This window comes from Heterodontus francisci, unplaced genomic scaffold, assembly GCF_036365525.1.
Source record: "Heterodontus francisci isolate sHetFra1 unplaced genomic scaffold, sHetFra1.hap1 HAP1_SCAFFOLD_570, whole genome shotgun sequence".
Taxonomy (NCBI): domain Eukaryota; kingdom Metazoa; phylum Chordata; class Chondrichthyes; order Heterodontiformes; family Heterodontidae; genus Heterodontus; species Heterodontus francisci.
In genome coordinates, this window is record NW_027141150.1 from 159,845 (window position 1) to 231,567 (window position 71,723).

At 52.5% G+C, this 71,723-nt stretch overlaps 2 pseudogenes; one reads left to right on the forward strand and one right to left on the reverse strand.

Moving 5' to 3' along the window:
- Positions 1-9,586: 9,586 nt before the first annotated feature.
- On the forward strand, positions 9,587-12,282 carry LOC137362309 (perforin-1 pseudogene; annotated as a pseudogene).
- An 8,746-nt stretch (positions 12,283-21,028) lies between these two features.
- On the reverse strand, positions 21,029-39,215 carry LOC137362299 (perforin-1 pseudogene; annotated as a pseudogene).
- Positions 39,216-71,723: the final 32,508 nt, after the last annotated feature.

Consider the following 71,723-nt stretch of genomic DNA (forward strand, 5'->3'; position numbering starts at 1 on the left):
TGACTGGTGTCTCTCAGTCCCTCTCTCTCAGGGGGATACCTGTACACTGACTGGTGTCTCTCAGTCCCTCTCTCTCAGGGTGATATCTGTACACTGAGTGGTGTCTCTAAGTCCCTCTCTCTCAGGGTGATACCTGTACACTGACTGGTGTCTCTCAGTCCCCCCTCTCTCAGGGTGATATCTGTACACTGAGTCGTGTCTCTAAGTCCCTCTCTCTCAGGGTGATACCTGTACACTGACTGGTGTCTCTCAGTCCGTCTGTCTCAGGGTGATATCTGTACACTGACTGGTGTCTCTCAGTCCCTGTCTCTCAGGGTGATATCTGTCCCCTGACTCGTGTCTCCCTCTCCCTTTCTCTCAGGGTAAAATCTGTACATGGACTAGAGTCTGTCAGTCCCCTCTCTCTCAGGGTGATATCTGTACACTGACTGGTGTCTCTCAGTCCCTCTCTCTCAGGGAGATATCTGTACACTGACTGGTGTCTCTCAGTCCCTCTCTCTCAGGGTGATATCTGTATACTGACTGGTGTCTCTCAGTCCCCTCTCTCTCAGGGTGATATCTGTACACTGACTGGTGTCTCTCAGTTCCTCTCTCTCAGGGTGATATCTGTACACTGACTGGTGTCTCTCAGTCCCTCACTCTCAGGGTGATATCTGTACAGTGACTGGTGTCTCTCAGTCCCTCTCTCTCAGGGTGATATCTGTACACTGACTGGAGTCTCTCAGTCCTCTCTCTCTCAGGGAGATATCTGTACACTGACGGGTGTCTCTCAGTCTCTCTCTCTCAGGGAGATATCTCTACACAGACTGGTGTCTCACAGTCTCTCTCTCTCAGGGAGTTATCTGTACACTGACTGGTGTCTCTCAGTCCCTCTCTCTCAGGGTGATATCTGTACACTGACTGGTGTCTCTCAGTCCCTATCTCTCTCAGTGAGATATCTGTACACTGACAGGTGTCTCTCAGTCCCTCTCTTTCAAGGTGATATCTGTACAAAGACTGGGATCTCTCTGTCCTTCTCTGTCAGGGAGATATCTATACCCTGACTCGTGTCTCCCTCTCACTTTCTCTCAGGGTGAAATCTGTAAACTAACTGGTGTCTCTCAGTCCCCTCTCTCTCTGGGAGATATCACGACACTGACTGGAGTCTCTCAGTCCCTCTCTCTCAGGTTGATATCTGTACACTGACTCGTGTCTGTCAGTCCCGCTCTTTCTCAGGGTGAAATCTGTACACTAACTGGTGTCTCTCAGTCCCCTCTCTCTCAGGGTATTATCTGTACACTGACTGGTGTCTCTCAGTCCCTCTCTCTCAGCGTGATATCTGTACACTAACTGGTGTCTCTCATTCCCTCTCTCTCAGGGAGATATCTGTACACTGACTGATGTCTCTCAGTCCCTCTCTCTCAAGGTGATATCTGTACACTGACTGATGTCTCTCAGTCCCTCTCTCTCAGGGAGATATCTGTACACTGTCTGGTGTCTCTCACTTCCTCTTTCTCAGGGTGATATCTGTACACTAACTGGTGTCTCTCAGTCCCTCTCTCTCAGGTTGATATCTGTACACTGACTCGTGTCTGTCAGTCCCGCTCTTTCTCAGGGTGAAATCTGTACACTAACTGGTGTCTCTCAGTCCCCTCTCTCTCAGGGTATTATCTGTACACTGACTGGTGTCTCTCAGTCCCTCTCTCTCAGCGTGATATCTGTACACTGACTGGTGTCTCTCATTCCCTCTCTCTCAGGGAGATATCTGTACACTGACTGATGTCTCTCAGTCCCTCTCTCTCAAGGTGATATCTGTACACTGTCTGGTGTCTCTCACTTCCTCTTTCTCAGGGTGATATCTGTACACTAACTGGTGTCTCTCAGTCCCTCTCTCTCAAGTTGATATCTGTAAACTGTCTGGTGTCTCTCAGCCCCTCTCTATCACGGAGATATCTGTACACTAACTGGTGTCTCTCAGTCCCTCTCTCTCAGGGAGATATCTGTACACTGACTGGAGTCTCTCAGTCCCTCTCTCTCAGGGAGATATCTGTACACTGACTGGTGTCTCTCAGTCCCTCTCTCACAGGGAGATATGTGGACACTGACTGGTGTCTCTCAGTCCCGCTCTTTCTCAGGGTGAAATCAGTACACTGACTGCTGTTTCTCAGTCCCTCTCTCTCAGGGTGATATCTGTACACAGACTGGTGTCTGTCAGTCCCTCTCTCTCAGGGAGATATCTGTACATTGACTGGTGTCTCTCAGTCCCTCTCTCACAGGGTGATATCTGTACACTGTCTGGTGTCTCTCAGTCCCTCTTTCTGAGGGTGAAATCTGTACACTGTCTGGTGTCTCTCAGTCCCTCTCTCTCAAGGTGATATCTGTACACTGACTGGTGTCTCTCAGTCCCTCTCTCTCAGGGGGATACCTGTACACTGACTGGTGTCTCTCAGTCCCTCTCTCTCAGGGTGATATCTGTACAGAGAGTGGTGTCTCTAAGTCCCTCTCTCTCAGGGTGATACCTGTACACTGACTGGTGTCTCTCAGTCCCTCTCTCTCAGGGTGATATCTGTACAGAGAGTGGTGTCTCTAAGTCCCTCTCTCTCAGGGTGATACCTGTACACTGACTGGTGTCTCTCAGTCCCCTCTCTCTCAAGGTGATATCTGTACACTGACTGGTGTCTCTCAGTCCCTCTCTCTCAGGGGGATACCTGTACACTGACTGGTGTATCTCAGTCCCTCTCTCTCAGGGTGATACCTGTACACTGACTGGTGTCTCTCAGTCCGTCTGTCTCAGGGTGATATCTGTCCACTGACTGGTGTCTCTCTGTCCCTCACACTCAGGGAGATATCTGTCCCCTGACTCGTGTCTCCCTCTCCCTTTCTCTCAGGGTAAAATCTGTACATGGACTAGAGTCTGTCAGTCCCTCTCTCTCTCAGGGAGAAATGTGTACACTGACAGGTATCTGTCAGTCCCTCTCTCTCAGGGAGATATCTGTACACTGACTGGTGTCTCTCAGTCCTCTCTCTCAGGGTGATATCTGTACACTGACTGGTGTCTCTCTGTCCCTCACACTCAGGGAGATATCTGTCCCCTGACTCGTGTCTCCCTCTCCCTTTCTCTCAGGGTAAAATCTGTACACTGACTGGTTTCTCTCATTCCCTCTCTCCCTCGGGGAGATATCTGTACACTGACTGCTGTCTCTCAGTCCCCTCTCTCTCAGGGTGATATCTGTACACTGACTGCTGTCTCTCAGTCCCTCTCTCTCAGGGTGATATCAGTACACTGACTGGTGTCTCTTAGTCCCTCTCTCTCAGGGTGATATCTGTACACTGACTGGTGTCTCTCAGTCCCTCTCTCTCAGGGAGATATCAGTTCACTGACTGGTGTCTCTCAGTCCTCTCTCTCTCAGGGTGATATCTGTACACTGACTGGTGTCTCTCAGTCCCTCTCTGTCAGGGAGATATCTGTACACTGACTGCTGTCTCTCAGTCCCTCTCTCTCAGGGTGATATCTGTACACCGACTTGTGTCTCTCTGTCCCTCTCTCTCAGGGAGATATCTGTTCAATGACTGGTGTCTCTCAGTCCTCTCTCTCTCAGGGTGATATCTGTACACTGACTGGTGTCTCTCACTCCCTCTCTCTCAGGGAGATATCTGTACACTGACTGCTGTCTCTCAGTCCCTCTCTCTCAGGGAGATATCTGTACACTGACTGCTGTCGCTCAGTCCTCTCTCTCTCAGGGTGATATCTTTACACTGACTGGTGTCTCTCTGTCCTTGGAACTCAGGGAGATATCTTTCCCCATTCTCGTGTCTCCCTCTCCCTTTCTCTCAGGGTAAAATCTGTGCACGGACTAGAGTCTGTCAGTCCCTCTCTCTCAGGGAGATATCTGTACACTGACTGGTGTCTCTCAGTCCCTCTCTCTCAGGGTGATATCTGTACACTGACTGGTGTCTCTCAGTCCCCTCTCTCTCACGGTGATATCTGTACAATGACTGGTGTCTCTCAGTCCCCTCTCTCTCAGGGTGATATCTGTACACTGACTGGTGTCTCTCAGTCCCCTCTCTCTCAGGGTGATATCTGTACACTGACTGGTGTCTCTCAGTCCCCTCTCTCTCAGGGTGATATCTGTACACTGACTGGTGTCTCTCAGTCCCTCTCTCTCTCAGGGTGATATCAGCACACTGACTGGTGTCTCTCAGTCCCCTCTCTCTCAGGGTGATATCTGTACACTGACTGGTGTCTCTCAATCCCTCTCTCTCAGGGAGATATCTGTACACTGACTGCTGTCTCTCAGTCCCTCCCTCTCAGGGTGATATCTGTACACTGACTGCTGTCTCTCAGTCACCTCCCTCAGGGATATATCTGTCCCCTGACTCGTGTCTCTCTCTCCCTTTCTCTCAGGGTAAAATCTGTGCACGTACTAGAGTCTGTCAGTCCCTCTCTCTCAGGGAGATATCTGTACACTGACGGGTGTCTCTCAGTCCCTCTCTCTCACTGAGATATCTGTACACTGACTGTTGTCTCTCAGTCCATGTCTCTCAGGGGTATATCTGTGCACTGACAGGTGTCTCTCAGTCCCTCTCTCTCAGGGAGATGTCTGTACACTGACTGCTGTCTCTCAGTCCCTCTCTCTCACGGAGATATCTGTGCACTGACTGGTGTCTCTCAGTCCCTCTCTCTCACGGAGATATCTGTACACTGACTGCTGTCTCTCAGTCCCTCTCTCTCACGGAGATATCTGTACACCGACAGGTGTCTCTCAGTCCCTCTCTCTCACGGAGATATCTGTGCACTGACTGGTGTCTCTCAGTCCCTCTCTCTCACGGAGATATCTGAGCACTGACAGGTGTCTCTCAGTCCCTCTCTCTCAGGGAGATGTCGGTACAATGACTGGTGTGTCTGAGTCCCTCTCTCTCTGAGTGATATCTGTACACTGTCTGGTGTCTCTCAGTCCCTCTCTCTCAGAGTGATATCTCTACACTGACTGGTGTCTCTCAGTCCCTCTCTCTCTGAGTGATATCTGTCCATTGGCTGGTGTCTCTCAGTCCCTCTCTCTCAGGGTGATATCTGTACACTGACTGGTGTCTCTCAGTCCCTCTCTCTCACGGAGATATCTGAGCACTGACAGGTGTCTCTCAGTCCCTCTCTCTCAGGGAGATGTCGGTACAATGACTGGTGTCTCTGAGTCCCTCTCTCTCTGAGTGATATCTGTACACTGACTGGTGTCTCTCAGTCCCTCTCTCTCTGAGTGATATCTGTCCACTGACTGGTGTCTCTCAGTCCCTCTCTCTCAGGGAGATATCTGTCCACTGACTGGTGTCTCTCAGTCCCTCTCTCTCTGAGTGATATCTCTACACTGACTGGTGTCTCTCAGTCCCTCTCTCTCAGGGAGATATCTGTACACTGACTGGTGTCTCTCAGTCCCTCTCTCTCTGAGTGATATCTGTACACTGACTGGTGTCACTCAGTCCCTCTCTCTCTCAGGGACAAATGTGTACACTGACTGGTGTCTCTCAGTCCCTCTCTCAGGGTGATATCTGTACACTGACTGCTGCTTCTCAGTCCCTCTCTCTCACGGAGATATCTGTACACTGACAGGTGTCTCTCAGTCCCTCTCTCTCACGGAGATATCTGTGCACTGACTGGTGTCTCTCAGTACCTCTCTTTCAGGAGATATCTGTACACTGACTGATGTCTCTCAGTCCCCTCTCTCTCAGGGTGATATCTGTACACTGACTGGTGTCTCTCAGTCCCTCTCTCTCTCAGGGTGATATCAGCACACTGACTGGTGTCTCTCAGTCCCCTCTCTCTCAGGGTGATATCTGTACACTGACTGGTGTCTCTCAATCCCTCTCTCTCAGGGAGATATCTGTACACTGACTGCTGTCTCTCAGTCCCTCCCTCTCAGGGTGATATCTGTACACTGACTGCTGTCTCTCAGTCACCTCCCTCAGGGATATATCTGTCCCCTGACTCGTGTCTCTCTCTCCCTTTCTCTCAGGGTAAAATCTGTGCACGTACTAGAGTCTGTCAGTCCCTCTCTCTCAGGGAGATATCTGTACACTGACGGGTGTCTCTCAGTCCCTCTCTCTCACTGAGATATCTGTACACTGACTGTTGTCTCTCAGTCCATGTCTCTCAGGGGTATATCTGTGCACTGACAGGTGTCTCTCAGTCCCTCTCTCTCAGGGAGATGTCTGTACACTGACTGCTGTCTCTCAGTCCCTCTCTCTCACGGAGATATATGTGCACTGACTGGTGTCTCTCAGTCCCTCTCTCTCACGGAGATATCTGTACACTGACTGCTGTCTCTCAGTCCCTCTCTCTCACGGAGATATCTGTACACCGACAGGTGTCTCTCAGTCCCTCTCTCTCACGGAGATATCTGTGCACTGACTGGTGTCTCTCAGTCCCTCTCTCTCACGGAGATATCTGAGCACTGACAGGTGTCTCTCAGTCCCTCTCTCTCAGGGAGATGTCGGTACAATGACTGGTGTGTCTGAGTCCCTCTCTCTCTGAGTGATATCTGTACACTGTCTGGTGTCTCTCAGTCCCTCTCTCTCAGAGTGATATCTCTACACTGACTGGTGTCTCTCAGTCCCTCTCTCTCTGAGTGATATCTGTCCATTGGCTGGTGTCTCTCAGTCCCTCTCTCTCAGGGTGATATCTGTACACTGACTGGTGTCTCTCAGTCCCTCTCTCTCACGGAGATATCTGAGCACTGACAGGTGTCTCTCAGTCCCTCTCTCTCAGGGAGATGTCGGTACAATGACTGGTGTCTCTGAGTCCCTCTCTCTCTGAGTGATATCTGTACACTGACTGGTGTCTCTCAGTCCCTCTCTCTCTGAGTGATATCTGTCCACTGACTGGTGTCTCTCAGTCCCTCTCTCTCAGGGAGATATCTGTCCACTGACTGGTGTCTCTCAGTCCCTCTCTCTCTGAGTGATATCTCTACACTGACTGGTGTCTCTCAGTCCCTCTCTCTCAGGGAGATATCTGTACACTGACTGGTGTCTCTCAGTCCCTCTCTCTCTGAGTGATATCTGTACACTGACTGGTGTCACTCAGTCCCTCTCTCTCTCAGGGACAAATGTGTACACTGACTGGTGTCTCTCAGTCCCTCTCTCAGGGTGATATCTGTACACTGACAGCTGCTTCTCAGTCCCACTCTCTCACGGAGATATCTGTACACTGACAGGTGTCTCTCAGTCCCTCTCTCTCACGGAGATATCTGTGCACTGACTGGTGTCTCTCAGTCCCTCTCTTTCAGGAGATATCTGTACACTGACTGATGTCTCTCAGTCCCCTCTCTCTCACGGAGATATCTGTGCACTGACAGGTGTCTCTCAGTCCTTCTCTCTCTGAGTGATATCTGTACACTGACTGGTGTCTCTCAGTCCCTCTCTCTCAGGGTGATATCTGTACACTGACTGCTGTCTCTCAGTCACCTCCCTCAGGGAGATATCTGTCCCCTGACTCATGTCTCTCTCTCCCTTTCTCTCAGGGTAAAATCTGTGCACGGACTAGAGTCTGTCAGTCCCTCTCTCTCAGGGAGATATCTGTACACTGACTGGTGTCTCTCAGTCCCTGTCTCTCAGGGAGATGTCTGTACACTGACTGCTGTCTCTCAGTCCCTCTCTCTGACGGAGATATCTGTACACTGACGGGTGTCTCTCAGTCCCTCTCTCTCACGGAGATATCTGTACACTGACTGTTGTCTCTCAGTCCATGTCTCTCAGGGTTATATCTGTGCACTGACAGGTGTCTCTCAGTCCCTCTCTCTCAGGGAGATGTCTGTACACTGACTGGTGTCTCTCAGTCCCTCTCTCTCAATGAGATTTCTGTACACCGACAGGTGTCTCTCAGTCCCTCTCTCTCAGGGAGATATCTGTGCACTGACTGGTGTCTCTCAGTCCCTCTCTCTCACGGAGATATCTGTACACTGACTGGTGTCTTTCAGTCCCCTCTCTCTCACGGAGAATTCTGTGCACTGACAGGTGTCTCTCAGTCCCTCTCTCTCAGGAGATATCTGTACAATGTCTGGTGTCTCTCAGTCCCTCTCTCTCTGAGTGATATCTGTACACTGTCTGGTGTCTCTCACTCCCCTCTCTCTCACGGAGATATCTGTGCACTGACAGGTGTCTCTCAATCCCTCTCTCTCTGAGTGATATCTGTACACTGACTGGTGTCTCTCAGTCCCCTCTCTCTCAGGGTGATATCTGTACACTGACTGGTGTCTTTCACTCCCCTCTCTCTCACGGAGATATCTGTGCACTGACAGGTGTCTCTCAGTCCCTCTCTCTCTGAGTGATATCTGTACACTGTCTGGTGTCTCTCAGTCCCTCTCTCTCAGGGTGATATCTGTACACTGACTGGTGTCTCTCAGTCCCCTCTCTCTCAGGGTGATATCTGTAAACTGACTGGTGTCTCTCAGTCCCTCTCTCTCAGGGTGATATCTGTACACTGACTGGTGTCTCTCAGTCCCTCTCTCTCAGGGTGATATCTGTACACTGACTGGTGTCACTCAGTCCCTCTCTCTCAGGGTGATATCTCTACACTGACTGGTGTCTCTCAGTCCCTCTCTCTCTGAGTGATATCTGTACACTGACTGGTGTCTCTCAGTCCCTCTCTCTCAGGGAGATATCTGTACACTGACTGGTGTCTCTCAGTCCCTCTCTCTCAGGGTGATATCTGTACACTGACTGGTGTCTCTCAGTCCCTCTCTCTCTGAGTGATATCTATACACTGACTGGTGTCTCTCAGTCCCCTCTCTCTCAGGGTGATATCTGTAAACTGACTGGTGTCTCTCAGTCCCCTCTCTCTCAGGGTGATATCTGTACACTGACTGGTGTCTCTCATTCCCTCTCTCTCTGAGTGATATCTGTACACTGACTGGTGTCACTCAGTCCCTCTCTCTCAGGGAGATATCTGTACTTTGACTGGTGTCTCTCAGTCCCTCTCTCTCTCAGGGTGATATCTGTACACTGACTGGTGTCTCTAAGTCCTCTCTCTCTCAGGGTGATATCTGTACACTGACTGGTGTCTCTCAGTCCTCTCTCTCTCAGGGTGATATCTGTACACTGACTGGTGTCTCTCAGTCCCTCTCTCAGGGAGATATCTGCAAACTGACTGGTGTCTCTCAGTCCCTCTCTCTCAGGGTGATATCTGTGCACTGACTGCTGTCTCTCAGTCCCTCTCTCTCACGGAGATATCTGTACACTGACAGGTGTCTCTCAGTCCCTCTCTCTCACGGAGATATCTGTACATTGACTGGTGTCCCTCAGTCCCATCTCTCAGGGAGATATCTGATTATAAATCCTATCTCTTATAACCTTTTCCAACATTTTACCCACAACCGAAGTAAGGCTCACAGGTCTATAATTACCAGGGCTGTCTCTACTCCCCTTCTTGAACAAGGGGACAACATTTGCTATCCTCCAGTCTTCCGGCACTATTCCTGTCGACAATGACAGATGCTGAGGGTTTCCAGCACTTCCTGTTTTTTCTTTGTCTCAGATTTTCGGCGCCTGCAGGATTTTGCTCTTTCAAAGTTGCCCCTGAGTTTGAGGCGATCTCACATTCTACTCCTCCTCTTCCAGGTTTTCCACACTCTATCGCCGGGAGCTGCCTTTGTTGCCATGATGCCGAAAGGAAAGCCACGACTTGCCCGCCTCCTGTTCTTCTTCCTCTTCCTCGCCGGCGCCCGCTGTGCCTGTAACACTGGCAGCGCCAGCGAGTGTGCGGCGGCCGGTTCCGTGCCCGGCGCCAGCCTGGCAGGAGAGGGCTACGACGTGGTGACCCTGCGGCCCAAGGGGGCCTTCGTGATCGACACCGACGCCTGGAGCAGGCAGGACGGCTCCTGCACCCTCTGCAGCAACTGTCTGCTGTCCGACGTCCGCCAGCGCCTGCCCCTCTCGCTGGTGGACTGGCGGGTGCGGCAGGTCTGCAAGCGCTCCCTGTCGAGCCAGCTCTTCCGCTCGGCCACCGAGCTGGGCCAGTCCGCCACGTCGGTGATCTCCAACGACTGGCGGGCGGGCCTGGTGGTGCTGCCGAAGCCCCCCATTGTCGGGAACCTCATTCTGGCCGGCTCCAAGTCCAAGCTGGTGGATTTTGGCACCAAGAGATCCAAGTCGGACCAGTACAGCTACACCAGCCACGAGTTTCACTGCCGTTACTACCAGTATCGAGTGAAGGACAAGCCCCTCCTGGCTGCCCAGTTCGCCCACACCCTGGCCTCGCTGCCCAACGTCTCCAACGGGACCAACAAGTACCACTACCAGAAGCTGGTGAGCACCTACGGCACTCATTTCATCAAGGCGGTGGATCTCGGAGGGCGGCTGAAAGACGTGACGGCCATCCGGTCGTGCCAGGCCGCCATCGAGGGCTACACGGTCGAGCAGGTCAAGGACTGCCTGGAGGTGGAGGCCAGCGTCCGGGTGGGTCCGCCAGTCAATGTCTCGGCAAAGTATAGGAGATGCAAGCAGCTTACCAAGTCGATGAAGCACAAGGACAGCTTCCACCAGGCGTTCAACGACCGGGAGACTGACGTGACGGGCGGCAAGGTCAAACTCGGGGTGGACCTCCTCTTCGCGGCTGACTCCTCGGCCTTCACCCGCTGGGCGGACAGCCTGCCCGCAAACCCAGGCATGGTGAGCTACGCACTGGAGCCCCTCCACCACCTGCTGCCCAGGGACGACCCGCGATACGCCAACCTCCAGCGCTACATCAGCGACTACATCGGGGCCAACGCGCTCTCCCAGGACTGCAGCCGCAACGCGTGCCCGTCCGGCTCGCACCGAGGCCGGCAGGACCCCTGCTCCTGCCTCTGCCAGGAGGATAGCCGAGTGGACCGGCTCTGCTGCTCCAAGGTGAAGGGCCTGGGCCGGCTGACGGTGACGGTCAAGCAGGGTCACGACCTCTGGGGCGACTACACCTCGGCCACCGACGGCTACGTCATCGTCAAATATGGCCCGAAGATGGGCAAGACCCCCGTGAGGTCCAACAACAACAACCCCACGTGGAACGCCCGGCTGGACCTGGGTGAGGTCAAGGCCGATTCCGGCCACCAGCTGACCATTGAGGTCTGGGATCGGAACACTGTCACCAGGGACCGCCGCCTGGGAACCTGTGAGCGACCCCTGACCTCCGGCCCCCACCGCGACATCTGCTACCTCAAGTACGGGAGCGTGACCTTTGACTACTCCTTTACCTGTGGCCTCCATCTGGGGGGGCCCACCTGCCAGGATTACGTGCCCCGCCCCGAAGGCCCCGCCTTCACCGCAAACCAGTGGGGTGCCCCTCCCACCCGTGCTCCCGTCTCCCCCGTGCCCTCCCCCTCTGAAGGACCTCTCCCCTCAGTCGTATTCCCCTGACCTTTCCCCTTTCACCCCCAGCCTGCCCTCTGCGCCCTCCCCCACCCCCCCCCCCCATTCTCTCCCTCCCTACCCAACCCCCCACCACACCCCACCCCCAGCCACAGATCCATTCCCCTGCCCTTCCCCGATTCCAGCTGTCATCCCATCAGCCTTTGGGAGAATCCCGCGGGTGATAGGACTTCCCGGTCGCAACGGGCGTGAGCGTTTTGGCCGCCAAACCTGGCCAGCTTAACTGCGTCAAGCTTTATTTGATTGGGCGAGCTGCCGACCGAGCTGACGGCCGTTTAGTTTTGCTTTGCAGAATTCTGCACCTTCCTGTTCATCGGCTCGCTTTTAGGGATGAAACAGGGATCGGCAAAGCGTCAATTTAAAATGTGCTTTCCGTCATTCTAGCTTAGGGTGGGCAACTAGAGGCAGAGACCCTCCCACTTTGAGATCCCCACTCTCACCGCCTCTGCAACCTAGTAAGCAATTCCCTTCCCTCTGGTAACTAACTGTGTCAGAGCGAAGGTACAACCATCAGCCTGGGGCTGCAGGAGAATTAAGTCCGAGTTAGTCATTTGTGATGATAGCCATTTGTGAATTAATTTCATCTCGAGTCTATGATTGGAGGAGGTGACTCAAAGCGGGGCGCAGTTACAACTCGTTGCAACAGATATATCCAACAGATTGGAGACACTCAGTCAGGACACCCACATCCTACGACTTGCGATTCGATGGTGGCACCATATCGCAGGAGCACCATACACCTCTTTCAGTACGTGAAGCTTTGAGCCATGAGAGATGCATTAGGAACTTTTATCATGAAGCCAGGAATGCAGCACACCGAGTGGTGCAGCGTAATCTATAAAAAATCCTGCTGATTTGCACTTGCCTCTGTGTAATCTTACCTTTTTTCCAATAAATGCGATTGAGTGGCATTTAGCCTGTGTCGTGTGATCAGTCCATATGGTGTGCTCGCTGATAGATTGTTACATACCTCGGGAAGGGGCTGGGGGTGGGGACAAGTACAAGGGTTGGTTTCTCATCTCGGGAAGAAGCTGCATCCAAAGGAAAAGACGGAGCACTAACCAGTGGGAACGTGAAGCTCAATACCATCTTATATGCAACCTTGCAGCAAAGAGCCAGATGGCTGTGTTGCCTGCCCGGTGCCAGGGTTCGGGACATCTGCTCAGGGCTGGACAGTGGGAGGGGTTGGATCCAGTTGTTGCGGTCCATGTAGGTACCAACAGCGTAGACAGGAGAAGGAAAGAGGTTCTGCATCGTCAGTATGAGGAACTAGGCGCCAAATTAAGAAGCCGAACCTCAAAGGTAATAATCTCCGGGTTCCGGTTCGTGGGGCACTGGCATCAGTACTGGGGAAAGGGGTGGCTGTACCGTTGGGGCAGTCTACACTGGAACCACATAACTAAGGAAGTAGAGAGGGTTTTAAACTGAATCTTGGGGGCACAGGATCAAATTTGGGAAGGAGACAATTTCTGTTACGACCAGGTGAGAAAGATGTCTAAGGGTCTTTTACTGTCTTCACCTGGTCTTATTGTAACAGTGTTTGATTTTTAAACATTGTGGATTAAATTGGAGCAGGGAGTAGCTCCTATGTCCTTTGAAGTACAGTCTGTTGATAGGCTAATGTCTCTGTCCAGCCAAAGTCTCCAGTTGTTTTTTAAAGCAATATCTTTCTGCACCCACAACAACAGTCCAAAATTTTTGTTCATGTGGCGAAATTAATTGTCCTCATTCTTGGCTGGTGGGGCGGGGCTTGGCTAACGCCTTCACACCCTGGGGAATGAAATGCAATTTGAAAAAATAAAACGGGGCATTTCATTGCAGGGTTTGAGAGAAATGCAAGATACAGGAAGGAAAAAAAACCACGCACTCCTCTCATTCATTTCCATTCATTCACCAATCTTAAAGCTTACTAAAAATGGTCCTTTCGGGGTGCCAGGGCTGCTTTGATTTCCCTTTTTTTTTGACTCAGGAGAGTTAGTCGTGGGCGGGTCTATCCTGAACTCTCTGAGTCATGCAAAGACCTTTGACATCAGGGGATGGGTTGTTCCTTTTTCCTCTGACTGTGGGGCAGGGGTCTCTGTTACTCTCCCCGTTGTTCTCTGGGACACTTCTACCTGCAGGTATGTGTGCAGACTTTCCTGCACTCTCCTGTGGCACTTCGACTACGTGAGGCATCATCCTCGTGGTTTTGTCGCCCCTCCAGAGGTCCCTCTTTGTCTCTGCAGGTTCCTGTAAATTCTGTTAGCAACTCTGGTGGGGTGCTTCTAGTGTCTGCATTTACATAGGAGGATGTGGGGGGGTCTAACTTTTCACATTTTTCAGTGTTGGCTAACCCGACAGTAAGGGTTTTCATCCGGGACTCCTTTAACCTGCCCTCTTGGTCACTTTTTCCCCTTCTCTTTCTAAACATTTGCTAGCCGTGTGTCTGCCTGTCTCCTTTTGTACTTGGTCGGGGTCCCTTACAGTTCACCAGCCCTCTGCTGGAGGGTCCACTGAACACCGGTACAGGATTTAGGTGTGTAAGTCCCCAGTAAAAGGGATCTGGTGGCCCCTGTGTCCCTGAGAATTACTATGGGCTTGCTTGCCCCACTTGAGGGATATGGGGTTACTTTCGCTTTGAATACAAAACCCTGATATCCTTCAGGAATCCTATTAGCTTTTCCTGCACTGACCATAGTAAGCTTCCTGGGTCTCAGTTAAAGCCGGAGCTAGTTCTGTGTTTTCCATCAGGCTCCCATCATCACTGAGTGGGAGTACCCTGGTTAACCCTACCAGTTTCCCCTTTAGTTTCCAGCAGTCAGCTTTTAAATGCCCTGCCTTATTACAATGGAAGCACACAGGTCTCCGGGTCTCACTCTTGTCCACAGCACCTTCCTTTTTGGCTGGAGGAGGGCCCCCTGTGTCTCCTGCTTTCCTTTCTCTCCCGGGAGTGCCTGGGCGGAGATCACCTTCCGGCCCTTTCTCCTTTTCGGATATGTGGGGGTGACCAGGCAAGGTATTCACCGGGAAACCGACTTATCAATGAAAGCAAACTCATCGGCCAGAACGGCCGCTTGCCAGGCTCCCTGAAACCGCTGCTCCTCCACATGGGTCTTTATGGAGAGTGGGAGAGAGTGTTCAAATTCCTCCAACAGAATTACTTCCCTGAGATTCTCATAGCTGAGCTGTATTTTAAGAGCCCGCAGCCACTGGTCAAAAGCCAGCTGCTTACTCCTTTCAAGCTCCCGATAAGTTTGATCGGCTTGCTTCTTGAGTGTTCTAAACTTTTGGCGATAGTCTTCGGGTACTAATTCACATGCTCCGAGGTTAGCATTTTTGGTCAGTTCATAATTTGATGAACTCTCATCTGGCAACAGGGAATAAACCTCATGGGCTTTTCTGGTTAGTTTGCCTTGCAATAAGAGTGACCAGGTCTCAGCTGGCCATTTTAACTGCCTTGCCAGTTTCTCAAAAGACACAAAAAATGCTTCCACATCTTCCTCATTGAATTTTGGAATTAATTGAGCGATTTTTAGCAATCTTGCACCCAGCCCTGAATTACGCTCCTCCACCTTGGCCATGCTTTCACTGCGTTACTTTATCGCCCCCTAGTTAACTCAAGCCTCCTCAGCTCTGTTTCTTTGGATACTTTCTGGAATATTCTTTCTCTCCTTCCTTCTCCTGTCTTTCTTTCGCTTCATGTTCCTTCTGTAAGGCTCTCTCTTTACCCCTCTCCTGCCTCTCGCTCTCTTTTTCCTGTCTCTCCCTTCCTCTTTCTCTTTCCCTGTCTTCTAATTCAAGTTTCCTCGGTTCCAATTGTACCTTTGCTAGCAATACCCTGTCTGGGTCTACTTCTAACACTGACTCTGCTTCTTCAGATTCAAGGGGAAAATGGTTGGCCACGAGCCTTAGGAGATTAGACTTCCTAGCCTTGCCACGTCCAGTGATCCCACAATGCTCAGCCATTTTTCTCAACTCCTCCACTGACAGTGCTTTAAACTTATCCCGAGTTGCTTCACCCTGACTTGGAGAGCCACTAGCTTCAGTTGCAGACATGTTAGTATTCAATCACGCACAACCACAAGAAAACCTCTATTCAATTGTTCTCATTGATTGGGAACAATTTGGCTTCCCACTTCCAATTTCACTCATTTGTCTGTGGGTAACATCCCGGACGAGCCCCCAAATTTCTGTTCCGACCAGGTGAGAAAGGCATCTGGGGAGGGGGGTGGGTGGGTATTTTACTGTCTTCACGTGGTCTTATTGTGTGTTTTATGCTCCCCGCCATTATCTTTCCAATTATCTGGCAAAGACATGAGCACACCAGCTTTTCTGAGGTTTAAAGAGGAAAAGTGAAATTTATTAAAACTTAAGCTTAAACTCTAATTCGGTTAACGCATACAGATGCATGTCACACCCCACACTAGCATGTATACCCGACATGCACATGCGAATAGAGACCGAAAAGTGAAGAAAAACAAAATGGAGAGGTTTGAGGCAATCTTTGAAGATGGTTGTTTTACTGGGCTTCGAGCTGGCTGTAGGGTCCTTGTTTGCAGGTCGATCATGCTTTTCATTGGGGCCTAGTATTCTTCTTAAACCATGTTCACTATGGGAGACTTTTCCTTCTTGGGGTTCACGTGTCTTCAATGGTTTGCGAAGCAGGTGAGAGCGAGGTGCGAGCAGACAGGAGAGAGGTGTTCTCAGTCCAGGAACTAGCAACCTTTTGCGTTTTAACCCTGTGGCTCGTTCAAATTCAAAAAAACTCCAATAGTCAGCCAGTCATGTGACTAAACCAGTCCGACCACGTCTGCTTGTGCATTCGGCCATCATAGCAGTTAACCTGCAATGCTAGCCTTTCCACCTTCAACGTCTGGTAATCAAAAGTCCATTGTGGATTAAATTGGAGCAGGGAGTGGCTCCTTTGCCCTTTTGAAGCCGTTGTCCATTGAAATGCTAATGTCTCTCTCCAGCCAAATGCTCCAATTGTTTTTTTTAAAAAGCAAGTTCTTTCTTCACAAACAACTGTTTAAAATCAATGTTCATGCGGTGAAATTAATATTCCTCATTCTTGGTCGGGGGTAGGTGGCGGGACTGAAAGGGTTAAGCAGAATTAAGCAATGTGGTTTAGAAAGGCAGCCAGCGGAATAAGTCAGGATGGGAGAAAGACAGGCAAGCTGCTACAGGATTAAGGAGTAAAGGCTGATAGGCGGGATCTGTAGAGACTTTACAATAAAGCAAATTAAACTATGCAATGTTTGGACTAATGAAACAATGAATAACAGACCCAGGCGACAGGCATCTGGAGTGGGTGCTGAAGAAAAAAATAATAACAGTGTATTCATAAGTAGAAAAAAGCTGAGAATTAGAAAGATGTCTCAGCTAAATTTAATGATCAGGTTTAGAATAGAATAGAACAAACAAACTGCTAGGGCGAAGGTGAGGATAAGGGAGCTGGGAGCCTTGAGGCCCTGTAATCAGCCATACCTGTGGAATGTTGGTATAAGGGGGAAACACAGAGGTAAAAGGCAAACAGTGGATAACAGTTTGGGACCATCTGGTATGTGTATTGATAAAGCTGAGGAAGTGTGCTCATTGGAATGTGTAATCAATCACCATCGTTTTAATTAAAGTTTATGATCAATCCTCCCTGGTTGAACACACTGTATGATAAGAACTGTATATATGTCTGTGCTCCTGAGTGTAAAGTTAGAGTATTACCTCGGCATGCCCGAGGTGGTGTCTCACCAAGCGTACGTTTGAGTAAATCGATTCAAATTGTACCTGAGTCTCCTCGTGTGGTGGTTGTCTCGCAACAGTTTGGCGTAGTGGGCCGGATGCTCGCACCGGACCTTCGGAAGTGGCACTGCAAACGGGTGAGTGTATTTATTTAGCACCCACAGTTCGGGCAGTAAGCTCGCCCGAGTGAATATCTGGCCGATTTCCCAGAGAGCCTAAAGGCCGACAGTAAGCCCGACGCCGCGCAGAGATCAGAACCACTTACCGTGCGGCAAAGAGGGTGCAAAGCCGCGCTCGTCGGGAGAGACGAAGGGGATAGGAGACCGTGCTGGGCGGGTCAGGAGGCTAGCCGAGTATCGGAGAAGTTGGGTAGCGAAATGCATTTCGACTTGGGGCCCAGAGGCTAAAAAGACGATGTTTGTAGTGAAATTTCGAGTGAGTGAAAACAAGGTACGATGAACTTTGATCCGAATGGGTGCACGTTGGGCGCCTCCACCAATCAAATGAATGTCCCTGGGATGTGCGGCTAGTCTTCTGCAGAACCGACCGCCGTTAACTGTTTGTTGCCTGGCTTTAATGTCGATAGCAGGAGTCGGTGACTCGTTCGATTTTTACACGTGTGCATTTTACGGGAGCCTTGCGCCTTGTTTCGGTTGGGGACTAGTTGAACCTGCGGCGTGTGTTCCTTGGGCTCGAGACAGGGAATTTAACACCGATATCTGGTACTTTGAAATCAATTTTTCGAAGTTGTTTGCGAATGAATGAATGGGGAGGTGATTGTCGAGCGTGTCCATTTCACTTTGAGATTGTACACCAAGGAATGGGACATAAGCAAGCGAATTATATTTGAAATTCAAGTTTTTATTTTTGTTTGAAAGGTTGGTTTTGCAACTGTGAGAGTAAAAATGTACACTGTGAGCTGCTACCTGTTGTCACAGACGTTTCTGACATTAAATTGCCCCTATGGTGCCCAGTGGGAGTCCCGAGCACCCTAGACTCAAGGCGTGGGGCACTGGTAAGACAAGTAGTGACACAGGCATCTTGTTTCAGTGCTGGGGCAGCGGACCGAGGGCTGGACCCCCGGTTCTGGCGTAGTACCGGCAAAAACGTAGCCTGGTGATGAAGCAGCCACGGTGTTCAACACTGGCAGTTTCATGGTAAATTCAACTGATCTAGCCGCAGTGGACCAAAAGGTTCGGGCATTAAGCGAGGGTGACGTGCCACCTCGGATATCAAACGCACACTTGTCTAAGTCGTCCTGACATCAGATGCAGCACTTGGACGGTTGCCAGCTTCGAGGTTTAGCATGGGTGCATAAAACTGATGAGAAATGTATTGTCGATAATAGCCCATTGATAGGTGTGGTCTTGGCAATCCCGGCTATACCAGAATTAACACGGAGAAATGTTATTCGAATTGGAAAATAGTGGGGTCATTGGGTGAGATTGCGACACAAACTATCATGGTATAGCACCACATGCTGTAGGCTAGGAATCCTGCGGCGTGTAACTCACCTCCCGACTCCCCAAAGCCTGTCCACCATCTACAAGGCACAAGTCAGGAGTGTGATGGAATACTCTCCACTTACCGGGATGGGTGCAGCTCCAACAACACTCAAGAAGCTCGACACCATCCAGGACAAAGCAGCCCGCTTGATTGGCACCCCATCTACAAACATTCACTCCCCCCACCACCGACGCACAGTGGCAGCAGTGTGTACCATCTACAAGATGCACTGCAGCAACTCACCAAGGCTCCTTAGACAGCGCCGCCCAAACCTGCGACCTTCACCACCTCGAAGGACAAGAGCAGCAGATGCATGGGAACACCACCGCCAAGCCGCACACCATCCTGACTTGGAACTATATCGGCCGTTCCTTCACTGTCGCTGGGTCAAAATCCTGGAACTCCCTCCCTAACAGCACCGTGGGTGCACCTACCCCAAATGGACTGCAGCTGTTCAAGAAGGCAGCTCACCACCACCTTCTCAAGGGCAATGAGGGCGTGGGGGCTAGACAGTTGTTTTGTGAGTCCTGGCTGCAGGGCCGACCCAGACAGACGCTGTAGTCAACTGCCTTGGCAATCCTAAACATGACAACCTGGCCAGTATCAATGAGTGGCAGAGGTCACTGAGAGTTGAGCAGGTCGCTGTTCAGGTCTGTCGGCCATCTTGGGCTCGGCCAAGGGCCAAAGGTCGGGGGGGGGGGGGAGGTGGGGGGACTGAAATGGTTAAGCAGAATTAAGCAACATATGCAAAACTAAAATGTGAATTAGAAAGGCAGCCCAGTAAGATAAGACAGAATGGGAAAAAGACAGACAAGCTGCTATGGCAAAGACTAAAATTTGATTGCTGGGATCTGTACAGACTTCACAATAAACAAACTAGCCTGTGGAATGCTTTGACGAATGTGAAGCAAAGGACAACAGACCCAGGCTAGAGACATCTGGAGTGGGCACTGATAAAGAGTAATAACGGTGTGTTCATTAAAGTTTATGATCAATCCTCCATTGATTGACCATATTGCATGAGAAAACGGCCTATATGTTGTGTGTAGCTTCAGAGCACTATCTCGGGGCTGCCCAAGGTAGACTCTCCTCGCCTATGCTCGAATAAGTGATCATTTACCTGTACCTGAGTCTCCACATGTGGTGATTGAGTTGTCCCACAACAGACAGCCACCCCCTGTAGCCGTGTCCAGTCCACCCACCATCTCAATGTCAGACGATGAAGTAAAGCCGGAAGCAGAAAATGAAGGTAATGGTGCGTCTGCACAATTTATGCTGGTGACAGGGCGATATTTAGGCCTGTGATGAATGCCTTCGTTGCAGACTCGTTCAACTGTGCTGCGCCAGGTAGTGCTTGCACTTCGACTGTATGTGGAACAGTTTGGTTAAATGTTGTCTAGATTCACTCAGCAGTGAGGATCAAGACAAGGTTAAGGAGCATAAAAACACTACTTGCTTTCAGTTTGGTGATGACAATTGCGGTCACTGTAGAGAGTTGTAATTCCATCTAACATATCTGGAGTAAATCACTTTATCAGTACTGATATCGCCTAATGGGAGATACCTTTACTATTGGATAAACCTCATACCAAAATGGCACCAATGAAAGTTGACATGGGGTATCATAAGGCAATTACTTTTGGAAAGTCAGTGGATCTGTAGTTTAACACAGCTGAAAGTCCTTTGTGTAATGGACTTTGTGAAAGGAGTCACATGGTCAGCGATGAACTGCAACATCAAATTTTAGCTGATCATTCAAATTGCAAGCTGACAACCCCCCCTGGCGTGGGCAGTTCATGCACAGAACTCACTCCAGGTGCATGGAGAGTCTAGCCCCTAGTCAACCAGTCCACTGGAGAAATCCTAAACAGCCTTCTGTTCTGTGTGATAGCCCTCCTGCTCTGGAAGGCACGACATTTAGTTCCGTTTTTGTTCCTGCACATTTGAATGCTTTACGTGCAGGGAGATGGGCTTTCATTGGGTCTCGGAGAAATTTCAGAGAGCTCTGAGTTATCGCATGAGGCCGTCTGAGGCAGAATTTAAGTCAGGAGATTTGGTGTATCGCAATGGAGAGGGTAGGTTGCGGATGGAAAGGCCTGGTAGAGTCACAGATCGTGATAGTAAGACAATACATATCGAACGTAGCAATCAAACTGTTTATGTTCACTCCTCACGCGTTTCGAAAGGGTGATACTTTTCAGAGAGGCTTGTGTCTGAAAACACCCAAAGAGGCAGCAGACACAGAACTGAGCTTCACATTCCCATTGTGAGAGCTCTGTCGCACTCGATCTCTTCCTTCAGACGTAGCTTCTGCCGGAGGCAAGCCCTTGTGGACACCCCACCCTCAAACTCCCTCCTGAGGTACACAACCACCCTCTGCACCTCCCCACAAATTACCAGCTGGGCACAACATGCGGAATAATCACACCGACACAGGTTAAATGCCACTCAATCAGATTTATCGAAAAAAGTAAGATTATACAAATGCAAGTGCAAATCAGCAACATTTTTATCGATTTACTCGGTACTGCTCGGCGTGCCCCATTCTTTGCTTTACCATAAAAGTTCCAAAGGTCATATGGCACAAAGCATCACGCGTGGATTGAGGCCGACGGTGCTCCGATGATTTGGTACCACCATTAAATCGCAAGTTGTAGGTCGTGGGGTACAGTCCGTTGAACAGATCCATTGCATTTAGTCGTAACTGTGCCCCACTTTGAGTCGCCTCCTCCAGTCATAGACTCGAGACAAATTGAATTCACAAATGACTAACTTGAACCTAGTTCTCCTAAAGCCCCAGGCTGATGGTTGTACCTTCTCTCTGGTTCAGTTAGTTACCAGAGGGAAAGTAATTGCTTACTGGGTTGCAGAAGCAGTGGGCGCAGGGGATCTGAAAGTGGGGGGGGGGGGGGGTCCCTTTTCCCACCCTATGATAGCGTGAGGACAAACACATTTTAAATTGACGCATTGCCGATCCCAGCTTCATCCCTAAAAGCAAGCAAATGGACAGGAAAGTGCAGAATTCTATGGCAAACTCGTCAAAGCGAATCTAGGCACAGTCAAGCCGGCCGGGTTTGGCGGCCAAGGCAATCACGCCCGTTGCGACTGGGAAGTCCTATCACCCGCGGGACTCTCCCAGAGGCTGACGGATCAGGAACTGGAATGGGGGAAGGGCAGGCGGGAATGGCTCTCGGGGAGAGGGAGAGAATCGAGGGGCGCGCAGGGGAGGAAAGGGGTGAAGGGTCAGGGGAATACAACTGAAGGAAGAGATTCTTCAGTGGGGGAGGGCACAGGGGAGACCGGACCAAGGGTGGAACGGGTAACCCCCAGGTATGTGGTGAAGCCGGGGCCATCGGGGCGGGGGACATAATGCTGGCAGGTGGGCCCCCCCAGATAGGGGCCACAGGTGAAGGAGTAGTCAAAGGTCACACTCCCATACTGCAGGTAGCAGATCTCGTTGTGGGGGCCAGAGGTCAGACGACGCTTGCAGGTTCCCAGGCGGTCATCCCTGCTGAGATAGTCCCGATCCCAGACCTCGATAACTAGCTTGTGGCCGGACTCGGCCTTGACCTCACCCAGGTCCAGCCGGGTGTTCCATGTGGGGTTGTTGTTGTTGGACCTCACGGGGGTCCTGGCCGTGTTCTGGCCATATCGGACGATGACGTAGCCATCGGTGGCTGTGATATAGTCGCCCCAGAGGTCGTGACCCTGCTTGACCGTCACCGTCAGCCGGCCCAGGCCCTTCTCCTTGGAGCAGCAGAGCCGGTCCACTCGGCTGTCCTCGTGGCAGAAGCAGGAGCAGGGGTCCCGGCGGCCTGGGTGCGAGCCGGACGGGCAGACGGTGCGGCTGCAGTCCTGGGAGAGCGCGTTGGCCATGATGTAGTCGCTGATGTAGCGCTGGAGGTTCCCGTGACGCGGGTCGTCCCTGGGCAGCAGGTGGTGGAGGGGAACCAGTGCATAGCTCACCATGCCTGGGTTTGCGGGCAGGCTGTCCGCCCAGCGGGTGAAGGCCGAGGAGTCGTCCGAGAAAAGGAGGTCCACCCCGAGGTTGACCTTGCCGCCCGTCACCTCAGTCTCCCGGTCATTGAACTCCTGGTGGAAGCTGTCCTTGTGCTTCATTGACTTGATAAGCTCCTTGCACTTCTTATACCTTGTTGAGCCCTTTACTTTAATCCCCACCTGGCCACTGGCCTCCATCTTCAGGCAGTCCTTGACCTCCTCGACCGTGTAGCCCTCGCTGGCGGCCTGGCACGACCGGATGGCCGTCACGTCTTTCAGCCGCCCTCCGAGATCCACCGCCTTGATGAAATGAGTGCCGTAGGTGCTCACCAGCTTCTGGTAGTAGTACTTGGTGCCCGCGTGGGAGATGTTGGGCAGCGAGGCCAGGGTGTGGGCGAACTGGGCAGCCAGGAGGGGCTTGTCCTTCACCCGATACTGGTAGTAACGGCAGCGGAACTCGTGGCTGGTGAAGCTGTACTTGTCCGACTTGGATCTCTTGGTGCCAAAATCCACCAACTTGGACTTGGAGCCGGCCAGCATGAAGGTACCGACAATGTTTGGTTTTGGGCGCACCTCAAGGTCTGCCCGCCAGTCGTTGGAGATCACCGACTTGGCGGACTCGCCCAGCTCGGCGGCCGAGCGGTAGAGCCGGCTCGACAGGGAGCGCTTGCAGACCTGCCGCACCCGCCAGTCCACCAGCGAGAGGGGCAGGCGCTGACGGACGTTGGACAGCAGACGGTTGCTGCAGAGGGTGCAGGTGCCGTCCGGCGTGCGCCAGGTGTTGACGTCGATCACAAAGGCCCCCTTGGGCTGCAGAGTCACCAGGTCATAGCCTGCCCCTGCCACGCTGGCGCCGGGCACAAAACTGGCCGCCTCGCACTCCTTGGCGCTGCCCGTGTTACAGGCACTGCGGGCGCCGGCGACGGAGAGGAAGAGGAACAGGAGGCGGGCGAGTCGTGGCTTTCCTCTTGGCATCGTGGCAACAAAGGCAGCTCCCGGCAACAGAGTGTGGAAAACCTGGAAGAGAAAGAATGGAATATGAGCGAGTCTCACCCTCGGGTAAATATTAAAGAGGGAGTCAGGACTTGCATTGCGGGGAAAACAGGCAAGAAAACCCAAGGAGTGTCCAGAATTCCGCACTGTAAATTCCTCATGAATACATGAGTACAGTGTAATGGGGCTGATTGATATTGGCAAAGATCGAATGCTGCTGACCCATATACAATATTTAGATCATACAGTGTAATGGATAGCTTTACTAAACCCTAACCTTCGATGAAATGTCTATGATTTCTTAACAAAATTCATGCTGCATTTGTAGCTTTAAAAACTATTGGGAAAGCCATAGTAAAAATTTATTATTTTTCAATGACCATGTTAGAAATAGTGATTAACTGATTTTGTTTTTTGATGCAGATTGGATTTACAAGTATGTCAAAGATTAGCTCCTGCATTGTGCATCATTTACTATCCAGTTTGAGGACAGATAACTAAACTAGCCAATGTCATATGAAAGTTGTCTGTATGATATTACATGAAGAGTGCACCTTTGCGTACAGGTAAGAGAATTGGCTTGGACATATCTTGGTTCAACTGGAGTACAATCTCAAAGATAGTGACTCAACATTTTGTAACTGAACTGTATCTCTAAATAAAAATAAAATAAAAAATAATACATGCAGTAACAACCGCTCAACGCTTTGTAGAAAAGCTTTTAGTTAGTAATTATCTTGTCAGAGCTGAATCTGAATCGACAGTGATAGACAGTTGGCTCTATTCTGTCAACAAAAGTAATTTGCATTGGCATTCCTGCTTGCTAGCTAGCTAATACAGTAGTGCTGCTCCCCACTGATGTTTGTATGATTAGCTACTTTGTTTAGAGGACAGAATGTTTTAAATTGGACTGTGTTTTGATGGCATTAGGTAGGCGATACACTTTATACACAGATTTAATACCCTCATGTCCGTGGCTGTGACAATACTTGTGTCAAATGTCCGTGCCGCAACATGTCGGTCCCCATTCCTCTGTGAGAGCGGGAGCGGGTGTAGGTCAGCGAGCACAGGTGGTGATGGGTGAACGGGACTTGGTGCGAGTTAGGACACGGAGGCAGTGGGAATGTGACAGAGCTGAAGTCTACAGAGGGTGCGAGGAAGGACACCAGCCAGGAGAACATTGGAAGAGTTGAGTCTAGAGGTAACATAAAAGGCAGGCATGGGGCTGTACGTTTCAACATCTCGGTGAAAATAATGGGAAAGAATTGGGTTTGGATATGTCAAGTGTTTGAAAAATAATATTGCACAGTGTGATCACAGTTTGTAAATCAGAGACAGCAGGAGATTAAAGTTGCAGATACACGGGGGAGTTTAGCATCAAGTGGCAGAGATCTGTTCCTGCAAAATACCTCCTCGACACTGTCCCCATCAAACAATCCCAGGACAGGTACAGTACGGGGGTTAGATACAGAGTAAAGCTCCCTCGACACTGTCCCCATCAAACACTCCCAGGACAGGTACAGTACGGGGGTTAGATACAGAGTAAAGCTCCCTCGACACTGTCCCCATCAAACACTCCCAGGACAGGTACAGTACAGGGGTTAGATACAGAGTAAAGCTCCCTCGACACTGTCCCCATCAAACACTCCCAGGACAGGTACAGTATGGGGGTTAGATGCAGAGTAAAGCTCCCTCTACACTGTCCCCATCAAACACTCCCAGGACAGGTACAGTATGGGGGTTAGATGCAGAGTAAAGCTCCCTCTACACTGTCCCCCATCAAACACTCCCAGGACAGGTACAGCACTGGGATTGGCTGCCCACTGATTTGGGAGCCTGAGTGCATCAACGAGGTGCAGCTGACAGTGCTGGTGGCAGTTGGAGGTTGCAGAGGTGGAGAGAGGAGCTGCACTGAGCAAGGGAGAGCAGCTACCAACAAGCAGTGGAAAACTCCAACAACAGTCTCCATTAAAGAGAAGAAAGGGACATTTTGTGGAAACAAGGCTTTGTCTGGAGGTGGGTGCTGAACACCAGTAATTTACTTTGGACTGTTGGGGGAGGAACAAGTGGCTGGAACAACAAGGGGTGGGGCTGCCAATTCAACAGGAATCTGTGCTGCTGCAAAAGCACACAGGAAAGCTCCCTCCCCACCCCAATTGCCAAGCCTGGGTCAGCTGAAGCTGCCCAGCTAAACAAACGGAAGGGGATAGATAGTGCCTGGGCAGCTTCAGCTGACCCAGGTGAAGACGACTCCCCCAACCAGAAGACCGGAAGACCAACTTCAAAGACTGTTTTAAGTGCAATGTGAGCACCACCTCCAGAAAGCAAGTCATCCCTTCCAGCCTGTCTTTACCTCTCCTCTCTTACCTCAGCCTCTCCACTAACCTGTTGTTTGTTTGTTTGTCTTTTCAAATTTTTCTGTGAATCTGTTATTTAGTGTGCAAGTCCACAATTTGGGGTGGGTTTAGCTCTTGGACCCATGGCAAGCCCTTCATCACCGGTGGCGGGGCCCTCTACTACCTACGCAGCTGCAGCTTCTGTGGCTGCCCACGTGGCCCCGTCACCCTTTAAATTATTGACATGCAGCCATGGGGTGAAGAGCTATCCCCACCCCAACATGTCTATTGAGGCCTGCGTTAAGGCAATGGCCGTGGTTGTCGGCCCCTCGGCCATTGTTGCGGCCTCAAAGATGTATGGGAAGGCTGTGTTCTTTTTGAAGACCGAGCGGGCGGTGTCCCTGGCCCTGAGTAAAGGGCTCACTGTGGGGGGGACCTTCCTGCCAGTGGACCCTCTGGGGGCCACTGCGCATCGGATAATGTTGTCCAACGTCCCACCCTTCATTCCCAGTGAGCTCCTCCTCCCCCACCTGCACCATCTGGGGGAGGTGAGGTCGGGGATCACCCCAGTCCGGCTTGGTCTTCGGGAGCACAGCCTCCAACATGTCTACTCCTTCCGCCGCCAGTTATTTATGCAGCTGGCGCGGGAGGAGGACACGGAGGGCCAATTTAATGTGGAGTTCCAGGGGACGGCCTACCGCGTCTTTTGGACCTCGGACGGGGCGCGGTGCCACGTCTGCAAGGGGGTGGGGCATGTTCGGAAGAACTGCCCCAACCTCCCGGCCGCCAGCTCCACCTCGGCGGCCCAGAGTGGTTCCACAGCACCTCCTCCCACTCCCCCCGCACATCCAACAGACACCGCTCAGTCGGTTCCGGAGGCTGTGGTTTTCACAGCCTCTGGCGGGGAGGGGAGCGTCCGTCCGAGCGGAAGGAAGACGCGGGGAAAAAAGAAACATCGTGAGGCGCGTCCCCTGGACACTTTGACTCAACCCGAGCCTGAGCTCAGCCCAAAGCCCATTCCCATGGAATCCACCTGTCCCAGGGCTGGGCTCAGGCCCAGGGTGACTAAAAAAGGAAAAAAGGGTGCGGAGGCGGAGGCCTCTGATGACATGGAGGTCTCTGAGTCTCCGCGCCCAAGTGCGAAAAAGAGGAGAAGGCACCCCTCCACAGAAATAACACAGGGCCCTGAGGTGCAGGGCCCATCTGTTGGAGGGGAGCTGCCTCCTGTTTCTGGTCCTCAGGTGCCCCCTACCGCCACCACCAAGGCTGCAAAGTCCGGGCAGGTGCTCCCTATTCCTCAGGATGGAGGGGAGGGGATGGCCCCGGTACGTGAGGCCCCTCCTGAAGGAGTAAGTGGGGCCCTGCTTGTGGTGGGGGAGCCTGGGGAAACCGCCCATTCCGCCACTGCGACTGGGTCGGGTGTCCTGAATGAAGGGGAGGGCGAGGCCCCAGAGGGTCGGGCCTCCCAGCCGGAGTCCACCACCAACCAGGAGACACCCGACCCAGTTATAACTGAGAATGCTGCCCCATCTGCTGGGCCTGTGGGTGCTGGCGGAGCGGGAGATGGCCTCCTCTCGCCGCCTCCAGTCTCGGCTCCGGCTGGTTTCCCGGAGTCCGGAACTTCTGTCTCCCCTGGACCAGTCATTGGCCTGGGGATGGAGGTGGAGGGGGGTCCTGAACCGCTGGTGCCTACAGGCTCCAGTTTCACAATAGAACCCAGAGAGGACTCCTCCGCCATCGATCCTGGGGGTGGGATCGTGACGGAGGCGGGACCAGCTGGCGCGGCCGGGACGTCCGCCCCACAGTGTGTGGTGGATGTGTTGGCCGCTGGCGGTGACGACCCGGAGGAGGATGGGGATTCGGTGCGGGGCACGGAGGATGATCTTGATTCCATCGCCAGTGAGGTGGTGGAGTCCCTCGTGCCTCCCACCGAATCTCCTCTCATCCCCACGGCGGAACTCCGGGATTTCCTCGCGGCTTGCAGGGGTTGCCGCAATAAAGTTCAGCTGGCCCTCGACCGTTGGTCGAATCTGGCGCTGATCATCCAGTCCGTCCGTGCCGCCCTTAAGATAGCGGGCAAGCGCGCGGACGTGAAACTGGTTGAGAGGCGCCGTTTTAATGTGTTCCTCAATGGGTTGCTGGGGGAGTGGAGGGCCAGGTGCACTTCCACTCCCTCCTCACAATGAGCTGTTGGTGACGGGTTTTAAGTACCTTTGACATGAAGATAACCATAGCCAGCCTCAACATCAACGGCAGCAGAGGGGCTCACCGCAGATTTCACAATCTCTCAGTCCTTAGGGAAGGGAGATACGCGGTGAGCTTTCTGCAGGAAACCCACACCGTTCCGGGAGACGAAGCCACCTGGCTCCTGGAGTGGCAGGGTGGGGTCTACATGAGTCACCTCACCCCTATTTCTAGTGGGGTGGCTATCTTGTTGGCCCCGACTTTTCAGCCGGAGATCTTGGGGGTCAAGGAGCTAGTGCCGGGCCGCTTGCTCCACCTCGCCGTTCGCCTGGGTAGCGTGCCGCTCCACTTTGTGAACGTGTACGCGCCCAGGCCCGGCGCGTTGCAAGCGCGCTTCTTTGAAGAAGTGTCCGCTCTCTTGAGCTCCATCGATAGCGGCGAGTGCATCATCCTCGGGGGGGATTTTAACTGCACCCTCGAGGTGGGGGATCGCTCCGGTCCCCAGCGCGGCCAAGCGTCAGTGGAGAAGTTGAGGGGACTGATCAGCTCCCTTAACTTGGTGGACGTCTGGCGGAATCTCCATCCCGTCTCCAGCGCCTTCACGTGGAGGTCTGGAGGAGGGGGGTCGCGAATCGACCGCCTCTACATTTCGCAGGCGTACGTCTCCCGCGTTTTGGCGGCCTCCATGCGGCTGGTGCCGTGCTCGGACCACCGCCTGGTGTGGGCGGAGTTCACTCCGCTCCGCACGCGGGCGGGGTCCGCGTACTGGCACTTTAACAACCGGCTGCTGGAGGACGTGCGATTTCGGGACTCGTTCTGTCGATTCTGGGCCGACTGGAGAAGGAAGCAGGGGGGCTTCCCCTCCTTGAGGCTATGGTGGGATGTGGGCAAGACTCAAATCCGCGTCTTCTGTCAGGAGTACGCGAAGGGGTCGACCAAGAGGCGGGAAGCCGAGGTCGGGCGCCTTGAGAGGGAGGTGCTCGACTTGGAGTCCCGCCTCGGTCATGCCGTCGCGGACCCCGCCCTGTGTCAGGCGTACAAAGAGAAGAAGGGGGCGCTGAGGGACCTGCAGCTCATAGGGTCCCGAGGCGCGTACGTGAGGTCGCGGATCCAGATCCTGGAAGATTTGTACCGCGCCTCACCCTTCTTCTACTCGCTGGAAAAATGGCGGGGGGTCCGTAAGCAGCTCGTCGAGCTGCTGGCCGACGACGGATCCTCCATCACGGATCCGGAGGGAATGGGCCTCCTGGTCCGGACTTATTACAGTGCGTTGTTCTGTCCGGATCCGTCCAGCGAGGATGCGCGCAGAGTTTTGTGGGAGGACCTGCCGCAGGTCAGCCCGGAGGGCGCCGAAGGATTGGAGGCTCCGCTCACGTTGGCGGAGCTGACTGGCGCCCTCCACCAGCTCTCGAGGGGCAAATCCCCAGGGCTGGATGGGTTGACCGTGGAGTTCCTCAGGGCGTTCTGGGACGTCCTGGGGGACGATTACGCGCGGGTCCTGGGGGAAAGCCTGGCGACCGGGGAGATGCCCCTCTCGTGGCGCAGGGCGGTCATCGTCCTGCTGCCGAAGAGGGGCGATCTCCGCCTGCTTAAAAACTGGCGTCCGGTCTCCCTCCTCAGCACGGATTATAAGATCTTTGCCCGGGCTATGTCTACCCGCCTGGGCTCCGTGCTGGCCCACATGATCCACCCCGACCAGTCCTACACGGTCCCGGGCCGGTCCATCCAGGACAACATCCACCTGGTCCGGGACCTGATCCATCTTTCCCAGAGGACTGGTCAGTCGGTCGCCTTTCTCTCCCTCGATCAGGAGAAGGCGTTCGACAGGGTGGATCACGATTACCTTTTCGGGACTCTGCGCGCTTTCGGACTCGGGCCGCATTTCGTGGCCCGGGTCCGACTTTTATACGCCGCCGCAGAGTGTCTAGTCAAAGTTAACGGGTCCTTGACGGCGCCCCTTCGCTTTGGGAGAGGAGTGCGTCAGGGGTGCCCCATGTCCGGCCAATTGTATACCATCTGCGTGGAGCCCTTCCTGTGCCTGCTTCGCAGGAGGTTGACGGGATTGGCTCTGCGCGAGCCGGCCATGCGGGTCGTCCTCTCGGCTTACGCCGACGACGTGCTCCTCGCAATCACAGATCCCGTTGACTTGCGGAGGATGCGTGACTGCCAGCAGACCTTTTCTGCCGCGTCCTCCGCGAGGATCAATTGGGAGAAATGTTCCGGACTCCTGGTTGGTCAGTGGCGGGTGGACTCCCTGCCGGAGGAGATGACACCTTTTGCGTGGAGCACCACGCACCTCCTCTATCTGGGAGTCCACCTTAGCCCCGCTGAGGAAGCCTGGCCGGCAAACTGGCAGGAGTTGGAGGCGAAAGTCACCGCTCGGCTGGGGCGCTGGACAGGACTGCTCTGAGTGCTTTCCTACAGGGGCCGAGTGTTGGTCATAAACCAACTGGTGGCCTCCATGTTGTGGTACCGGTTGGTCACTTTGGCCCCGCCCCCTGTATTTGCCACCAAGATCCAGAAGAAACTCGTCGATTTCTTCTGGGGCAAGAGGAAACACTGGGTCTCTGCCGCGGTCCTGAGTCTCCCGATCGAGGAGGGCGGTCAGTCGCTGGTGTGCGTCCGCACCCAGGCTGCGACTCTCCGCCTTCGGACCCTGCAGAGATACCTGTACGTCGAGCGTCCTCCCAGATGGTGTGCGCTGGCGACGTATTTTTTCCGCCAGTGTCACTGCCTTCAAGACGACACGCAGCTCCCGGTGGAGTCCGTTAGCCGCGCCTCTCTGAGGGAGTTGCCTGTCTTTTACCGGGATCTTTTCCGAGTCTGGAACACGGTCGCCTCCAGTCAGGGCGCTCCCCCGCCGGCGGAGGAGAGCGCCTCGGCTGTCCGGGCGGCCGACTCCGGGGACGGTCCGGCGGGCGGAGGAGTAGCCGAAACCCCCGGGACGCCCCTCACTGCGGGTGGCGAGGGGGCTCGGGAGTGCGGAGCGATCCCGGCCGAGCTGACCCCCGCTCGGCCGGAACTGCTCATCGGACCCAGGCCCCGAAACCCTCCTCGGGAGCCGGTCCCGCACAACCCGAGCCGCCTCTCGGAAATGCCCTCCGTGCCATTCCAATCGGCGCGGAGGGGTTTCCTGTACGGGCTGCTCCTGCACACTTTCCACTTCCTCGCCCTCGTCAGCCGGCCGGACACGCCCTGGCGGTCCGCGTTGCCATCTGGCGGCGAGGGGAAACCCCGATGGAGGTCTCTCTACGCGGGAGTCTTCCCCCTTTACATCGGGGACCCGGGGTGGAGGGTGCTGCACAGAGCAGTCCCGTGCAATAGGCTTTTAAGTAGGTTCACGGACTCCCAGGCCAGCTGTACTTTCTGCGGCCTGGACGAGTCCGTGTTCCACATTTATACGGAGTGTGCGAGGTTGCAGCCCCTATTTGAGTATCTGAAGGGGCTGCTCCTCAAATTCTGGCTGCACTTCAGTCCCACGCTCCTGATCTTTGGGCACCCGGTGCGGAGGGGCTTGGGCCGGGAGGAGGATCTCCTCGTCGGTCTGCTCCTGGGCCTGGCCAAGGTGGCAATTCACAGGTCCAGGCTGCGGGCCGTCGGGGGGTCCGTCCTCCCCGATTGCCTGCCCCTCTTCCGCGGTTACGTTCGCGCCTGGGTGTCCCTGGAAAAGGAGCATGCGGTGTCCGCCGGTACGCTTGAGGCCTTCCGCGACCGGTGGGCACCGCAGGGACTGGAGTGCATTGTCGACGCCGAGAATGGCATTTTAATTTGAGTTTTTTGTTTATTTATCTGGTTTTAATAAAGTTATTATAAAATATAAGTGTGTATATAACGGGGGCCTGAGGAATAAAGGCCCCCTCGACATAAAAAATGTATAAAGGGGGCCTGAGGAATAAAGGCCCCCTCGACATAAAATATATAAAAGGGGCCTGGGGTATAAAGGCCACCTTAAAAAAAAAACAAAAAAAAAAACGGGGGGTTAGATACAGAGTAAAGCTCCCTCTACATTTACAGAACAGGGCAATGACAAAAATGCAGGAAGACATGTATAATATTGAGAATAAACGTCTAGTTCAGAAATATATTTCTATCATGTGAGATTAAACAGTTTGTTCGATGATGTGAATGCACCGTGGAAACTCAGTGATTGTAGAAACATACAAAAAAAAACAAAAAAAAACGGGGGATTAGATACAGAGTAAAGCTCCCTCTACACTGTCCCCATCAAACACTCCCAGGACAGGTACAGTACGGGGGTTAGATACAGAGTAAAGCTCCCTCTACACTGTCCCCATCAAACACTCCCAGGACAGGTACAGTACGGGGATTAGATACAGAGTAAACCTCCCTCTACACTGTCCCCATCAAACACTCCCAGGACAGGTACAGTACGGGGGTTAGATACAGAGTAAAGCTCCCTCTACACTGCAAAAAAAAACAAAAAAACGGGGGGTTAGATACAGAGTAAAGCTCCCTCTACACTGTCCCCCATCAAACACTCCCAGGACAGGTACAGTACGGGGGTTAGATACAGAGTAAAGCTCCCTCTACACTGTCCCACATCAAACACTCTCAGGGCAGGTACAGTACGGGGGTTAGATACAGAGTAAAGCTCCCTCTACACTGTCCCCATCAAACACTCCCAGGACAGGTACAGTACGGGGGTTAGATACAGAGTAAAGCTCCCTCTACACTGTCCCCCTTCAAACACTCCCAGGACAGGTACAGTACGGGGGTTAGATACAGAGTAAAGCTCCATCTATACTGTCGTTCTGAAACAGATCAATTAGATTCCAGTCTGTAACTCACTCCCGGGTATCTGTTATTCTATATATAAACCACCCGAACCCCTCGATTAGATTCCAGTCTGTAACTCACTCCCGGGTATCTGTTATTCTATATATAAACCACCCGAACCCCTCGATTAGATTCCAGTCTGTAACTCACTCCCGGGTATCTGTTATTCTATATATAAACCAACCGAACCCCTCGATCAGATTCCAGTCTGTAACTCACTCCCGGGTATCTGTTATTCTATATATAAACCACCCGAACCCCTCGATTAGATTACAGTCTGTAACTCACACCCAGGTATCTGTTATTCTATATATAAACCACCCGAACCCCTCGATTAGATTCCAGTCTGTAACTCACTCCCGGGTATCTGTTATTCTATATATAAACCACCCGAACCCCTCGATTAGATTCCAGTCTGCAACTCACTCCCGGGTATCTGTTATTCTATGTATAAACCCCGGAACCCCTCGATTAGATTCCAGTCTGTAACTCACTCCCGGGTATCTGTTATTCTATATATAAACCACCCGAACCCCTCGATTAGATTCCAGTCTGTAACTCACTCCCGGGTATCTGTTATTCTATATATAACCCCCCCCGAACCCCTCGATTCGAATCTATTCTGTAACTCACTCACAGGTATCTGTTCTTCTATATATAAACCCCCCCGAACCCCTCAATTAGATTCTAGTCTGTAACTCACTCCCGGGCTTCTGTTATTCTATGTATAAACTCCCCGAACCCCCCGATTAGATTGCAGTCTGTAACTCACTCCCGGGTATCTGTTATTTTATATATAAACCCCCGAACCCCTCGATTAGATTCCAGTCTGTAACTCACTCCCGGGTATCTGTTATTCTATATATAAACCCCTCCGAACCCCTCGATTAGATTCCAGTCTGTAACTCACTCCCGGGTATCTGTTATTTTATATATAAACCCCCCGAACCCCTCGATTAGATTCCAGTCTGTAACTCACTCCCGGGTATCTGTTATTTTATATATAAACCCCCCGAACCCCTCGATTAGATTCCAGTCTGTAACTCACTCCCGGGTATCTGTTATTCTATATATAAACCACCCGAACCCCTCGATTAGATTCCAGTCTGTAACTCACTCCCGGGTATCTGTTATTCTATATATAAACCCCCCGAACCCCTCGATTAAATTCTAGTCTGTAACTCACTCCCGGGTATCTGTTATTCTATATATAAACCCCCCGAACCCCTCGATTAAATTCCAGTCTGTAACTCACTCCTGTCTGACTCTATTCTATATAATCTCCTATACCCGATGTATTTATTTGTTTTAGCTGATGACACTGATCTCTACCTCAGCACAATCTCTCCGAATACAGGGCTCCCCCACCAGCACCAAGTGAACCCTCCAGGGGAATGCTGTCAGTGAAGATTACAAAGTGACTGCTCCCCGAACCTACCCTGCCTTCTCTCCCTGTACCCACTCTCTCCTGTACCCCCATCACTCTGTTCCCACTCTCTCCTGTACCCACTCTCTCCCTGTCCTCCCCACTCTCCCTCTCCTCCCATCACCCTGTACTCCCTCTCTCTGTACCCCCAGCACACCGTTCTCACTCTCACCCTGTGCTCCCTCTCTCCCTGTACTCCCTCTCTCCCTGTACTCCCTCTCTCCCTGTACTCCCTCTCACCCTGTACTCCCTCTCACCCTTTTCTCCCTCTCTCCCTATACTGCCTCTCTCCCTGTACTCCCTCTCTCCCTGTATCCCCTCTCACCCTGTACTCCCTCACTCCCTGTACTCCCTCTCACCCTGTACTCCCTCTTTCCCTGTTCTCCCTCTCTCCCTGTACTCCCTCTCTCCCTGTACTCCCTCTTTCCCTGTACTCCCTCTCTCTGTACCCCCAGCACACCGTTCTCACTCTCACCCTGTGCTCCCTCTCTCCCTGTACTCCCTCTCTCCCTGTACTCCCTCTCACCCTGTACTCCCTCTCACCCTGTACTCCCTCTCTCCCTGTACTGCCTCTCTCCCTGTACTCCCTCTCTCCCTGTATCCCCTCTCACCCTGTACTCCCTCTCTCCCTGTACTCCCTCTCACCCTGTACTCCCTCTCTCTCTGTACTCCCTCTCTCCCTGTACTCCCTCTCACCCTGTACACCCTCTCACCCTGTACTCCCTCTCTCCCTGTACTCCCTCTCACCCTGTACTCCCTCTCTCCCTGTATACCCTCTCACCCTGTACTCCCTCACTCCCTGTACTCCCTCTCACCCTGTACTCCCTCTTTCCCTGTTCTCCCTCTCTCCCTGTACTCCCTCTCTCCCTGTACTCCCTCTTTCCCTGTACTCCCTCTCTCTGTACCCCCAGCACACCGTTCTCACTCTCACCCTGTGCTCCCTCTCTCCCTGTACTCCCTCTCTCCCTGTACTCCCTCTCACCCTGTACTCCCTCTCACCCTGTACTCCCTCTCTCCCTGTATCCCCTCTCACCCTGTACTCCCTCTCTCCCTGTACTCCCTCTCACCCTGTACTCCCTCTCTCTCTGTACTCCCTCTCTCCCTGTACTCCCTCTCACCCTGTACACCCTCTCACCCTGTACTCCCTCTCTCCCTGTACTCCCTCTCACCCTGTACTCCCTCTCTCCCTGTATACCCTCTCACCCTGTACTCCCTCTCTCTGTACCCCCAGCACACCGTTCTCACTCTCACCCTGTGCTCCCTCTCACCCTGTACTCCCTCTTTCCCTGTTCTTCCTCTCTCCCTGTATACCCGCTCAACCTGTACTCCCTCTCACCCTGTACTCCCTCCTTCCCTGTATACCCTCTCTCCCTGTACTCCCTCTCTCCGTGTACTCCCTCTCTCCCTGTACTCCCTCTCTCCCTGTACTCCCTCTTTCCCTGTACTCCCTCTCTCTGTACCCCCAGCACACCGTTCTCACTCTCACCCTGTGCTCCCTCTCTCCCTGTACTCCCTCTCTCCCTGTACTCCCTCTCACCCTGTACTCCCTCTCACCCTGTACTCCCTCTCTCCCTAAACTGCCTCTCTCCCTGTACTCCCTCTCTCCCTGTATCCCCTCTCACCCTGTACTCCCTCTCACCCTGTACACCCTCTCACCCTGTACTCCCTCTCTCCCTGTACTCCCTCTCACCCTGTACTCCCTCTCTCCCTGTATACCCACTCACCCTGTACTCCATCTCTCCCTGTACTCCCTCTCACCCTGTACACCCTCTCACCCTGTACTCCCTCTCTCCCTGTACTCCCTCTCACCCTGTACTCCCTCTCTCCCTGTATACCCTCTCACCCTGTACTCCCTCTCTCCCTGTACTCCCTCTCACCCTGTACTCCCTCTCTCCCTGTATACCCTCTCACCCTGTACTCCCTCTCTCCCTGTACTCCCTCTCTCCCTGTACTCCCTCTCACCCTGTACTCCCTCTCTCCCTGTACTCCCTCTCTCCCTGTACTCCCTCTCACCCTGTACTCCCTCTCACCCTGTACACCCTCTCACCCTGTATACCCTCTCACCCTGTACTCCCTCTCTCCCTGTACACCCTCTCACCCTGTACTCCCTCTCTCCCTGTATACCCTCTCACCTTGTACTCCCTCTCTCCCTGTACACCCTCTCTCCCTGTACTCCCTCTCTCCCTGTACTCCCTCTCTCCCTGTATCCCCTCTCACCCTGTACTCCCTCTCACCCTGTACACCCTCTCACCCTGTACTCCCTCTCTCCCTGTACTCCCTCTCACCCTGTACTCCCTCTCTCCCTGTATACCCACTCACCCTGTACTCCATCTCTCCCTGTACTCCCTCTCACCCTGTACACCCTCTCACCCTGTACTCCCTCTCTCCCTGTACTCCCTCTCACCCTGTACTCCCTCTCTCCCTGTATACCCTCTCACCCTGTACTCCCTCTCTCCCTGTACTCCCTCTCACCCTGTACTCCCTCTCTCCCTGTATACCCTCTCACCCTGTACTCCCTCTCTCCCTGTACTCCCTCTCTCCCTGTACTCCCTCTCACCCTGTACACCCTCTCACCCTGTACTCCCTCTCTCCCTGTACTCCCTCTCTCCCTGTACTCCCTCTCACCCTGTACACCCTCTCACCCTGTATACCCTCTCACCCTGTACTCCCTCTCTCCCTGTACACCCTCTCACCCTGTACTCCCTCTCTCCCTGTATACCCTCTCACCTTGTACTCCCTCTCTCCCTGTACATCCTCTCACCCTGTGTCCCCATTCTCCCTGTCCTTCCTCTCTCCCTGTCCTCCCTCTCTCCCTGTACTCCCTCTCTCCCTGTACTCCCGCTCTCCCTGTACTCCCTCTCTCCCTGTACTCTCTCTTTCCCTGTGCTCCCTCTCTCCCTGTACTCCCTCTCACCCTGTACTCCCTCTTTCCCTGTTCTCCCTCTCTCCCTGTATACCCGCTCAACCTGTACTCCCTCTCTCCCTGTACTCCCTCTCTCCCTGTACTCCCTCTCACCCTGTACACCCTCTCACCCTGTATACCCTCTCACCCTGTACTCCCTCTCTCCCTGTACACCCTCTCACCCTGTACTCCCTCTCTCCCTGTATACCCTCTCTCCCTGTACTCCCTCTCTCCGTGTACTCCCTCTCTCCCTGTACTCCCTCTCTCCCTGTACTCCCTCTCTCCCTGTATACCCTCTCACCCTGTACTCCCTCTCTCCCTGTACTCCCTCCTTCCCTGTATACCCTCTCACCCTGTATACCCTCTCACCGTGTACTCCCGCTCTCCCTGTACTCCCTCTCTCTGTGTACTCCCTCTCTCCCTGTACTCCCTCTCTCCCTGTACTCCCTCTTTCCCTGTGCTCCCTCTCTCCCTGTATACCCTCTCACCCTGTGCTCCCTCTCTCCCTGTACTCCCTCTCTCCCTGTACACCCTCTCACCCTGTACTCCCTCTTTCCCTGTACTCCCTCTCTCCCTGTACTCCCTCTCTCCCTGTATACCCTCTCACCCTGTACTCCCTCTCTCCCTGTACTCCCTCTCTCCCTGTACTCCCTCTCTCCCTGTATACCCTCTCACCCTGTACTCCCTCTCTCCCTGTACTCCCTCTCTCCCTGTATACCCTCTCACCCTGTACTCCCTCTCTCCCTGTACTCCCTCTCTCCCTGTACTCCCTCTCTCCCTGTATACCCTCTCACCCTGTACTCCCTCTTTCCCTGTACTCCCTCTTTCCCTGTACTCCCTCTCTCCCTGTATACCCTCTCACCCTGTATATCCTCTCACCATGTACTCCCGCTCTCCCTGTACTCCCTCTCTACGTGTACTCCCTCTTTTCCTGTAATCCCTCTCTCCCTGTACTCCCTCTCTCCCTGTACTCCCTCTCTCCCTGTACTCCCTCTCTCCCTGTATACCCTCTCTCCCTGTACTCCCTCTCTCCCTGTATACCCTCTCTCCCTGTTCCCCATGGTAGGCTGATGGAGAAAGTGAAGTCGCATGGGGTCCAGGGTGTACTAGCTAGATGGATAAAGAACTGGCTGGACAACAGGAGACAGAGAGTAGCAGTGGAAGGGAGTTTCTCAAAATGGAGACGTGTGACCAGTGGGATCTCTCTGTACTCCCCTGTCTCCGTGTACCCCTCCCTTCCTGTAACCCCTCTCTCCCTGTACCCCCCTCACCCTGTACCACCTCTCTCCCTGTACTATATGCTTGCTTCCTCTTCTCCTCTGTGTGTGTGTCTCTCTCTGTCTCTCTCTCTGTGTGACCTTTTCCCTATCTTCCTGCTGCCTCTCCCTCTATTTGTTCCCCTGCTCTCTCTCTCTCTCTACCTGCCCTCCCTTTCTCTCTCTCTCAATCATCCTCTCTGTCTCTCTCTCTCTGTCTGACATTTCACTCCCGCTTTCTCTGTCCCACTCTCTGTCCCCCTCTGTCTCTTTCTCACCCTCTTTGTCTCTCTCACTCTCTGTGCCGCCTCTCTCTCTCTCTCTCTCGTTTTCTCTGTCTCTCTCTCTGTCCCTTCTCCCTCACCCTCTCTGTCCCTCTCTCCCTCTCCCCTGTCTCTCTCTCTCTCTCTCTCTCCCCTTCTCTGTCCCTCTCTCTCTCTTCTGTCCCTCTCTCTCTGCTCCTCTCTCTCTATCCATCTCTCCTTCTCTCACCCTCTCTGTCCCTCATCCTCTCTCCCTCTTGCTCTGCCCTGCCCAGCACTCCCGTCCCTCACCGGAATGAGGAACTTGAGGTGTCTTCCCTCCAGTCTCCAAGTGCGAGATCACTGGCCACAGTTTAACACAGTACATCTTGACCACTCACCTTCCTGGTGGATGGGTTTCGGCTACTCCAAGTGTGGAGCCCCTCTCCAAGGCCCTCGCATATGTGGAGCTCTCTGTAACAGGAAATCCTTGACTCAGAGCTGTTCTCAATGAGGAAATTCTTGCATTTATATAACACCTTTCACAACCACAGAACGTCCCAAAGAGGTTCCAGCCAATGAAGTGGCTGTAAGGTGCTTTAATGTGAAAGGACGTCAGCCAATCGGTGCAAAGCAAGATCCCACAAGTAGCAATGTGTTAATGACCTGATCATCTATTTTTATGATGTTGATCGAGGGATAGTTATTGTCCAGAACACTGAGGAGAGTTTCCCCTCCCCCTTCTTGTGAAACCCACTTGACTTTGTAAAAACAGTCCCTGGAAATGTCTTCGTAAAAGGGACGTGGAGAGGTCTTACGAGCTAAGCAAGCCTTTCCGGGAAACCACCTGACTTCCAGCTCAATTAACAACAGAGGACTTGGGGCACCTGGAGAAGTTGTTTACAAAGAGGTGACAGGTCAAGATTGATGGAGGTCAAAAGGTTGACCTCCTGTTGTCGGATTCACTTTCGAATCGTTTTGAGTTGGGATTGAACTGGATAAAAAGGGAGAGAACCTCCAAGGAGAGAAGAGAGTTCCCAAGGAAGGCGAGGTGACCACAACCCAGCTCAGCTTTCCAGCACCTCTCTGAAATACTCTGAAAAGTCCACCATGTCGACTCATCTTGTCTCCCGTCTTTGATGAAAAGCCCGCTAAATTAATTCCCAACGCCGCCTGAGACGAGCTGTTCTAAAGGATCCCAGCGACCCGTCTACGGGTACTCGGAGGCCAGACTGTGCGCCAGTTTTGGAACACAACATACCTCAGCTGCTGTTTTCTTCAAGAGTGAGCAAGCACTCAGCCCAAGTGTGGTTTTTTTTTGTCTGTAATGGAGCTCTAAAGACAAAAATCCCTTTATTTTTTCCGGTTAACTGTTGTGTGGGTGAGTGTGAGGGGCCAAGCTAAAAAAAGGGAACTTTAGTATTTCAATCTGTGTGTTTATGCTTTAATTTATTACTGGTTGAGACGTGTTTTATCATAAACTGATCATTTTGTTCTTGAGTAAACACCATGTTGGTGTGTTTTATTCTGTGACAAAAACAGAGTCTATGATTAACCGTATCAGTACGTGGGAAAACAGTTAATTATGTGTTGTGACCCGCGGAGAAGTGGAACTAAAATAAACAGTGCAGTCCTCCCACCCTGGTCGTAACAGCTTCACCAGGACATAGATAGGCGAGCAGAATGGGCAGGCAAGTGGCAGATGGAGTTTAATACAGACAAGTGTGAGGTGATGCATTTTGGCAGAAGGATTAGGGAGAGGTGATATAACCTTATAAAGGCACAGTTCTAAATAGGGACAGAGGGACATTGGGGGTGCTTGGGCACTGATCGCTGAAGGTGGCAGGACATATTGAGAGAGTGGTTAGTAAAACACATGGGATCTTGGGCTTCATAAATAGAGGTGTTGAGTACAAAAGCAGGGACATTTATAAAGCTCTGGTTGGGCCCCCAACTGGAGTCATGCGTCCAGTTGCGGTGGCCACACTCGGGGAAGGATGTGAGGGTCCCTTGCGAGGGTGCGGAGGAGATTTACCAGAATGGTTCCCAGTGCTGAGGGGTATTTAGTTACAAGGTTAGCTCGGAGAAGCTGGGGTTTGTTCTCCAGCATGGATTCGATGGTCCAAATGGACTCAGCACTGCACCGGGGGTGTCCGCCTGGATAGTTGAGCTCAATTCCCGGATTGGGACTTGGGCTTAGGTCCTGCTGAACCAGTCAAGGTGAAGGAGTCCCCTGTTAAAGAGGGAGTATCACCGTCAGGGACCCCCGTTAAAGAGGGAGTCTCACCGTCAGGGACCCCTGTTAAAGAGGGAGTCTCACCATCAGGTACCCCTGTTAAAGAGGGAGTCTCACCATCAGGTACCCCTGTTAAAGAGGGAGTCTCACCGTCAGGTACCCCCGTTAAAGAGGGAGTCTCACCATCAGGGACCCCCGTTAAAGAGGGAGTCTCACCATCAGGGACCCCCGTTAAAGAAGGAGTCTCACCGTCAGGGACCCCTGTTAAAGAGGGAGTCTCACCATCAGTGACCCCTGTTAAAGAGGGAGTCTCACCGGCAGGGACCCCTGTTAAAGAGGGAGTCTCACCATCAGGTACCCCTGTTAAAGAGGGAGTCTCACCATCAGGTACCCCCGTTAAAGAGGGAGTCTCACCATCAGGGCCCCCTGTTAAAGAGAGAGTCTCACCGTCAGGGACCCCCGTTAAAGAAGGAGTCTCACCGTCAGGGACCCCCGTTAAAGAGGGAGTCTCACCGTCAGGGACCCCTGTTAAAGAGTGAGTCTCACCGTCAGGGACCACTGTTAAAGAGGGAGTCTCACCATCAGTGACCCCTGTTAAAGAGGGAGTCTCACCATCAGTGACCCCTGTTAAAGAGGGAGTCTCACCATCAGTGACCCCTGTTAAAGAGGGAGTCTCACCGGCATGGACCACTGTTAAAGAGGGAGTCTCACCGGCAGGGACCACTGTTAAAGAGGGAGTCTCACCGGCAGGGACCACTGTTAAAAAGGGAGTCTCACCATCAGGGACCCCTGTTAAAGAGGGTGTCTCACCGTCAGGGACCCCCGTTAAAGAGGGAGTCTCACCATCAGGGACCCCCGTTAAAGAGGGAGTCTCACCATCAGGGACCCCTGTTAAAGAGGGAGTCTCACCATCAGGTACCCCCGTTAAAGAGGGAGTCTCACCGTCAGGGACCCCCGTTAAAGAAGGAGTCTCACCGTCAGGGACCCCTGTTAAAGAGGGAGTCTCACCGTCAGGGACCACTGTTAAAGAGGGAGTCTCACCGTCAGGGACCCCTGTTAAAGAGGGAGTCTCACCGTCAGGGACCCCTGTTAAAGAGGGAGTCTCACCGTCAGGGACCACTGTTAAAGAGGGAGTCTCACCGTCAGGGACCCACGTTAAAGAGGGAGTCTCACCGTCAGGGACCCCTGTTAAAGAGGGAGTCTCACCATCAGTGACCCCTGTTAAAGAGGGAGTCTCACCATCAGGGACCCCTGTTAAAGAGGGAGTCTCACCGTCAGGCACCCCTGTTAAAGAGGGAGTCTCTCCGTCAGGGACCCCTGTTAAAGAGGGAGTCTCACCATCAGTGACCCCTGTTAAAGAGGGAGTCTCACCGGCAGGGACCCCTGTTAAAGAGGGAGTCACACCGGCAGGGACCCCTGTTAAAGAGGGAGTCTCACCGGCAGGGACCACTGTTAAAGAGGGAGTCTCACCGGCAGGGACCACTGTTAAAAAGGGAGTCTCACCATCAGGGACCCCTGTTAAAGAGGGAGTCTGACCATCAGGGACCCCTGTTAAAGAGGGAGTCTCACCGTCAGGGACCCCCGTTAAAGAGGGAGTCTCACCATCAGGGACCTCTATTAAGGAGGGAGTCTCACCGTCAAGGACCCCTGTGAAAAAGGGGGTCTCACAGTCAGGGACCGCTGTTAAAGAGGGAGTCTCACCGTCAGGGACCCCCGTTAAAGAGGGAGTCTCACCATCAGGGACCTCTATTAAGGAGGGAGTCTCACCGTCAAGGACCCCTGTGAAAGAGGGGGTCTCACAGTCAGGGACCGCTGTTAAAGAGGGAGTCTCACCATCAGGGACCCCTATTAAAGAGAGAGTCCCTCCGTCAGGGACCCCAGTTAATGAGAGAGTCTCACCGTCAGGGACCCCTATTAAGGAGGGAGTCTCACTGTCAAGGACCCCTGTTGAAGAGGGAGTCTCACCGTCTGGGACCTCTGTTAAACAGGGAGTCTCACCGTCAGGGGCCCCTGTTAAAGAAGGAGTCTCACTGTCAGGGACCCCTGTTAAAGAGGGAGTCTCACCGTCAGGGACCCCTGTTCAACAGGGAGTCTCACCGTCAGGGACCCCTGTTAAAGAGGGAGTCTCACTGTCAGGGACCCCTGTTAAAGAGGGAGTCTCACCTTCAGGGACCCCGTTAAAGAGGGAGTCTCACTGTCAGGGACCCCTGTTAAAGAGGGAGTCTCACCTTCAGGGACCCCTGTTAAAGTGGGAGTCTCAATGTCAGGGACCCCTGTTAAAGAGGGAGTCTCACCATCAGGGACCCCTATTAAAGAGAGAGTCTCACCTTCAGGGACCCCTGTTAAAGTGGGAGTCTCACCGTCATGGACTCCTGTTAGAGAGGGAGTCTCACCGTCAGGGACCCCCGTTAAAGAGGGAGTCTCAATGTCAGGGACCCCTGTTAAAGAGGGAGTCTCACCATCAGGGACCCCTGTTAAACAGGGAGTCTCACCGTCAGGGACCCCTGTTAAACAGGGAGTCTCACCGTCTGGGACCCCTGTTAAAGAAGGAGTCTCACTGTCAGGGACCCCTGTTAAAGAGGGAGTCTCACCTTCAGGGACCCCGTTAAAGAGGGAGTCTCACTGTCAGGGACCCCTGTTAAAGAGGGAGTCTCACCTTCAGGGACCCCTGTTAAAGTGGGAGTCTCACCGTCAGGGAGCCCTGTTAAAGAGGGAGTCTCACCATCAGGGACCCCTGTTAAAGAGAGAGTCTCTGTCAGGGACCCCTGTTAAAGAGGGAGTCTCACCATCAGGGACCCCTATTAAAGAGAGAGTCTCACCTTCAGGGACCCCTGTTAAAGTGGGAGTCTCACCGTCATGGACTCCTGTTAGAGAGGGAGTCTCACCGTCAGGGACCCCCGTTAAAGAGGGAGTCTCAATGTCAGGGACCCCTGTTAAAGAGGGAGCCTCACCGTCAGGGACCCCCGTTAAAGAGGGAGTCTCACCGTCAGGGACCCCTGTTAAAGAGGGAGTCTCACCGTCAGGGACCCCCATTAAAGAAGGAGTCTCACCATCAGGGACCCCCGTTAAAGAGGGAGTCTCACCGTCAGGGACCCCCGTTAAAGAGGGAGTCTCACTGTCAGGGACCCCTGTTAAAGAGGGAGTCTCACCGTCAGGGACCCCCGTTAAAGAGGGAGTCTCACCGTCAGGGAGCCCTGTTAAAGAGGGAGTCTCACCGTCAGGGACCCCCGTTAAAGAGGGAGTCTCACCTTCAGGGACCCCCGTTAAAGTGGGAGTCTCACCGTCATGGACTCCTGTTAGAGAGGGAGTCTCACCGTCAGGGACCCCTGTTAAAGAGGGAGTCTGACCATCAGGGACCCTGTTACAGACGGAGTCTCACCGTCAGGGACCCCTGTTAAAGAGGGAGTCTCACCGTCAGGGACCCCCGTTAAAGAGGGAGTCTCACCGTCAGGGAGCCCTGTTAAAGAGGGAGTCTCACCGTCAGGGACCCCCGTTAAAGAGGGAGTCTCACCTTCAGGGACCCCCGTTAAAGTGGGAGTCTCACCGTCATGGACTCCTGTTAGAGAGGGAGTCTCACCGTCAGGGACCCCTGTTAAAGAGGGAGTCTGACCATCAGGGACCCTGTTACAGACGGAGTCTCACCGTCAGGGACCCCTGTTAAAGAGGGAGTCTCACCGTCAGGGACCCCCGTTAAAGAGGGAGTCTCACCGTCAGGGAGCCCTGTTAAAGAGGGAGTCTCACCGTCAGGGACCCCTGTTATAGAGGGGGTCTCACCGTCAGGGACCCCCGTTAAAGAGGGAGTCTCACCGTCAGGGAGCCCTGTTAAAGAGAGAGTCTCACTGTCAGGGACCCCCGTTAAAGAGGGAGTCTCACCGTCAGGGACCCCTGTGAAGGAGGGAGTCTCACTGTCAGGGACCCCTGTTAAAGAGAGAGTCTCACTGTCAGGGACCCCCGTTAAAGAGGGAGTCTCACCGTCAGCGTTCCCTGTTAAAGACGGAGTCTCTCAATCCGGGACCCCTGTTGAAGAGGGAGTCTCACCATCAGGGACCCCTATTAAAGAGAGAGTCTCTCCGTCAGGGACCCCTTTTGAGGAGGGAGTCTCACAGTCAGGGACCCCTGTTCAAGAGGGAGTCTCTCTGTCAGGGACCCCAGTTAATGAGAGAGTCTCACCGTCAGGGACCCCTATTAAGGAGGGAGTCTCACAGTCAGTGACTCCCGTTGAAGAGGGAGTCTCACCATCAGGGACCCCTGTTGAAGAGGGAGTCTCACCATCTGGGACGTCTGTTAAAGAGGGAGTCTCACCGTCAGGACCCCTTGTTAAAGAGGGAGTCTCACCGTCAGGGACCCCTATTAAGGAGGGAGTCTCACAGTCAGGGACCCCTGTTGAAGAGAGAGTCTCACAGTCAGGGACCCCTGTTGAAGAGAGAGTCTCACCGTCAGGGACCCCTGTTAAAGAGAGAGTCTCACCGTCAGGGACCCCTGTTAAAGAGAGAGTCTCACCGTCAGGGACCCCTGTTGAAGAGGGAGTCTCACCGTCAGGGACCCCTGTTAAAGAGGGAGTCTCACCGTCAGGGACCCCTGTTGAAGAGGGAATCTCAACGTCTGGGACCCCCGTTAAAGAGGGAGTCTCACCCTCAGGGACCCGTTAAAGTGGGAGTCTCACTGTCAGGGACCCCTGTTAAAGAGAGAGTCTCACCGTCATGGACCCCTGCTGAAGAGGGCGTCTCACCCTCAGGGACCACTGTTAAAGAGGGAGTCTCACCGTCAGGGACCCCTGTTAAAGAGAGAGTCTCACCGTCAGGGACCCCTGTTGAAGAGGGAGTCTCACCGTCAGGGACCCCTGTTAAAGAGGGAGTCTCACCGTCAGGGACCCCTGTTGAAGAGGGAATCTCACCGTCTGGGACCCCCGTTAAAGAGGAAGTCTCACCCTCAGGGACCCGTTAAAGTGGGAGTCTCACCGTCAGGGCCTCCTGTTAAAGAGAGAGTCTCACCGTCAGGGACCCCTGTTAAAGAGGGAGTCTCACCGTCAGGGACCCCCGTGAAAGAGGTAGTCTCACCATCGGGGACCCCTGCTAAAGAGGGAGTCTCACCGTCAGGGACCCCTGTTAAAGAGGGAGTCTCACCGTCAGGGACCCCCGTGAAAGAGGGAGTCTCACCATCGGGGACCCCTGTTAAAGAAGGAGCCTCACAGTCAGGGACCCCTGTTAAGGAGGGAGCCTCACCGTCAGGGAATCGTTTAAGGAGGGAGCCTCACAGTCAGGGATCCCCGTTCAGGAGAGAGCCTCACAGTCAGGGACCCCCGTTAAGGAGGGAGCCTCACAGTCAGGGACCCCCGTTCTGGAGGGAGCCTCACCGTCAGGGACCCCTATTAAGGAGAGAGCCTCACCGTCAGGGACCCCCGTTAAGGAGGGAGCCTCACAGTCAGGGACCCCTATTAAGGAGAGAGCCTCACCGTCAGGGACCCCCGTTAAGGAGGGAGCCTCACAGTCAGGGATCCCCGTTAAGGAGGGAGCCTCACATTCAGGGACCCCCGTTAAGGAGGGAGCCTCACAGTCAGGGACCCCCGTTAAGGAGGGAGTCTCACAGTCAGGGACCCCCGTTAAGGAGGGAGCCTCACAGTCAGGGACCCCCGTTAAGGAGAGAGCCTCACAGTCAGGGACCCCCGTTAAGGAGGGAGCCTCACAGTCAGGGACCCCCGTTAAGGAGGGAGTCTCACAGTCAGGGACCCCCGTTAAGGAGGGAGTCTCACAGTCAGGGACCCCCGTTAAGGAGGGAGCCTCACAGTCAGGGACCCCCGTTAAGGAGGGAGCCTCACAGTCAGGGACCCCCGTTAAGGAGGGAGCCTCACAGTCAGGGCTGTGGTCTGTGGACTGGGCTGATTCCGAGAAGGAGATGGCAGATTCGTGGTGAACTGACATCCGGGCACATGAAACCACGGCAGGCTTTGATGAGTGAAACGTGAATCTCAGGGCCTCACCCTGTCTCCCGCCCTCTATCTCTATCTCTCTCTGATGTGTTTTAAAAAAGCATCTGGGATCCTTGGCCTCATGGATATTTGAAAAGGGTACAAAAACAAGGAAGTTATTTGCAAACACTAGTTCATTTCCAAATGGAGGATTGTGTCCGAATCTGGGCAACTCACTTTGGAAAAATTGTGAAGAGCTGGGAGAGGGTGAGGACGAGATTAACTAGGATGCTCCCAGGGATGAAGGACGCCAGTAAATGTGGAGAGACTGGAGAAGCTGGGAATGCTTTTCCATCGGGGAGAGAAGACGAAGGGGTGACTGAACGGAATAGTTCAAAATCAGGCATCCGTTCCACTTTACACAATCCCAATGGACATGAAACCCTTCCCGTTCACTCCCACTGTACACAATCCCAATGGACAGGAACACCTTCCCGTTCACTCCCACTGTACACAATCCCAATGGACATGAAACCCTTCCCGTTCACTCCCACTGTACACAATCCCAATGGACATGAAACCCTTCCCGTTCACTCCCACTGTACACAATCCCAATGGACATGAAACCCTTCCCGTTCACTCCCACTGTACACAATCCCAATGGACACGAACCCCTTCCCCTTCACTCCCACTGTACACAATCCCAATGGACCCAAACCCCTTCCTGTTCACTCCCACTGTACACAATCCCAATGGACAGGAACACCTTCCCGTTCACTCCCACTGTACACAATCCCAATGGACCCCAACACCTTCCTGTTCACTCCCACTGTACACAATCCCAATGGACACGAACCCCTTCCCCTTCACTCCCACTGTACACAATCCCAATGGACATGAACCCCTTCCTGTTCACTCCCACTGTACACAATCCCAATGGACCCAAACCCCTTCCTGTTCACTCCCACTGTACACAATCCCAATGGACAGGAACACCTTCCCGTTCACTCCCACTGTACACAATCCCAATGGACCCCAACACCTTCCTGTTCACTCACACTGTACACAATCCCAATGGACCCAAACCCCTTCCTGTTCACTCCCACTGTACACAATCCCAATGGACAGGAACACCTTCCCGTTCACTCCCACTGTACACAATCCCAATGGACAGGAACACCTTCCCGTTCACTCCCACTGTACACAATCCCAATGGACACGAACCCCTTCCCGTTCACTCCCACTGTACACAATCCCAATGGACCCAAACCCCTTCCCATTCACTCCCACTGTACACAATCCCAATGGACCCCAACCCCTTCCCGTTCACTCCCACTGTACACAATCCCAATGGACAGGAACACCTTCCCGTTCACTCCCACTGTACACAATCCCAATGGACATGAAACCCTTCCCGTTCACTCCCACTGTACACAATCCCAATGGACCCGAACACCTTCCTGTTCACTCCCACTGTACACAATCCCAATGGACAGGAACACCTTCCCGTTCACTCCCACTGTACACAATCCCAATGGACCCCAACACCTTCCTGTTCACTCCCACTGTACACAATCCCAATGGACCCGAACACCTTCCTGTTCACTCCCACTGTACACAATCCCAATGGACAGGAACACCTTCCTGTTCACTCCCACTGTACACAATCCCAATGGACAGGAACACCTTCCCGTTCACTCCCACTGTACACAATCCCAATGGACAGGAACACCTTCCCGTTCACTCCCACTGTACACAATCCCAATGGACAGGAACACCTTCCCGTTCACTCCCACTGTACACAATCCCAATGGACATGAAACCCTTCCCGTTCACTCCCACTGTACACAATCCCAATGGACCCGAACACCTTCCTGTTCACTCCCACTGTACACAATCCCAATGGACAGGAACACCTTCCCGTTCACTCCCACTGTACACAATCCCAATGGACCCGAACACCTTCCCTTTCACTCCCACTGTACACAATCCCAATGGACCCGAACACCTTCCCATTCACTCACACTGTACACAATCCCAATGGACACGAACCCCTTCCTGTTCACTCCCACTGTACACAATCCCAATGGACACAAACCCCTTCCCGTTCACTCCCACTGTACACAATCCCAATGGACATGAACCCCTTCCCGTTCACTCCCACTGTACACAATCCCAATGGACAGGAACACCTTCCTGTTCACTCCCACTGTACACAATCCCAATGGACAGGAACACCTTCCTGTTCACTCCCACTGTACACAATCCCAATGGACAGGAACACCTTCCTGTTCACTCCCACTGTACACAATCCCAATGGACCCGAACACCTTCCTGTTCACTCCCACTGTACACAATCCCAATGGACCCGAACACCTTCCTGTTCACTCCCACTGTACACAATCCCAATGGACCCGAACACCTTCCTGTTCACTCCCACTGTACACAATCCCAATGGACAGGAACACCTTCCTGTTCACTCCCACTGTAAACAATCCCAATGGACCCGAACACCTTCCCGTTCACTCCCACTGTACACAATCCCAATGGACATGAAACCCTTCCCGTTCACTCCCACTGTACACAATCCCAATGGACATGAAACCCTTCCCGTTCACTCCCACTGTACACAATCCCAATGGACATGAAACCCTTCCCGTTCACTCCCACTGTACACAATCCCAATGGACCCCAACACCTTCCCGTTCACTCCCACTGTACACAATCCCAATGGACCCCAACACCTTCCCGTTCACTCCCACTGTACACAATCCCAATGGACCCCAACACCTTCCTGTTCACTCCCACTGCACACAATCCCAATGGACCCGAACACCTTCCCGTTCACTCCCACTGTACACAATCTCAATGGACACGAACCCCTTCCCGTTCACTCCCACTGTACACAATCCCAATGGACCCCAACACCTTCCCGTTCACTCCCACTGTACACAATCCCAATGGACCCCAACACCTTCCCGTTCACTCCCACTGTACACAATCCCAATGGACCCCAACACCTTCCTGTTCACTCCCACTGCACACAATCCCAATGGACCCGAACACCTTCCCGTTCACTCCCACTGTACACAATCTCAATGGACACGAACCCCTTCCCGTTCACTCCCACTGTACACAATCCCAATGGACCCGAACCCCTTCCTGTTCACTCCCACCGTACACAATCCCAATGGAACCGAACCCCTTCCCGTTCACTCCCACTGTACAGAATCTCAATGGACCCAAACCCCTTCCCGTTCACTCCCACCGTACACAATCCCAATGGACCTCAAACCTCTTCCCGTTCACTCCCACTGTACACAATCCCAATGGACACGAACCCCTTCCTGTTCGCTCCCACTGTACACAATCCCAATGGACCCGAACCCCTTCCCGTTCATTCCCACTGTACACAATCCCAATGGACATGAACCCCTTCCTGTTCACTCCCAACGTACACAATCCCAATGGACCCCAAACCCCTTCCCGTTCACTCCCACTGTACACAATCCCAATGGACATGAACATCTTCCCGTTCACTCCCACCGTACACAATCCCAATGGACCTGAACCCCTTCCCGTTCACTCCCACCGTACACAATCCCAATGGACCTGAACCCCTTCCCGTTCACTCCCACTGTACGCAATCCCAATGGACCCGAACCCTTTCCCGTTCACTCCCATCAGACACAATCCCAATGGACCCGAACCCCTTCCCGTTCACTCCCAATGTACACAATTCCAATGGACCCAAACCCCTTCCCGTTCACTCCCACCATACACAATCCCAATGGACCCGAAGCCCTTCCCGATCACTCCCAATGTACACAATCCCAACGGACCCAAACCCTTCCCATTCACTCCCACTGTACACAATCACAATGGACCCGAACCCCTTCCCGTTCGCCTCCACTGCACAAAATCCCAGTATTGGCCTGGGATGGATCCGGGATCGTTCCTGCTCATTGTGGCATCAGAGTGCTCAGTTGAACAGCGTGATCAAAGCTTTGAAGAGAGAGATGAAAGTTTCAGTGTGTGTGTCTGTGTCTGTGTGTGTGAGAGAGGGTGAGAACGTACTGACAGTTCTGAAGTGAGGTGGCCAGATTGTTATCTTGCACTTGCTGAATACAATCCGAATAATGAGTTAAAAATAAATGTTCCAGGGCAGGCCAGAAAACAATGTGAAGAGACATTCAGACCACAGGACCTAGCAGATCAGAGTGAGATTGACATCGGTGAGAGAGAACTTCAACTTTGATACAAATTCTCAATGGCTGGAAGTGTTCTTCTAAAACTACATGTGGATGGTATCACAGAGTCCCCTCTCTCTCAGGGAGATATCGGCACACTGACTGGTGTCTCTCAGTCCCCTCTCTCTCAGGGAGATATCTGTACACTGACTGGTGTCTCTCAGTCCCTCTCTCTCAGGGAAATATCTGCACACTGACTGGTGTCTCTCAGTCCCCTCTCTCTCAGGGTGATATCTGTACACTGACTGGTGTCTCTCAGTCCCCTCTCTCTCAGGGTGATATCTGTACACTGACTGGTGTCTCTCAGTCGCTCTCTCTCAGGGAGATATCTGTACACTGACTGGTGTCTCTCAGTCCCTCTCTCTCAGGGTGATATCTGTATACTGACTGGTGTCTCTCAGTCCCCTCTCTCTCAGGGTGATATCTGTACACTGAATGGTGTCTCTCAGTTCCTCTCTCTCAGGGTGATATCTGTACACTGACTGGTGTCTCTCAGTCCCTCACTCTCAGGGTGATATCTGTACAGTGACTGGTGTCTCTCAGTCCCTCTCTCTCAGCGTGATATCTGTACACTGACTGGAGTCTCTCAGTCCTCTCTCTCTCAGGGAGATATCTGTACACTGACGGGTGTCTCAGTCTCTCTCTCTCAGGGAGATATCTGTACACTGACTGGTGTCTCACAGTCTCTCTCTCTCAGGGAGTTATCTGTACACTGACTGGTGTCTCTCAGTCCTCTCTCTCTCAGTGAGATATCTGTACACTGACAGGTGTCTCTCAGTCCCTCTCTTTCAAGGTGATATCTGTACAAAGACTGGGATCTCTCTGTCCTTCTCTGTCAGGGAGATATCTATACCCTGACTCGTGTCTCCCTCTCACTTTCTCTCAGGGTGAAATCTGTAAACTAACTGGTGTCTCTCAGTCCCCTCTCTCTCTGGGAGATATCACTACACTGACTGGAGTCTCTCAGTCCCTCTCTCTCAGGTTGATATCTGTACATTGACTCGTGTCTGTCAGTCCTGCTCTTTCTCAGGGTGAAATCTGTACACTAACTGGTGTCTCTCAGTCCCCACTCTCTCAGGGTATTATCTGTACACTGACTGGTGTCTCTCAGTCCCTCTCTCTCAGCGTGATATCTGTACACTAACTGGTGTCTCTCATTCCCTCTCTCTCAGGGAGATATCTGTACACTGACTGATGTCTCTCAGTCCCTCTCTCTCAAGGTGATATCTGTACACTGTCTGGTGTCTCTCACTTCCTCTTTCTCAGGGTGATATCTGTACACTAACTGGTGTCTCTCAGTCCCTCTCTCTCAAGTTGATATCTGTACACTGTCTGGTGTCTCTCAGTCCCTCTCTCTCAGCGTGATATCTGTACACTAACTGGTGTCTCTCAGTCCCTCTCTATCACGGAGATATCTGTACACTAACTGGTGTCTCTCAGTCCCTCTCTCTCAGGGAGATATCTGTACACTGACTGGAGTCTCTCAGTCCCTCTCTCTCAGGGAGATATCTGTACACTGACTGGTGTCTCTCAGTCCCTCTATCACAGGGAGATATGTGGACACTGACTGGTGTCTCTCAGTCCCGCTCTTTCTCAGGGTGAAATCAGTACACTGACTGCTGTTTCTCAGTCCCTCTCTCTCAGGGTGATATCTGTACACTGACTGGTGTCTCTCAGTCCCTCTCTCTCAGGGAGATATCTGTACATTGACTGGTGTCTCTCGGTCCCTCTCTCACAGGGTGATATCTGTACACTGTCTGGTGTCTCTCAGTCCCTCTTTCTGAGGGTGAAATCTGTACACTGTCTGGTGTCTCTCAGTCCCTCTCTCTCAAGGTGATATCTGTACACTGACTGGTGTCTCTCAGTCCCTCTCTCTCAGGGGGATACCTGTACACTGACTGGTGTCTCTCAGTCCCTCTCTCTCAGGGTGATATCTGTACACTGAGTGGTGTCTCTAAGTCCCTCTCTCTCAGGGTGATACCTGTACACTGACTGGTGTCTCTCAGTCCCCCCTCTCTCAGGGTGATATCTGTACACTGAGTCGTGTCTCTAAGTCCCTCTCTCTCAGGGTGATACCTGTACACTGACTGGTGTCTCTCAGTCCCTCTCTCTCAGGGAGATATCTGTACACTGACTGGTGTCTCTCAGTCCCTCTCTCTCAGGGAGATATCTGTACACTGACTGGTGTCTCTCAGTCCCCTCTCTCTCAGGGTGATATCTGTACACTGACTGGTGTCTCTCAGTCCCCCTCTCTCTCAGGGTGATATCTGTCCACTGACTGGTGTCTCTCTGTCCCTCACACTCAGGGAGATATCTGTCCCCTGACTCGTGTCTCCCTCTCCCTTTCTCTCAGGGTATAATCTGTACACGGGCTAGAGTCTGTCAGTCCCTCTCTCTCTGGGAGATATCTGTACCCTGATTGGTGTCTCTCAGTCCCTCTCTCAGGGAGATATCTGTACACTGACTGCTGTCTCTCAGTCCCCCTCTCTCTCAGGGAGATATCTGTACGCTGACTGGTGTCTCTCAGTCCCTCTCTCTCAGGGTGATATCTGTACACTGACTGGTGTCTCTCAATCCCTCTCTCTCCGGGTGATATCTGTACCCTGACTGCTGTCTCTCAGTCACCTCTCTCAGGGAGATATCTGTACACTGACTGGTGTCTCTCAGTCCCTCTCTCAGGGAGATATCTGTACACTGACTGGTGTCTCTCAGTCCCTCTCTCTCAGGGAGATATCTGTACACTGACTGCTGTCTCTCAGTCCCCCTCTCTCTCAGGGAGATATCTGTACACTGACTGGTGTCTCTCAGTCCCTCTCTCTCAGGGTGATATCTGTACACTGACTGGTGTCTCTCTGTCCCCTCTCTCTCAGGAGATATCTGTACACTGACTGGTGTCTCTCTGTCCCCTCTCTCTCAGGAGATATCTGTACACTGACTGGTGTCTCTCAGTCCCTCTCTCTCTGAGTGATATCTGTACACTGACTGGTGTCTCTCAGTCCCTCTCTCTCAGGGTGATATCTGCACACTGACTGGTGTCTCTCAGTCCCTCTCTCTCTGAGTGATATCTGTACACTGACTGGTGTCTCTCAGTCCCCTCTCTCTCAGGGTGATATCTGTACACTGACTGGTGTCACTCAGTCCTCTCTCTCTCAGGGTGATATCTGTCCCCTGACCTGTGTCTCCCTCTCCCTTTCTCTCAGGGTATAATCTGTACACTGACTGGTGTCTCTCAGTCCCACTCTCTCAGGGTGATATCTGTGCACTGACAGGTGTCTCTCAGTCCCTCTCTCTCAGGGAGATGTCTGTACACTGACTGGTGTCTCTCAGTCCCTCTCTCTCACGGAGATATCGGTGCACTGACTGGTGTCTCTCAGTCCCTCTCTCTCACGGAGATATCTGTACACTGACTGGTGTCTTTCACTCCCCTCTCTCTCACGGAGATATCTGTGCACTGACAGGTGTCTCTCAGTCCCTCTCTCTCTGAGTGAAATCTGCACACTGTCTGGTGTCTCTCAGTCCCTCTCTCTCAGGGTGATATCTGTACACTGACTGGTGTCTCTCAGTCCCCTCTCTCTCAGGGTGATATCTGTACACTGACTGGTGTCTCTCAGTCCCTCTCTCTCAGGGTGATATCTGTACACTGACTGGTGTCACTCAGTCCCTCTCTCTCAGGGTGATATCTGCACACTGACTGGTGTCTCTCAGTCCCTCTCTCTCAGGGTGATATCTGTGCACTGACTCGAGTCTCTCAGTCCCTCTCTCTCAGGGTGATATCTGTACACTGACTGGTGTCTCTCAGTCCCTCTCTCTCTGGTTGATATCTGTACAATGACTGGTGTCTCTCAGTCCCTCTCTCTCAGGGTGATATCTGTACACTACTGGTGTCTCTCAGTTCCCTCTCTCTCAGGTTGATATCTGTACACTGACTGGTGTCTCTCAGTTCCCTCTCTCTCAGGGTGATATCTGTACACTGACTGGTGTCTCTCAGTCCCTCTCTCTCAGGGTGAGATCTGTACACTGACTGGTGTCTCTCAGTACCCTCTCTTTCAGGGTGATATCTGTACACTGACTGGTGTCTCTCAGTTCCCTCTCTCTCAGGGTGATATCTGTACACTGACTGGTGTCTCTCAGTTCCCTCTCTCTCAGGTTGATATCTGTACACTGACTGGTGTCTCTCAGTTCCCTCTCTCTCAGGGTGATATCTGTACACTGACTGGTGTCTCTCAGTCCCTCTCTCTCAGGGTGAGATCTGGACACTGACTGGTGTCTCTCAGTCCCTCTCTCCCAGGGAGATGTCTGTACACTGACTGGTGTCTCTCAGTCCCTCTCTCTCACGGAGATATCTGCACACTGACAGGTGTCTCTCAGTCCCTCTCTCTCACGGAGATATCTCTACACTGACTGGTGTCTTTCACTCCCCTCTCTCTCACGGAGATATCTGTGCACTGACAGGTGTCTCTCAGTCCCTCTCTCTCTGAGTGATATCTGTAAACTGACTGGTGTCTCTCAGTCCCTCTGTCAGGGTGATATCTGTACACTGACTGGTGTCTCTCAGTCCCTCTCTCTCTGAGTGATATCTGTACACTGACTGGTGTCACTCAGTCCCTCTCTCTCAGGGAGATATCTGTACACTGACTGGTGTCACTCAGTCCCTCTCTCTCAGGGTGATATCTGTACACTGACTGGTGTCACTCAGTCCCTCTCTCTCAGGGTGATATCTGTACATTGACTGGTGTCCCTCTGTCCCTCGCACTCAGGGAGATATCTGTACAATGACTGGTGTCTCTCAGTCCCTCTCTCTCAGGGTGATATCTGTACACTGACTGGTGTCACTCAGTCCCTCTCTCTCAGGGTGATATCTGTACACTGACTGGTGTCACTCAGTCCCTCTCTCTCAGGGTGATATCTGTACACTGACTGGTGTCACTCAGTCCCTCTCTCTCAGGGTGATATCTGTGCACTGACAGGTGTCTCTCAGTCCCTCTCTCTCAGGGAGATGTCTGTACACTGACTGCTGTCTGTCAGTCCCTCTCTCTCACGGAGATATCTGCACACTGACTGGTGTCTCTCAGTCCCTCTCTCTCACGGAGATATCGGTGCACTGACTGGTGTCTCTCAGTCCCTCTCTCTCACGGAGATATCTGTACACTGACTGGTGTCTTTCACTCCCCTCTCTCTCACGGAGATATCTGTGCACTGACTGGTGTCTCTCAGTCCCTCTCTCTCTGAGTGATATCTGCACACTGTCTGGTGTCTCTCAGTCCCTCTCTCTCAGGGTGATATCTGTACACTGACTGGTGTCTCTCAGTTCCCTCTCTCTCAGGGTGATATCTGTACACTGACTGGTGTCTCTCAGTCGCTCTCTCTCAGGGTGATATGTGTACACTGACTGGTGTCTCTCAGTCCCTGTCTCTCAGGGTGATATCTGTACACTGACTGGTGTCACTCAGTCCCTCTCTCTCAGGGTGATATCTGCACACTGACTGGTGTCTCTCAGTCCCTCTCTCTCAGGTTGATATCTGTACAATGACTGGTGTCTCTCAGTCCCTCTCTCTCAGGGTGATATCTGTACACTACTGGTGTCTCTCAGTTCCCTCTCTCTCTCAGAGAATTCGCTGTGCACTGCCTGGTGTCTCTCAGCCCCTCTCTCTCAGGGTGATATCTGTACACTGACTGGTGTCTCTCAGTTCCCTCTCTCTCAGGTTGATATCTGTACACTGACTGGTGTCTCTCAGTTCCCTCTCTCTCAGGGTGATATCTGTACACTGACTGGTGTCTCTCAGTACCTCTCTCTCAGGGAGATGTCAGTACAATGACTGGTGTCTCTCAGTCCCTCTCTCTCTGAGTGATATCTGTACACTGTCTGGTGTCTCTCAGTCCCTCTCTCTCAGGGTGATATCTCTACACTGACTGGTGTCTCAGCGTCCCCTCTCTCTCAGGAGATATCTGTACACTGACTGGTGTCTCTCAGTCCCTCTCTCTCTGAGTGATATCTGTACACTGACTGGTGTCTCTCAGTCCCTCTCTCTCAGGGTGATATCTGCACACTGACTGGTGTCTCTCAGTCCCTCTCTCTCAGGGTGATATCTGTGCACTGACTCGAGTCTCTCAGTCCCTCTCTCTCAGGGTGATATCTGTACACTGACTGGTGTCTCTCAGTCCCTCTCTCTCAGGTTGATATCTGTACAATGACTGGTGTCTCTCAGTCCCTCTCTCTCAGGGTGATATCTGTACACTACTGGTGTCTCTCAGTTCCCTCTCTCTCAGGTTGATATCTGTACACTGACTGGTGTCTCTCAGTTCCCTCTCTCTCAGGGTGATATCTGTACACTGACTGGTGTCTCTCAGTCCCTCTCTCTCAGGGTGAGATCTGTACACTGACTGGTGTCTCTCAGTACCCTCTCTTTCAGGGTGATATCTGTACACTGACTGGTGTCTCTCAGTTCCCTCTCTCTCAGGGTGATATCTGTACACTGACTGGTGTCTCTCAGTTCCCTCTCTCTCAGGTTGATATCTGTACACTGACTGGTGTCTCTCAGTTCCCTCTCTCTCAGGGTGATATCTGTACACTGACTGGTGTCTCTCAGTCCCTCTCTCTCAGGGTGAGATCTGGACACTGACTGGTGTCTCTCAGTCCCTCTCTCCCAGGGAGATGTCTGTACACTGACTGGTGTCTCTCAGTCCCTCTCTCTCACGGAGATATCTGCACACTGACAGGTGTCTCTCAGTCCCTCTCTCTCACGGAGATATCGGTGCACTGACTGGTGTCTCTCAGTCCCTCTCTCTCACGGAGATATCTCTACACTGACTGGTGTCTTTCACTCCCCTCTCTCTCACGGAGATATCTGTGCACTGACAGGTGTCTCTCAGTCCCTCTCTCTCTGAGTGATATCTGTACACTGACTGGTGTCTCTCAGTCCCTCTCTCTCAGGGTGATATCTGTACACTGACTGGTGTCTCTCTGTCCCCTCTCTCTCAGGAGATATCTGTACACTGACTGGTGTCTCTCTGTCCCCTCTCTCTCAGGAGATATCTGTACACTGACTGGTGTCTCTCAGTCCCTCTCTCTCTGAGTGATATCTGTACACTGACTGGTGTCTCTCAGTCCCTCTCTCTCAGGGTGATATCTGCACACTGACTGGTGTCTCTCAGTCCCTCTCTCTCTGAGTGATATCTGTACACTGACTGGTGTCTCTCAGTCCCCTCTCTCTCAGGGTGATATCTGTACACTGACTGGTGTCACTCAGTCCTCTCTCTCTCAGGGTGATATCTGTCCCCTGACCTGTGTCTCCCTCTCCCTTTCTCTCAGGGTATAATCTGTACACTGACTGGTGTCTCTCAGTCCCACTCTCTCAGGGTGATATCTGTGCACTGACAGGTGTCTCTCAGTCCCTCTCTCTCAGGGAGATGTCTGTACACTGACTGGTGTCTCTCAGTCCCTCTCTCTCACGGAGATATCGGTGCACTGACTGGTGTCTCTCAGTCCCTCTCTCTCACGGAGATATCTGTACACTGACTGGTGTCTTTCACTCCCCTCTCTCTCACGGAGATATCTGTGCACTGACAGGTGTCTCTCAGTCCCTCTCTCTCTGAGTGAAATCTGCACACTGTCTGGTGTCTCTCAGTCCCTCTCTCTCAGGGTGATATCTGTACACTGACTGGTGTCTCTCAGTCCCCTCTCTCTCAGGGTGATATCTGTACACTGACTGGTGTCTCTCAGTCCCTCTCTCTCAGGGTGATATCTGTACACTGACTGGTGTCACTCAGTCCCTCTCTCTCAGGGTGATATCTGCACACTGACTGGTGTCTCTCAGTCCCTCTCTCTCAGGGTGATATCTGTGCACTGACTCGAGTCTCTCAGTCCCTCTCTCTCAGGGTGATATCTGTACACTGACTGGTGTCTCTCAGTCCCTCTCTCTCTGGTTGATATCTGTACAATGACTGGTGTCTCTCAGTCCCTCTCTCTCAGGGTGATATCTGTACACTACTGGTGTCTCTCAGTTCCCTCTCTCTCAGGTTGATATCTGTACACTGACTGGTGTCTCTCAGTTCCCTCTCTCTCAGGGTGATATCTGTACACTGACTGGTGTCTCTCAGTCCCTCTCTCTCAGGGTGAGATCTGTACACTGACTGGTGTCTCTCAGTACCCTCTCTTTCAGGGTGATATCTGTACACTGACTGGTGTCTCTCAGTTCCCTCTCTCTCAGGGTGATATCTGTACACTGACTGGTGTCTCTCAGTTCCCTCTCTCTCAGGTTGATATCTGTACACTGACTGGTGTCTCTCAGTTCCCTCTCTCTCAGGGTGATATCTGTACACTGACTGGTGTCTCTCAGTCCCTCTCTCTCAGGGTGAGATCTGGACACTGACTGGTGTCTCTCAGTCCCTCTCTCCCAGGGAGATGTCTGTACACTGACTGGTGTCTCTCAGTCCCTCTCTCTCACGGAGATATCTGCACACTGACAGGTGTCTCTCAGTCCCTCTCTCTCACGGAGATATCGGTGCACTGACTGGTGTCTCTCAGTCCCTCTCTCTCACGGAGATATCTCTACACTGACTGGTGTCTTTCACTCCCCTCTCTCTCACGGAGATATCTGTGCACTGACAGGTGTCTCTCAGTCCCTCTCTCTCTGAGTGATATCTGTAAACTGACTGGTGTCTCTCAGTCCCTCTGTCAGGGTGATATCTGTACACTGACTGGTGTCTCTCAGTCCCTCTCTCTCTGAGTGATATCTGTACACTGACTGGTGTCACTCAGTCCCTCTCTCTCAGGGAGATATCTGTACACTGACTGGTGTCTCTCAGTCCTCTCTCTCTCAGGGTGATATCTGTACATTGACTGGTGTCCCTCTGTCCCTCGCACTCAGGGAGATATCTGTACAATGACTGGTGTCTCTCAGTCCCTCTCTCTCAGGGTGATATCTGTACACTGACTGGTGTCACTCAGTCCCTCTCTCTCAGGGTGATATCTGTACACTGACTGGTGTCACTCAGTCCCTCTCTCTCAGGGTGATATCTGTACACTGACTGGTGTCACTCAGTCCCTCTCTCTCAGGGTGATATCTGTGCACTGACAGGTGTCTCTCAGTCCCTCTCTCTCAGGGAGATGTCTGTACACTGACTGCTGTCTGTCAGTCCCTCTCTCTCACGGAGATATCTGCACACTGACTGGTGTCTCTCAGTCCCTCTCTCTCACGGAGATATCGGTGCACTGACTGGTGTCTCTCAGTCCCTCTCTCTCACGGAGATATCTGTACACTGACTGGTGTCTTTCACTCCCCTCTCTCTCACGGAGATATCTGTGCACTGACTGGTGTCTCTCAGTCCCTCTCTCTCTGAGTGATATCTGCACACTGTCTGGTGTCTCTCAGTCCCTCTCTCTCAGGGTGATATCTGTACACTGACTGGTGTCTCTCAGTTCCCTCTCTCTCAGGGTGATATCTGTACACTGACTGGTGTCTCTCAGTCGCTCTCTCTCAGGGTGATATGTGTACACTGACTGGTGTCTCTCAGTCCCTGTCTCTCAGGGTGATATCTGTACACTGACTGGTGTCTCTCAGTCCCTCTCTCTCAGGTTGATATCTGTACAATGACTGGTGTCTCTCAGTCCCTCTCTCTCAGGGTGATATCTGTACACTGACTGGTGTCTCTCAGTTCCCTCTCTCTCAGGGTGATATCTGTACACTGACTGGTGTCTCTCAGTCCCTCTCTCTCAGGGTGAGATCTGTACACTGACTGGTGTCTCTCAGTACCCTCTCTTTCAGGGTGATATTTGTGCACTGACTGGTGTCTCTCAGTCCCTCTTGCTCTCAGAGAATTCGCTGTGCACTGCCTGGTGTCTCTCAGCCCCTCTCTCTCAGGGTGATATCTGTACACTGACTGGTGTCTCTCAGTACCTCTCTCTCAGGGAGATGTCAGTACAATGACTGGTGTCTCTCAGTCCCTCTCTCTCTGAGTGATATCTGTACACTGTCTGGTGTCTCTCAGTCCCTCTCTCTCAGGGTGATATCTCTACACTGACTGGTGTCTCAGCGTCCCCTCTCTCTCAGGAGATATCTGTACACTGACTGGTGTCTCTCAGTCCCTCTCTCTCTGAGTGATATCTGTACACTGACTGGTGTCTCTCAGTCCCTCTCTCTCAGGGTGATATCTGCACACTGACTGGTGTCTCTCAGTCCCTCTCTCTCAGGGTGATATCTGTGCACTGACTCGAGTCTCTCAGTCCCTCTCTCTCAGGGTGATATCTGTACACTGACTGGTGTCTCTCAGTCCCTCTCTCTCAGGTTGATATCTGTACAATGACTGGTGTCTCTCAGTCCCTCTCTCTCAGGGTGATATCTGTACACTACTGGTGTCTCTCAGTTCCCTCTCTCTCAGGTTGATATCTGTACACTGACTGGTGTCTCTCAGTTCCCTCTCTCTCAGGGTGATATCTGTACACTGACTGGTGTCTCTCAGTCCCTCTCTCTCAGGGTGAGATCTGTACACTGACTGGTGTCTCTCAGTACCCTCTCTTTCAGGGTGATATCTGTACACTGACTGGTGTCTCTCAGTTCCCTCTCTCTCAGGGTGATATCTGTACACTGACTGGTGTCTCTCAGTTCCCTCTCTCTCAGGTTGATATCTGTACACTGACTGGTGTCTCTCAGTTCCCTCTCTCTCAGGGTGATATCTGTACACTGACTGGTGTCTCTCAGTCCCTCTCTCTCAGGGTGAGATCTGGACACTGACTGGTGTCTCTCAGTCCCTCTCTCCCAGGGAGATGTCTGTACACTGACTGGTGTCTCTCAGTCCCTCTCTCTCACGGAGATATCTGCACACTGACAGGTGTCTCTCAGTCCCTCTCTCTCACGGAGATATCGGTGCACTGACTGGTGTCTCTCAGTCCCTCTCTCTCACGGAGATATCTCTACACTGACTGGTGTCTTTCACTCCCCTCTCTCTCACGGAGATATCTGTGCACTGACAGGTGTCTCTCAGTCCCTCTCTCTCTGAGTGATATCTGTAAACTGACTGGTGTCTCTCAGTCCCTCTCTCTCTGAGTGATATCTGTACACTGACTGGTGTCACTCAGTCCCTCTCTCTCAGGGAGATATCTGTACACTGACTGGTGTCTCTCAGTCCTCTCTCTCTCAGGGTGATATCTGTACATTGACTGGTGTCCCTCTGTCCCTCGCACTCAGGGAGATATCTGTACAATGACTGGTGTCTCTCAGTCCCTCTCTCTCAGGGTGATATCTGTACACTGACTGTTGTCACTCAGTCCCTCTCTCTCAGGGTGATATCTGTACACTGACTGGTGTCACTCAGTCCCTCTCTCTCAGGGTGATATCTGTACACTGACTGGTGTCACTCAGTCCCTCTCTCTCAGGGTGATATCTGTGCACTGACAGGTGTCTCTCAGTCCCTCTCTCTCAGGGAGATGTCTGTACACTGACTGCTGTCTGTCAGTCCCTCTCTCTCACGGAGATATCTGCCCACTGACTGGTGTCTCTCAGTCCCTCTCTCTCACGGAGATATCGGTGCACTGACTGGTGTCTCTCAGTCCCTCTCTCTCACGGAGATATCTGTACACTGACTGGTGTCTTTCACTCCCCTCTCTCTCACGGAGATATCTGTGCACTGACTGGTGTCTCTCAGTCCCTCTCTCTCTGAGTGATATCTGCACACTGTCTGGTGTCTCTCAGTCCCTCTCTCTCAGGGTGATATCTGTACACTGACTGGTGTCTCTCAGTCCCCTCTCTCTCAGGGTGATATCTGTACACTGACTGGTGTCTCTCAGTCGCTCTCTCTCAGGGTGATATGTGTACACTGACTGGTGTCTCTCAGTCCCTGTCTCTCAGGGTGATATCTGTACACTGACTGGTGTCACTCAGTCCCTCTCTCTCAGGGTGATATCTGCACACTGACTGGTGTCTCTCAGTCCCTCTCTCTCAGGTTGATATCTGTACAATGACTGGTGTCTCTCAGTCCCTCTCTCTCAGGGTGATATCTGTACACTACTGGTGTCTCTCAGTTCCCTCTCTCTCAGGTTGATATCTGTACACTGACTGGTGTCTCTCAGTTCCCTCTCTCTCAGGGTGATATCTGTACACTGACTGGTGTCTCTCAGTCCCTCTCTCTCAGGGTGAGATCTGTACACTGACTGGTGTCTCTCAGTACCCTCTCTTTCAGGGTGATATTTGTGCACTGACTGGTGTCTCTCAGTCCCTCTTGCTCTCAGAGAATTCTCTGTGCACTGCCTGGTGTCTCTCAGCCCCTCTCTCTCAGGGTGATATCTGTACACTGACTGGTGTCTCTCAGTACCTCTCTCTCAGGGAGATGTCAGTACAATGACTGGTGTCTCTCAGTCCCTCTCTCTCTGAGTGATATCTGTACACTGTCTGGTGTCTCTCAGTCCCTCTCTCTCAGGTTGATGTCTCTGCACTGACTGGTGTCTCAGCGTCCCCTCTCTCTCAGGAGATATCTGTACACTGACTGGTGTCTCTCAGTCCCTCTCTCTCTGAGTGATATCTGTACACTGACTGGAGTCTCTCAGTCCCTCTCTCTCAGGGTGATATCTGTACACTGACTGGTGTCCCTCAGTCCCTCTCTCTCAGGGTGATATCTGTACACTGACTGGTGTCTCTCAGTCCCTCTCTCTCTGAGTGATATCTGTACACTGACTGGTGTCACTCAGTCCCTCTCTCTCAGGGAGATAGCTGTACACTGACTGGTGTCTCTCAGTCCCATCTCTCTCAGGGTGATATCTGTACATTGACTGGTGTCCCTCTGTCCCTCGCACTCAGGGAGATATCTGTACAATGACTGGTGTCTCTCAGTCCCTCTCTCTCAGGGTGATATCTGTACACTGACTGGTGTCACTCAGTCCCTCTCTCTCAGGGTGATATCTGTACACTGACTGGTGTCACTCAGTCCCTCTCTCTCAGGGTGATATCTGCACACTGACTGGTGTCTCTCAGTCCCTCTTTCTCAGGGTGATATTTGTGCACTGACTCGAGTCTCTCAGTCCCTCTCTCTCTGAGTGATATCTGTACACTGACTGGTGTCACTCAGTCCCTCTCTCTCAGGGTGATATCTGTACACTGACTGGTGTCTCTCAGTCTCTCTCTCTCAGGGTGATATCTGTACAATGACTGGTGTCTCTCAGTCCCTCTCTCTCAGGGTGATATCTGTACACTGACTGGTGTCTCTCAGTCCCTCTCTCTCAGGGAGATATCTGTACACTGACTGGTGTCTCTCAGTCCTCTCTCTCTCAGGGTGATATCTGTACATTGACTGGTGTCCCTCTGTCCCTCGCACTCAGGGAGATATCTGTACAATGACTGGTGTCTCTCAGTCCCTCTCTCTCAGGGTGATATCTGTACACTGACTGGTGTCACTCAGTCCCTCTCTCTCAGGGTGATATCTGTACACTGACTGGTGTCACTCAGTCCCTCTCTCTCAGGGTGATATCTGTACACTGACTGGTGTGACTCAGTCCCTCTCTCTCAGGGTGATATCTGTGCACTGACAGGTGTCTCTCAGTCCCTCTCTCTCAGGGAGATGTCTGTACACTGACTGCTGTCTCTCAGTCCCTCTCTCTCACGGAGATATCTGCACACTGACAGGTGTCTCTCAGTCCCTCTCTCTCACGGAGATATCGGTGCACTGACTGGTGTCTCTCAGTCCCTCTCTCTCACGGAGATATCTGTACACTGACTGGTGTCATTCACTCCCCTCTCTCTCACGGAGATATCTGTGCACTGACAGGTGTCTCTCAGTCCCTCTCTCTCTGAGTGATATCTGCACACTGTCTGGTGTCTCTCAGTCCCTCTCTCTCAGGGTGATATCTGTACACTGACTGGTGTCTCTCAGTCCCCTCTCTCTCTAAGGGTGATATCTGTACACTGACTGGTGTCTTTCAGTCCCTCTCTCTCAGGGTGATATCTGTACACTGACTGGTGTCTCTCAGTCCCTCTCTCTCAGGGTGATATCTGTACACTGACTGGTGTCACTCAGTCCCTCTCTCTCAGGGTGATATCTGCACACTGACTGGTGTCTCTCAGTCCCTCTCTCTCAGGTTGATATCTGTACAATGACTGGTGTCTCTCAGTCCCTCTCTCTCAGGGTGATATCTGTACACTACTGGTGTCTCTCAGTTCCCTCTCTCTCAGGTTGATATCTGTACACTGACTGGTGTCTCTCAGTTCCCTCTCTCTCAGGGTGATATCTGTACACTGACTGGAGTCTCTCAGTCCCTCTCTCTCAGGGTGAGATCTATACACTGACTGGTGTCTCTCAGTACCCTCTCTTTCAGGGTGATATCTGTGCACTGACTGGTGTCTCTCAGTCCCTCTTGCTCTCAGGGAATTCTCTGTGCACTGCCTGGTGTCTCTCAGCCCCTCTCTCTCAGGGCGATATCTGTACACTGACTGGTGTCTCTCAGTCCCTCTCTCTCAGGGAGATGTCAGTACAATGACTGGTGTCTCTCAGTCCCTCTCTCTCTGAGTGATATCTGTACACTGTCTGGTGTCTCTCAGTCCCTCTCTCTCAGGGTGATATCTCTACACTGACTGGTGTCTCAGCGTCCCCTCTCTCTCAGGAGATATCTGTACACTGACTGGTGTCTCTCAGTCCCTCTCTCTCTGAGTGATATCTGTACACTGACTGGTGTCTCTCAGTCCCTCTCTCTCAGGGTGATATCTGTACACTGACTGGTGTCCCTCAGTCCCTCTCTCTCAGGGTGATATCTGTACATTGACTGGTGTCCCTCTGTCCCTCGCACTCAGCGAGATATCTGTACAATGACTGGTGTCTCTCAGTCCCATCTCTCTCAGGGTGATATCTGTACATTGACAGGTGTCCCTCTGTCCCTCGCACTCAGCGAGATATCTGTACAATGACTGGTGTCTTTCAGTCCCTCTCTCTCAGGGTGATATCTGTACACTGACTGGTGTCTCTCAGTCCTCTCTCTCTCAGGGAGATGTCGGTACAATGACTGATGTCTCTCAGTCCCTCTCTCTCTGAGTGATATCTGTCCACTGTCTGGTGTCTCTCAGTCCCTCTCTCTCAGGGTGATATCTGTACTCTGACTGGTGTCTCTCAGTCCCTCTCTCTCTGAGTGATATCTGTACACTGACTGGTGTCTCTCAGTCCCTTCTCTCTCAGGGTGATATCTGTACAATGACTGGTGTCTCTCAGTCCCTCTCTCTCTGAGTGATATCTGTACACTGACTGGTGTCACTCAGTCCCTCTCTCTCAGGGTGATATCCGTGCACTGACAGGTGTCTCTCAGTCCCTCTCTCTCAGGGAGATGTCTGTACACTGACTGCTGTCTCTCAGTCCCTCTCTCTCACGGAGATATCTTTACACTGACAGGTGTCTCTCAGTCCCTCTCTCTCACGGAGATATCTGTACACTGTCTGGTGTCTCTCAGTCCCTCTCTCTCAGGGTGATATCTGTACACTGACTGGTGTCTCTCAGTCCCCTCTCTCTCAGGGTGATATCTGTACACTGACTGGTGTCTCTCAGTCCCTCTCTCTCAGGGTGATATCTGTACACTGACTGGTGTCACTCAGTCCCTCTCTCTCAGGGTGATATCTGCACACTGACTGGTGTCTCTCAGTCCCTCTCTCTCAGGGTGATATCTGTGCACTGTCTCGAGTCTCTCAGTCCCTCTCTCTCAGGGTGATATCTGTACACTGACTGGTGTCTCTCAGTCCCACTCTCTCAGGGTGATATCTGTGCACTGACAGGTGTCTCTCAGTCCCTCTCTCTCAGGGAGATGTCTGTACACTGACTGGTGTCTCTCAGTCCCTCTCTCTCACGGAGATATCGGTGCACTGACTGGTGTCTCTCAGTCCCTCTCTCTCACGGAGATATCTGTACACTGACTGGTGTCTTTCACTCCCCTCTCTCTCACGGAGATATCTGTGCACTGACAGGTGTCTCTCAGTCCCTCTCTCTCTGAGTGAAATCTGCACACTGTCTGGTGTCTCTCAGTCCCTCTCTCTCAGGGTGATATCTGTACACTGACTGGTGTCTCTCAGTCCCCTCTCTCTCAGGGTGATATCTGTACACTGACTGGTGTCTCTCAGTCCCTCTCTCTCAGGGTGAAATCTGCACACTGTCTGGTGTCTCTCAGTCCCTCTCTCTCAGGGTGATATCTGTACACTGACTGGTGTCTCTCAGTCCCCTCTCTCTCAGGGTGATATCTGTGCACTGACTCGAGTCTCTCAGTCCCTCTCTCTCAGGGTGATATCTGTACACTGACTGGTGTCTCTCAGTCCCTCTCTCTCAGGTTGATATCTGTACAATGACTGGTGTCTCTCAGTCCCTCTCTCTCAGGGTGATATCTGTACACTACTGGTGTCTCTCAGTTCCCTCTCTCTCAGGTTGATATCTGTGCACTGACTGGTGTCTCTCAGTTCCCTCTCTCTCAGGGTGATATCTGTACACTGACTGGTGTCTCTCAGTCCCTCTCTCTCAGGGTGAGATCTGTACACTGACTGGTGTCTCTCAGTACCCTCACTTTCAGGGTGATATCTGTACACTGACTGGTGTCTCTCAGTTCCCTCTCTCTCAGGGTGATATCTGTACACTGACTGGTGTCTCTCAGTTCCCTCTCTCTCAGGTTGATATCTGTACACTGACTGGTGTCTCTCAGTTCCCTCTCTCTCAGGGTGATATCTGTACACTGACTGGTGTCTCTCAGTCCCTCTCTCTCAGGGTGAGATCTGGACACTGACTGGTGTCTCTCAGTCCCTCTCTCCCAGGGAGATGTCTGTACACTGACTGGTGTCTCTCAGTCCCTCTCTCTCACGGAGATATCTGCACACTGACAGGTGTCTCTCAGTCCCTCTCTCTCACGGAGATATCGGTGCACTGACTGGTGTCTCTCAGTCCCTCTCTCTCACGGAGATATCTCTACACTGACTGGTGTCTTTCACTCCCCTCTCTCTCACGGAGATATCTGTGCACTGACAGGTGTCTCTCAGTCCCTCTCTCTCTGAGTGATATCTGTAAACTGACTGGTGTCTCTCAGTCCCTCTGTCAGGGTGATATCTGTACACTGACTGGTGTCTCTCAGTCCCTCTCTCTCTGAGTGATATCTGTACACTGACTGGTGTCACTCAGTCCCTCTCTCTCAGGGAGATATCTGTACACTGACTGGTGTCTCTCAGTCCTCTCTCTCTCAGGGTGATATCTGTACATTGACTGGTGTCCCTCTGTCCCTCGCACTCAGGGAGATATCTGTACAATGACTGGTGTCTCTCAGTCCCTCTCTCTCAGGGTGATATCTGTACACTGACTGGTGTCACTCAGTCCCTCTCTCTCAGGGTGATATCTGTACACTGACTGGTGTCACTCAGTCCCTCTCTCTCAGGGTGATATCTGTACACTGACTGGTGTCACTCAGTCCCTCTCTCTCAGGGTGATATCTGTGCACTGACAGGTGTCTCTCAGTCCCTCTCTCTCAGGGAGATGTCTGTACACTGACTGCTGTCTGTCAGTCCCTCTCTCTCACGGAGATATCTGCACACTGACTGGTGTCTCTCAGTCCCTCTCTCTCACGGAGATATCGGTGCACTGACTGGTGTCTCTCAGTCCCTCTCTCTCACGGAGATATCTGTCCACTGACTGGTGTCTTTCACTCCCCTCTCTCTCACGGAGATATCTGTGCACTGACTGGTGTCTCTCAGTCCCTCTCTCTCTGAGTGATATCTGCACACTGTCTGGTGTCTCTCAGTCCCTCTCTCTCAGGGTGATATCTGTACACTGACTGGTGTCTCTCAGTCCCCTCTCTCTCAGGGTGATATCTGTACACTGACTGGTGTCTCTCAGTCGCTCTCTCTCAGGGTGATATGTGTACACTGACTGGTGTCTCTCAGTCCCTGTCTCTCAGGGTGATATCTGTACACTGACTGGTGTCACTCAGTCCCTCTCTCTCAGGGTGATATCTGCACACTGACTGGTGTCTCTCAGTCCCTCTCTCTCAGGTTGATATCTGTACAATGACTGGTGTCTCTCAGTCCCTCTCTCTCAGGGTGATATCTGTACACTACTGGTGTCTCTCAGTTCCCTCTCTCTCAGGTTGATATCTGTACACTGACTGGTGTCTCTCAGTTCCCTCTCTCTCAGGGTGATATCTGTACACTGACTGGTGTCTCTCAGTCCCTCTCTCTCAGGGTGAGATCTGTACACTGACTGGTGTCTCTCAGTACCCTCTCTTTCAGGGTGATATTTGTGCACTGACTGGTGTCTCTCAGTCCCTCTTGCTCTCAGAGAATTCGCTGTGCACTGCCTGGTGTCTCTCAGCCCCTCTCTCTCAGGGTGATATCTGTACACTGACTGGTGTCTCTCAGTACCTCTCTCTCAGGGAGATGTCAGTACAATGACTGGTGTCTCTCAGTCCCTCTCTCTCTGAGTGATATCTGTACACTGTCTGGTGTCTCTCAGTCCCTCTCTCTCAGGGTGATATCTCTACACTGACTGGTGTCTCAGCGTCCCCTCTCTCTCAGGAGATATCTGTACACTGACTGGTGTCTCTCAGTCCCTCTCTCTCTGAGTGATATCTGTACACTGACTGGTGTCTCTCAGTCCCTCTCTCTCAGGGTGATATCTGCACACTGACTGGTGTCTCTCAGTCCCTCTCTCTCAGGGTGATATCTGTGCACTGACTCGAGTCTCTCAGTCCCTCTCTCTCAGGGTGATATCTGTACACTGACTGGTGTCTCTCAGTCCCTCTCTCTCAGGTTGATATCTGTACAATGACTGGTGTCTCTCAGTCCCTCTCTCTCAGGGTGATATCTGTACACTACTGGTGTCTCTCAGTTCCCTCTCTCTCAGGTTGATATCTGTACACTGACTGGTGTCTCTCAGTTCCCTCTCTCTCAGGGTGATATCTGTACACTGACTGGTGTCTCTCAGTCCCTCTCTCTCAGGGTGAGATCTGTACACTGACTGGTGTCTCTCAGTACCCTCTCTTTCAGGGTGATATCTGTACACTGACTGGTGTCTCTCAGTTCCCTCTCTCTCAGGGTGATATCTGTACACTGACTGGTGTCTCTCAGTTCCCTCTCTCTCAGGTTGATATCTGTACACTGACTGGTGTCTCTCAGTTCCCTCTCTCTCAGGGTGATATCTGTACACTGACTGGTGTCTCTCAGTCCCTCTCTCTCAGGGTGAGATCTGGACACTGACTGGTGTCTCTCAGTCCCTCTCTCTCAGGGTGATATCTCTACACTGACTGGTGTCTCAGCGTCCCCTCTCTCTCAGGAGATATCTGTACACTGACTGGTGTCTCTCAGTCCCTCTCTCTCTGAGTGATATCTGTACACTGACTGGTGTCTCTCAGTCCCTCTCTCTCAGGGTGATATCTGTACACTGACTGGTGTCCCTCAGTCCCTCTCTCTCAGGGTGATATCTGTACATTGACTGGTGTCCCTCTGTCCCTCGCACTCAGCGAGATATCTGTACAATGACTGGTGTCTCTCAGTCCCATCTCTCTCAGGGTGATATCTGTACATTGACTGGTGTCCCTCTGTCCCTCGCACTCAGCGAGATATCTGTACAATGACTGGTGTCTTTCAGTCCCTCTCTCTCAGGGTGATATCTGTACACTGACTGGTGTCTCTCAGTCCTCTCTCTCTCAGGGAGATGTCGGTACAATGACTGATGTCTCTCAGTCCCTCTCTCTCTGAGTGATATCTGTCCACTGTCTGGTGTCTCTCAGTCCCTCTCTCTCAGGGTGATATCTGTACACTGACTGGTGTCTCTCAGTCCCTCTCTCTCTGAGTGATATCTGTACACTGACTGGTGTCTCTCAGTCCCTTCTCTCTCAGGGTGATATCTGTACAATGACTGGTGTCTCTCAGTCCCTCTCTCTCTGAGTGATATCTGTACACTGACTGGTGTCACTCAGTCCCTCTCTCTCAGGGTGATATCCGTGCACTGACAGGTGTCTCTCAGTCCCTCTCTCTCAGGGAGATGTCTGTACACTGACTGCTGTCTCTCAGTCCCTCTCTCTCACGGAGATATCTTTACACTGACAGGTGTCTCTCAGTCCCTCTCTCTCACGGAGATATCTGTACACTGTCTTGTGTCTCTCAGTCCCTCTCTCTCAGGGTGATATCTGTACACTGACTGGTGTCTCTCAGTCCCCTCTCTCTCAGGGTGATATCTGTACACTGACTGGTGTCTCTCAGTCCCTCTCTCTCAGGGTGATATCTGTACACTGACTGGTGTCACTCAGTCCCTCTCTCTCAGGGTGATATCTGCACACTGACTGGTGTCTCTCAGTCCCTCTCTCTCAGGGTGATATCTGTGCACTGTCTCGAGTCTCTCAGTCCCTCTCTCTCAGGGTGATATCTGTCCACTGACTGGTGTCTCTCAGTCCCACTCTCTCAGGGTGATATCTGTGCACTGACAGGTGTCTCTCAGTCCCTCTCTCTCAGGGAGATGTCTGTACACTGACTGGTGTCTCTCAGTCCCTCTCTCTCACGGAGATATCGGTGCACTGACTGGTGTCTCTCAGTCCCTCTCTCTCACGGAGATATCTGTACACTGACTGGTGTCTTTCACTCCCCTCTCTCTCACGGAGATATCTGTGCACTGACAGGTGT